This window comes from Eurypyga helias, unplaced genomic scaffold (assembly GCF_000690775.1).
Source record: "Eurypyga helias isolate BGI_N326 unplaced genomic scaffold, ASM69077v1 scaffold25792, whole genome shotgun sequence".
Lineage (NCBI taxonomy): Eukaryota > Metazoa > Chordata > Aves > Eurypygiformes > Eurypygidae > Eurypyga > Eurypyga helias.
In genome coordinates, this window is record NW_010235654.1 from 19,253 (window position 1) to 84,635 (window position 65,383).

The following is a 65,383-nucleotide window of genomic DNA, read 5'->3' on the forward strand; positions in this document are numbered from 1 at the left end:
TCCCTCTTTCTCTCTGTTACAGCTGAATATTATGCAAGTAAAATTAATCGTGTTATGTGTACAAAGTAGTTGTAGAAGACAAAACAGATTCTATATTCAGAATACCAAGATTAACAGGACCCAGAACATTCCCAAGATACAAGAAAAATATACAGTTATCATTTTAAGCTATGGCCAACAAGAATAACATGCCAATCAGTTTCACCAAGGACAAGGGAAGAGTCATGTCAGACCCGGGGTTTGTTGAAGATGAAACCATGCCCTCTTGTTTTATGCATGTTAAGTATGCTGCTAGTGACACTAACTATGGCATTTGTAAAACCATCTTAAAAGATAGCAGCAAAAGGAAAAGTAGTGAACACGCTAAGGTTTCATTAACAGCTGTATCAAAAAAACTTCAGAACAAATACGAAATGAACCTATGCCAGTCTCTAGAAGAGACTAAACTACTTTTTTGTTTGTAACCAGGCCCTCCTATGCTGGAAAAAAAATGTACAAAGGCAAATACAGACTATGCCAATAACATGATCAAGTTAGTCCTTTTTACATTTTGGTCATGGTTAAAAATGATTGGTGGCAGCAAACCAGAGCTGAAGTATCACAGAAATTTTTACACAGATCAATTTATGCTCTCCTCCTGAAATTTTTGACAGTTGCAAAGTACTTTATGATATTCAACTATTTCCAATGTGCGTTATTCACTCTCAAGCAGTTGCAGGTACACTACAACTGGGTTCACTATCATTTTTGGGGTAAGACTCAACTGAATCCTTCTTGCCTTATGGAAATGTTGGTGTCATGAGCATGATTATGCATTAAAACAATTAAAGACTAGGAGTAGGAAATTAAATTAATCCCCAAATTTGTTCCCTTGCAACAGCTGCCATATTCTTATAAGAAGTAAACATGTTATCTGCTCCAGCCCAGCACTGCAGATATTTTACAAATACTGTAACTAACCTAACAACTACTGCAGGCACAGCAAAGTCATCATGTCATCATCCATGAGTGTTGTATCAGGCTCACCTTCCCCCAGCTGTATGGTGATGGTAGTTTTCATACATGTCCCAGACAGGGGTTTATAGATTCATGATCCAAATAGAAACACACACATTTATTAAGTCTCTCAAAAATTATTATTAAAAATGTGGAGAAGAGCATAGCTCTGAGTAGGGAAATGGTTATTTATGGAGGCCAGGTTGCACTCCTAGGGAAAACACAGAATCGCTGCAATACAACTTATCAAAGACATCTCACCTGTACCCTACACCGTATCAAAGACATCTCACCTGTACCCTACCTCTCTATCAGGCTAGCAGAAATGCTTGAAGAGTATGAAAGAACATGGCCAGTTCAGCGGTATCCACTGCTCATTTCCCAGCAACCCAGAGTAAACACGTTAGAGGCAAAACTTGTGTGGGGACTAGTTGCTATGATAGCCACACTTGAAACTACTATCCATGAACATGCCTAAACCTATTTTAATTCCTTTCTTCTTTTGGTTTTCACTGGTGGCATGAAAACCATCTCCTATGAAAAAAAGGTTTGGGTTCTATTTTTTAAAATTTGTTACCTTGTATTTTCACTAGATGCCTTGTGAGAAACAGAGAAAGACTCCTCGCTGCTCATTTTACTCCTCAGCATTTATTTCTCTTAGAAGAATTCTGTTTTATGACCTGCATCTCACAGTTACAGAGATGGTTAATATATATGTGGGGATATTGGTAAGGTTGAAAAAGTTTTCTGTTTGTGTCTAAAGAGGATTAAAGTTTGTCTTATCTGTTCTTCCATTTATTCTACCTTCTCCCAGACTTTTCAGATCAAATTATTCTCAAAAATTACAGTAATTTTGAAACAAGAATTTACAAACACCACCTGCAATCTAAATTGCAATTTTTAGCAATTAAAAATATCTGACTTAAAAGATCTGCCTGCCACTGAAATGTGGATACCTGAGGTGAACAGTGATAGGAGTATAAACCATGAAGAGTTTAACTGAGCAGCTGTGGACTTCAGAAGTGACGGTGACCATGGATGTTTGCAGATCAGGTGCTTACGAAACCTGATGCGTAAGTGCCCACACATTTGTAAAGACTGACACCTGAGATCCTTTAGTAGAGTTTACATAGGTGTTATGTCAGGCTCAAAGTCAGTTTAGTATTGAAAGGTAATTGAAAGGGATTTTATTATGGAACTGTTAACAGCAATTCACACAGGATATTTAGTGGCAGTTAATACTTGTACTCATACAAAATGTCATACAAAAAGTATGAATGGCTGTACTAAGGTAAATGTCTTTGTGTCTGGAGTTAAACTTAGCTCTATGACCTTTCATGTCTAAATGTAAAGTACCTACTATGACCAAAAAAATTGTAGGTTTTAAACTAAAAGCATTCATTTTCTGCAATAAAATAGTCCTGACACCTTAAAAAAAAAAACAAAACCAAAACAGCATCTTTGAACTTCTCCAGTGTCACCTACTACGCTTAAACATTGTATAATCGACAGCTGAGTAGTCCAAAAAAGCAGAATACAGCCATGCCAAGGCTTAAACTTCACCCAGCTATGACTTCATTCCCCAGGCTGTGACTTTACAAATTCTTTTTTAGGAGGTGAACTAGAGTGAACGATGCTGGATTTGTAGTAAAGGGCACCTCTCTAGCATTACCATTTTTCACCAGAAACACCTACAGCTTCCCATTCCACCTATAAAGGAAACTGCCTACACTGCGGAGGAAGAACCAAGAAATATTGGCCTGCCCTGATGTTAAATCATTATGGCTATGACAGGCATTCCTACACATGATGCATGTGCAGCTGCAAATAAGGTCACCGTGTTGTTCTCCTTGGCAGTTAACACTATGTGCTGAACATCGCAGCTTCCACTTTAAATTTACACTAGCTTCACTCCCTTAAAAATTAGATGAAAAATTTGCAAAGTAATTAGATTTCTATGTCTAATTAGTGAAGGTTTAATTCACCACTGATATATTTCACCTTTCTGCGAGCTACTTTAGCAATGACTTTCACATATTCACAGCTTTCCATACCGCTGGGCTCCAAACTGATTTACAAACTTTGGATATTATTATGTACTGTGACAGTAAACAACAGAATCCCCCAATTTAGAGGTATGTCAGATCCAGGCTTCCTTTAAAACATCCACATTTTCAGATTAAAAAAAAAAAAATCAGAGCTGCTAGACTTACCACAGTCAGAGCGTACGCACAAACCGGGTCAACACCACGTGTGCAGTCAGCCCTGTGCATCCGGCACAGATAATGGCCAAGTACTTCTTAACCATTATAATTGCTGCGAAAGCACAGGACACCTGGCACTGTATACACACACATTTCTGTGGTCAGTTAAGAGTAAATCAGTATGGCACTGATAAAAGTCAATGGCAATGAGCTTATTTAAACCAGATAGGGACCTGGTCCCGAAGAACCTAACTCCGCAAGTTACATGAATTCATTTCAGCAAAGCAGTGTTGTACTTCTAAAAGGATCTTGTTAGTACTAGCTTAGCATTAGCTTGGCTACATCTGGAAAATCAGGATTCAATTAACTTGCTTATTGCAGTAGTATGGCCTAGCAAAGACAGGATTCACTAAGAACTACTGCTGAAGGCAGCTCAGTGAGAGTGTGCTGATAAAAAAAAAATAGTATTTAAATAACCTCACTACAAGACAGCATCTCTCATCATGGATGCTGGCCAAGTGCTGTGAATATTTTGTGAGTTAGTGCAGCCAGAGGCAAAAACAAACCCAACAGTCACCAGGAGGATTTGTGGGGCTTCCCCTGGTAGCTTCCCATCCAAGTACGATGCATGCTTTGTGAGATCTGATACTACATGTGGCAGGGCTGCTGCTAAGAGAGTCACCATGGGATTATTTTAATGTTCACTGAAATGGAAGCAATTTATTACACACTGCAGTAGCATCGCTTTCATTCAAATTGTAAGAGGTTGCAAGTAGCCTTTTAAATCTGCTTTGCCTTTCCCTCCGGTACCAGCTTACCTTCAAGCTTCTTGGAAAGATGATGCTCTGTGAAGCAGGCTTCGGAGGTTATACTAAGAACAGAGCATTCACTAAGTACCCTGTTGACCTCCTAGAGCATGCAGGGTTAGAAACATACATCTGCATGCTTAAATTGGGTTTCCCCAACGGCCTAAGAATGAGATGCATCTGTGGAAGAAGTTTTGCACTTACTTGAATATTATCATAAAACATTTACATGATTTAATTAGATTATGTAAATGCTTCACTCCGATTTGAAGCTTTGAAAATCATAATGTCATGCTCTAAATTATGCAAGTATTGAAAATGCTTTTCACAGCAGTAGAAGCAAAACCACAAGTGAGACAGTCCTGCCACATGCCCTTCTGCTGTTCTCTACTCACCGAAGACCACACAGAATGCATTACTGTAATCCTGACTTTTCCTATTAACATTTTCTGCACACAGTATAGTTATTTGGTGCCCTAATTTTATGCTAAGCCCCAAATCCAAATTTGATTTGGAAAACGTTTTGTGGTTTATAACCATATCCCGACTAAGCAGCAGATTTTTCACAATGTCCTCTCCACCACTCTTTGATACCATGTGCACCTCATGGCAAGGAGATGTCAGCAAGGAGATTCAGTAAGACTTATTCATGGAAGCATCTTCCTAACTGCTGAGCAGTGAAAAAGGGAAGTAGGTATAACCTTAGCAAACATTTTCTCTTCAGTTAACTTACTTCTACTGTACTTCTGGACAGGATAGGGCTGCCACAATACTGAGCACATGTCATTATGAGATCCTGCATCCCACAGGATATTCTTTAAACTAAATATCTAGGCATTTATACAATCTACAGAAATAAGCTGGTAGGGATGGTACCACATTATCTAGAGACAAAAGCAACCACCATTGGAGACAAAAGAACCATCATTAATTAATTCCAGGAGTTAACATGTACTTGTGGAAAAGCCACCAAACTCGGGTAGCTGAATTTTAGCAGAACTTCATTATTAGAAATATGACTTATTTTCCAATACAAATTGAATGTACCAGCTTCATCTTCAGTACAGCTGCTCGATGTGTCTGAAACACCTCTGTCTGACCTACTCCACCATAGAGATTGCCATAATGGGCTCTAAAGCTTTTATCACTATACATTAGGGTCACAAATCTTCCTAAGCAGTCAGAATACCCCACCCCCAAATCCTACTGGTTCCCCCATATTCTGACACCCTCTCCTCCCAACCTGAAAATCACGGACAGAATTTTAAAAAATGAAAATCGACTTTAAGTTTATGAAAAATCCTGAAATGTTTGAATTGTAAGGCAAGGGAACTTTGAGTATAACAGTTCAGAGACATTATTTTTCTTCCCATGCAAGCACAGGGCTGTTCTTCACTGCATGGGAAAAGAACCTGCGCCATAGCTCTTCACCCACGGGTGACCAGAGGGTAGTTCATATGTAGGTCAGGTTATGTCACGTGATCGTCGGTATCTCCACGCTGATACAAACCATCCTGGGTAAGGCATATCTCCAGTGGCAGCCTACGTCCCTGGATCACCATAGAATAAATCTGTCCTGTTTATCTTACACAGATCAGGGTTCTTGGGAAAGCTGCTCTCTCACCAACCCTTTGCCATCTATGGCATGCTGCTTGGCTGCGGTTACAACTTCTGCAAAAGCTGATGAGTTGCACGAAAGGGCTGTATGAAAGTCTACAGGGAAACGTCACGCATGATAAACATAAAACTGCAGATGGGAAATACTGTTGCAGTGGGGAACATCGGCAGCTCAAGGATTCGATAGGGAAAAGATGCCAAAATGTAAATCCTAAAGGGATAAATGGAGCTGGAAAGATGACAAATCTACAACAGGGGACAACCCTTTCTCGGTCTACTGACACTTTTCTGGGTAACAAAATCCACTTCAGGTGTCTTACCAGACATGGGGAAAACATGAATGCTAGACCCCATACGTAAAATAAGTTAAACTTTCACCTGTGTCCTGCTTGCAGAGTCTGTTTGGACATTTCAAGACACCTGAACTGACTAACAGAGAGACAAAAGCCACTGCTTTTTCCCACATAATCTGCTTGCAAACAGGGGTGGTTATTATAAATATCTTGTTCATGACAACAGGAAGATACTTGTCTGCAACACACTTGCTCCCGTTGCTCCCTAGCTCTGCTTGCTAGGCTTTCCCACTCTCTCCTGACCTCAGACGGTCAGTCGTTACAGCACTGTAACCTCCTCACCTTCCTGCTTTACAGCACCCTTGACCTTCAGTACTCCTTCCAGGGCTATCCCCTCACAATGCCATTCTTTTCTTGCTATGTCGGAAAGTTACAGCAGATGAATTATAAACTCGTAGGGACAAATGTATTTGTAAAAGTTACATATACCAGCCTTCAGGGATGTGCAGGTGCTCCCTCTGCTATAAGGACAGAATTGATGCTGATCACCACTCCAGGAAAAAAAAAAAAAAAAATCACAAAACTCAGAAGTGAAATATTTATAAAACTTGTCATGTGAAAATAATTTGCTACAAACAAATGTAAAGAACAATCCTCCACCCCCACCCCCCAGCTGAACAGTAAAGTGGTTTTCAAACACTAAATAGCAAAACTCTCATTATCCTTCCCAGCAGACATTATCCCATAATGCATAAACTAGAAGTGACTCAGCTTCTCTCATGGGCAATACCAGAAGAGCTCGAGGTACTTACTCTCCAGTTCTGATGGGTCTTAAGTCAGCTCACAAGGCTGTCATACAGGCCTGGCAGCAAAATTAAGTTGCTCTTATTCCAGGTTCCACAATGTCTTTCCTGTGATGGGAATCCTTGAGATGAAGCTCCCAATCCAAAATTGCACCCTCCTGTGGTTATGAGAGAAAATAAATTGAGCACAGCTGACTGAAATTATTCTGATTCAATTATTTCATGAACACTTCAACTAACCACATTTATCAGCCTCCTAAACTCATAAATCATAGCAATCTCTGTTGGGAAATTTGAAATTGATGCGGCCCCGCCTGAATCAGAGAAAGCAGTAGGCATCTGACAGCCTTGAGGAGCAGCCTTGTGTGAGTTGATTGGAATTTCGAGCAGTATTAATCTTAATAACCTCAGGTAGCTTCCTCCCTGCAGCCTATGTCTTTCTGCACAAGCAGGGAGGGAGGGAGCACTCCAACAATTACTCCCTCGTTCTCTCCAGCTGACTGTTTTCTGATGAATATGAACATGTCAGTCATGCTCAGCCTTCATCCACAGCTCTTCTCAGCCCTCAGCAATGACCAGTCAAAAACCTGTAGAATTTAAATTGTGATTTGAGCCCGGAAGTGTAGGACACAGGAATAGAAACCTCTCGATATAGCAGCATCAAGAGACAAAAACAAAAGCAGTCTTTCCCTCCGTCTCACAAGTTCTATGAGCTGCAACACAATACTGCACAGCATTTATCCAAGTCATTCAAACAGCATTAACACTGAAAATCGATGATTAAAACACAGACCAGAAGCATGCATCTATCTAGGAAACTGAATCCAAGTAACTGTCACTCACATCTGACAGGATGGTCAGAACAGTTGTTGAATCTCTCTGGTATTTGCTTTGCAAAGGATTAAACAGCTCCCATTGTGATGAAGCTTTCATTTGTGCTTTTCCTAACAGACTTTCCAATAATAATATATCTACCAGATTTTTCCCATTTTACCCAGATTGACTTGTAGGAAAAAAAAAAAGCAACGACATCAAAGTATCTATGGCTCCATCTACCTACCAGCTGCTATCAGCAGACGTGTACGCACCCAAGCCCAACGTTGTGTAGCTGAAAACGAATGTGTTATGCAGCCACCCTCCTAAGGATAAGGAAACATTCTCAAAATTAAGAAGATCCATTCCTGTCTGTGCTGGTATATCATTATCCTGAGCAGCATAATCCTTTTGGGGAAGCATTTTTAGATAGGTAACTTCTGCTTAAAATACTGATACGTGTATACTGTGACACAGCTGAATGTACTTGAGTGTTTTATCCCACCAGCTCTGTGCGGGAAAATGGATCATTCTTGTTCACAATCTCTGCAAAGTCAAGTTCCAGGTATTCTCTCTCTCCCACCACCTCAATTTCCAGGCAGAGTCAGAGGCTGGTTCATTTGTTATTTCAGCAGAAAGTTTCCAATTATAAGAAACTAAGAGAATATATTTGTTTGGGGGTGTGTGGGGGGATTTTTTGAGGTTTTTTTTTAATGTGTTTGAAGACAAGTTAAATTAACCATTATATACTATGTTCCATCCATTCTCTGGGGAAGAGAGAGATGTATGGGAAATCATAAAAACATTCGGATTATAATTCTGGCTATTCTGCGTAACACAGTGGATAATCCACACTTCGTTGTATGGATGTGATCATATAATTTCGGATCTTTGCTAGTATTTTGACTGGTGTTTATATTTAAAAAACACAAACAAACAACAACCAAACAAACCCCCCCCCAAAGTAAAAAAACCCCACAAATAAAACATGCATAATTTGGTTAAAATTTCCTCAATCCAAAACACATTTCCTTATCCAACTCTGTGCACTGCTGCTCCACATAGCTCCAAATATCAATACCATTTCTGCCATTTTCCAGTCTTTCTTGTCTTCTCAGCCCTCTGCAAATTTTTAGAAACTGGCAGTGGATCACGGGATGTGTCTGCCAAGTCTAATACCACCCCAAGATTCAGCTCATCTAGACTTACCAATTAGTATGTGGTGTCTTTGGGTTTTCCAAGGTTTCCCATACTCTTCTAAATCCATTCTGTTAAAAAGCTTTTCTACAGTTCCTCCTGCCAAAATCCTGACCACGGGGTAGTGTCAGAATAAACAGACAGTTTGCCAAGAAGGTATACTAGAAGTCCTCCCTGCTCAGCCCAGCTGCTTGGCAGCTGTTGCCGTAGCCCCGGGGCAACGGCAACCCACATATTTGCCACACGTCTCCATATGGGGAGCTTGGCACCTGGATTTAGCAAGACTCACTCATCTCGTTCTCCCCAAAGCTATCTTCTGTGTGGAGCATTACAACCCCTTATGAAGTTGGGGCTGCTGTAGCACCAAAAGCTGTAGCAACAAGAAAACAGCCCACTTGAAATGTTGGCCCTGCCTCTCAGGGTACTGCTCCCTTGGGTTAATTACTCGATCCGGTAACTTTGCACTGAAACACACCACCAACTGCCCACACGTGCAGTTGGAACCTGACCTCTGAAAAGAACAATGACCAGCTAAAAAGCCTAGCCCCCTAAAACCTAAAAGTTGAGATGAATAACTTCTGGATCAACAAGAAGTAGACAGCAACTCTCCTGCATGAACCATCTCCAGTATCAGAACGAAAATGCTGCAGTATAAGATGGCAATTCTCTAGCACTTCAATCAGTTAACACAGGGAGATTTACATGAAAGAACAGGAAGTATCTTTAATATCATAGACAAAACAAGCAAACAAATCACCTTTTTTTTTTCCCCCTTACTCTTTACCCCAAATCTTTTTCGTTACTTCATTTACTGCCAATTTATTCTGTCTTTCCTATTTCTGTTTTCCAAACTGATCTTTCCCTGATCTTGTCTTTTTCAATTCACTTTTCATCCAGTATTTGTCAGTCTTCCTTTTACTTGTTCTTCCCCTTTGTCTTCTCCTCCAAGTCTCTGCTTGTCATTGTCTTCTCACTTCGCTAGCTCCTCACTGACCAATATGGCAGGTGGAATGAGCAGGAGCAATGTGCAAATTGTTCTGAACAGCAGCCATGGCTTCACACCCAGTAGTTCCCTTTATGGGAAGGACAGGCTTCTCTAAAAACTGATATGCACTTTCAGTTGCTTCACTTGCTATTCCAGAAACGATAGGCTTTCTGCAGCCTCAGAATGGCATTTGTACCACAGGCTCCACAACGTTTGAAGCACTTTCTTCATATACCCTCGAAAAAAGCAAAACCCCCCAAAACTTGACATCCTCTGTGAAGTCAAATAGCAGTTCTACAGCATTATGAACTTGTATCCTAATAACAAATGGTTATCGTTACCTACTTTTCACTGCTTCAGTTATGTAAAAGGCATATCTACCTCACAGCGTCTTACCAAGTCAGACCATAGTTGGGACGATACTGCAGAAGGCTATCTTAAACAAGCTGCAGAATTTCAGTCTCAAATACCGCAAGAGGTACCAGGCTGTAAGATTTAGGAATTCTGAATGAAGAGACAAGCACGGAATTAATGCTTTCTGTTGGCAGTTGGAAAACAGAATAATCAGGCATCTTAATTCTTCACAAAGCATTGTTTTCAACTTTTTTTAGCATTGAGTGTAATCCAGATCCTATAGCTTCTTATTTCCACTCACCTTTGTGAAATGAAGAGGTATGAGGTAGGGAGAATTTGTGTAGAGCAAATGTCAAGTCTACTTATGCCATCCACTACATGCTCTTCATTAATTCTGATGTTGACAAGTTCATTAACTTCAGGGGCTTCAGTACAGGTCAGGATAATTTTAGTGCTGACACCACAGGAAGAGTCCAGGTCAGTACTGAAGGGTTTTGCTTTTTGGTGGTAGTTTTTGTGGTGGTTTGTTTTTGTTGGGTTTTGGTTGTTGTTTTTTTTTTTTAATTTGAAGTTAGCACCGTTTTAAGTGCCAGTGAAACAAATTGTTATTCCAAGCTTCTCATGAAATGGCCAACACTTGCACTAACTTGGGTCAGATTCATTTAGATCAAGCTCAAAACTTTTTTAAAAAAATACTATCAATTCCATTCTCCTTCAATAATTCACTTTCTGTGGAATAAAAATGCTCTATCTCAAGCATTTCTGTAGTTCCATACCAGACACAGATTGGTGACAAAAATGATTTTCAGCACCAAATCTGAAACAAACCAAGGTTTCAGATGGCAACATTGACAACCTGACATCTTTAAAGCAATATGATAATTCACTTTTTCAAAACCAAAACCTATTAAAGCTTCTTACCTGGACACAGTCTGTAAAGAAAAAAAAAATCATTTAAGAGGTGTTTGTTTGAAAACAGCACAATTACGTGCTTACCGATGCTGGTATGTGAGTGTATAAAGAGCATTCTCTATGAGACACTGAAACAACACAGTGCCGTGGGATCAGTTGGACCATGATTTGAATTTCCAAAGAGGTAATGGGACTCCTTTGCTGTACAGAAATCAGCTTGCCTCCACAGTCTTACTGCCAAGGAGTGTTTTGCAACAAGGGAGTATCCAGAAATGATAGAGATTCTGTAAGAAATTCATCCGAGACATGAGCATTTTCTGAAATCCCCTAAAACACAACTTAGGACCAAAGTAAACAGTTGTGAGAGAGAAACATGCAGGAGCAATGTGCTGTCTCAGCACTGGAGACAAAGCTTTAGAGAGTAAGTTATTATTTTTAACTTCTATCTCTACTAGCAAACAGCACATGTCCAGGGAGGTAAGTAAAGACCGGACAAGAATATAGGGATTCTCTGCCAGTATTCTTTGTAGTGTCCAGTGATTCATGGTTCAAAAGGATTTTCTAAACCAGAGATGCTGCCTTTATATTTAGCAGCCTTTAATGGATTCATCTTTCAAGTACCGGTTCAGTTACTTTCAAGTCATGTAAACTTTAACATTAATGAGATTATTTTTTTTGTTTCTTTAGGTGGTTTTATTTTTTGCAGGGGGAAGGGGTTGTTAAAGTGTCATAGCTCACCTGCACGCCTGTGGAGACCACCTCATTTTGTATGCTTTGAGCCACCACCTGCAGATTCCATTTAATAACCTCTAGTTCTGGTATCAGGAGAGACAGTGAACAATCACACCCTATTCATCCTCTCCCTCTGCCACTTGTGATTTTATGGACTTTTATCATTCCCTCTCAACCATCTGCCTTTCAGTCTATTTAGCTATCCTCATACAGGCGTTGCATGCTATTCATCATTCCCGTCACCCTCCTCTAAAATCTTTCCCAGTTTTATTGCATTGGGTTTGAGATGGAAGAAGCCAGAATTATACACAATATTCAAGATGCACATACACAACAGATTTATAAATATCTATTATTTAATGGATTAACAATACTTTCTTCTCTATTTGCTTTCTAGTAATTCTCAACATTTTAATTAAAATTTTAACCACTATTAAGCAAACATCTTCAAAGGTCTATGAAAACCCTAAGATCTTACTTCCAAGCAGTAATAGGTTGGTGGTCCCCAGTAGTTACGCAAAATGACTGTTTTCTCACATATCCGTTACTTCACATTTCCTGCGTTGAATTTCATCTGCCGTTTTATCATCCAGCCACTCCATGAGGTCAGGCCCTTCCATAATTCTTCAGTCAGTCATCTTTACAACTCTGAACAGCATCTGCAAACTTTGCCGTATTTCTCCGCAGCCCTTTTTCCAAAGGGGTCATGAGTACACCGTAAAGCACTGGGCAAGGCACAGATCCTTGCAAGGCCTCACTAGTAATTTCTTTTTGCCATGAAATAGGAAGCAGGAATAAATCATCACATTTCCTATCTTTAAATCAGTTATTTCACCATCTTTGAACCATTCCTCTCACCCTACAGCAGCCTGCTTTCTCTAACAGCCTGGGATGGAACCTTTTCAAAAGCCTTCCCTTCCTGAAGGTCATTTCCATATTGCTGCCAGTGCTGTATATGTAGCTTAGATCCTGCTTTACAGACAGCTGAAAATGATTAAAACTTGACCCTTCCTGCTCTCTTGATTCTGCTGTAATGCGTTTCGTTCAAATTCAACCTGCTACTCCCTTCCTTCCTAGTGTTCATCCCCTCTTCTTCCTTATTGCGTGATGATAGACACGTTTAACAAAACCAAAACAAAAGAGAATTTTTCTTGGTATTATTTGTTTAGAGCTTTCCAGCTTGTATAATCTTACAGTACTAAAGGAAACACAGCCACATCAAAAGTAGTCTGAAATCTGTCCCGCATTTATTACACGTTAAAAATCAAATTGAATCCCACGTACTCTTACGCAATTTCCCGTCACCTTCATGCTGCAAGCCATATACATTAGCAGGCAATAAAGTTTCATTAGACCTTTATTGCTAATGGGAAGAAAGTTTAAAGAGTTCTGCTGCATACTAAATATATACTGCAGGGGTTGTGTGTGTGGGGAAAGAAAAAACCCGTTAAGGTTCTGGGTCTGAAGATCGAAAGCTTCACACACAAAGCTGCAGCGTAACCAAGGATTTTCATATTCAGTCAACTGAAGAACTAGTGATTTGGAAACATAATTTTTCTTACAATATACAGGTGAATAGCTCATGCCTAATTACAGATTGAGACAATTTGAAATAGCTCGAGTTTAAAGTCTTAACACAGAAAATGAGACCATCAGAATTTCCAATGAAGCATTCACTCTGGAGCAGACAGGCAGCATCATAACACAGATACAAACAATATTACAGATGATTTAATTAGATTACTTCACCTCTATGAATTCTTCCAAACAAGCTCTTTAAGAAAGCCAGAAATAGAATTTCAACTTTCATCTTTTCTGGATGTTTTGGCCTATAGCAATCAGTCACGCTCTCAAAGCACGACTTCTCACAGAAGCAGCTGTGTATACACAACAAATCACATTTGGACATGTTTCGATCCAAGAGTGGGTAAGGACAAGCAGAGGTGAGCAGCAGGCTGTCCCTCAACACTAACACCAATGGTTGCCATAGCAACAGGAGGAATCACGGGAAGAGGCTGGTATTGATCTTTCCATCCCGTGTTCTTGCCATTTCTTCAGAGTGGTCTTAACACAATGCTGCCCCAACCATCGCACCTACCCAGGTTCTGAAGTCAATGGGAAATAATAGCGATGAAAAGGCCACAGGGACTAATTACTGCTGCAGTTAGTCTGAGTACACAAAGAATAGGCAGCAGAATTTTCATCTTAACAGCAAGCCAGGCAAGCGGAAGGGGGGTGTCAGTACATACAGGCATGCTTCACCATGCCTCTCAAGTTTTCTGTGCATTCTCCTGCAGGGCAGCATCTGCCTGTTCTCTCTCTCTTGTAACATGCGAGTCACCAATGCCTAGGTCAGGTATTGCGAAGAGCAGGAGACAGCAAAAGATGTTTTGTGCTTAGTCGAAAGCCTGCTACATCACATCAGCATACTGCAGAATGGCACAGAGCCAAAAGGAGGAGAGACACTACTTGCAAATATTAAAGACATTTTTCTCAGGTTAACAATGGAATAGCTCCAGAGTCTCTCAAAACATACTACAGCACAACTTAAGTTCTATAAACATGGGATAATCATGACATAAGAATATAAGGTTTTGGTAAAGACTAATACTGTTTCAAATAACACACAGCTCAAAAATGCATTTAGTTTGCCAATTATGGGGTGGTACTTTGTTCATGCTATCACAAGGCTTAAATAAAAAATATATTTTTAAGGTTTCACTTTCATGATTAACATGAACACAGGATCTGCAAAATGGGAGAAAAACTGTTTAAAATATTGAACTGAATTAAGAAAGCATTTTAAGACCATTCCCAACTGTATCTACAAACACTGAAGAATGACCAGAATAGTTAGCAGAATGCAGCCGAAGGTAAGAGCAGAAGGCTGCTTGTATTAGAAAGATGAAGTATTATTCTTGTAAACGAGTAGATCACTACTTGTGCATGCACCCTACATTGTCCCAGTTTTATATCAGCATAACACCTCTGTAATCCATTACATGTGCAATAAAGGTGAAATTATAAAGTAATAGTATGGGAAGTATCCAGTATCTCCAGAAAACTTATAATCCACAAAGTGATTAGCACCTGAATAAAAAAAAAATTTAAAAAATCTAACTAGCACAGCCTTCAAAAAATGCATCACAGTTTCCCAAGATAAACACAAAAGACAAATTAAAAGTGTCTATATTAGTACAGATGTTATTAACAAAATTTTAACATTTATACTTAATAAAAACAGATCCTGAAAAAAACCTAAACGATACCTACCAATTGCGTACATCAAGATAACAACCTCACCATAATCCAAACAAATTATAACAGTATGTGATATTTAAGAGCTCTAGGAACCCTGTTAATAACAAGTCTCCCATCATAACTTAAAGAGGCAAATAGCCATGGGTCTGCTGAGGACCATTCAACTGCATATACACTATCTTCGTGTTCTTCATATGTGGCTATTACACTGTCCTGAAGGGGCTCTTTAATCCTAAAATTGAAGAAGAAAAGAAAAATAGTAAGTATCTGTGAACGCACCTGACCTAAAAGGCAGTAGTAAGTGTCACTAACATCTAGATACACAACCTCTTGTTTAAAGTATAAGAATGCAGTAGTAGGCACTAAGGAAATGTTTTATACCAGATGTCTGCAGGTACCTGTGTTTCAGATAGCACAACAGAGTCAAGTCAGTGTTAAGGACCCCATCTGTGAGGACAAAGTACCTGTTACTCTCAACTTCAGTGCCTCTCGGAACCTACACTAAGCATTTCTCTCTAAAGCAAGTTGAACTACAGGGTATGATCTAAACACACTTAAACACACATTTTCATCAACCGCTTTTCTTTCACAATGCTCCACCCCTTCCTTTTCCCCTTTGTTTTTAATTGAATTCTTAAAATAACGTATAATCTTATCAGAGATGTGTAGGCAGATAAGACATTGCAAACCTTAACATCACAGTCCTGTACTGCCATCTTGGACCCATTGTCCCTGGGGCAGTGGAAGGAAGATGAAGGCACCACTCTGAACATCTAAATTTTTAGGTCTCATTCCTGGAGTTACACCAACACTGGATTCTCATCTATTATTGTTCACCTCACCTCTTACTGCAATACCCAAAGCTCCTGGTCACCTCCATCGCGAGGGACAGCAGATTCTCCTTTGCATTGCAAATATTTAAGAACAGATTTAGGTTATTCTCTGAAGTCCAATCCACCCAAGAGTCATCGACTGTGCTCTGCTCGCTGAGAACAGCCCTTCTTCCCTCCACTCAGAGCCAATCCCTCCTCTCACAGCAACACCACAGCAGATTACTGTATAGCTACAGGGTAGGTGAGTTTTCAGAGGATGACCTAAGAGCTCCTTCACCCACAAAGGATCACCTCTGCCTGACAGGAATCAGTCAGCCTTTCAGAAGCACTCCCCTGCCTCCCAGAAACAGCCTTGCATTACAGCTGCAATCTTCCTAACAGAAAGCAGAGCCAAAGAGCACTACGAATGCCACTCAATCATTTCAGACACCGCTACTACAGAAATGAAGGGTTGTTACTGGCCATCTTTGCCCTTTACCGGGGCTCTCTGAAAGCACGTGTCTCTACGATCACAAAGCGTACAGTAACACACTTCAATCGCTTGCGGGATATCGCTGCTCCACCTAGCCAGCCGAACCAGCTGTGCATCTAACATCGCAATTAAAATTCAATTGAATTTAATGAATAAACCAAAAGCCGTCTGATACTGAGGAATAGCTTCAGATATTTAGTTTCAAGGACTTCCATCATTGGCTTATGCTGTATTTAAGGTCAGCTAACAAAAAAGGCCATGGCACAAACAACACGCAGCCCCTGGTTAATTGCAAAGAGCAGGCTGCTTCTGCAGTTCTCCTGAACACGTACTTTGATACAAACCATCTAACAGCAGCGAGCTAATAAACACACACAGACACTTCATCTCCTGCAATGGGTTTTTCTAACTTCCTGCTAACTGACATGCCTGGTTAAGTGAAAGTTGGTCATGTCCCCAGACAGCAATGTGCTTCACGCAGTGCTCACCCACTTACCCACAACTCCATTATTCTGAAGGTTTCAGACGTCTCTCCGGATAAGCAGGGGAGTAATGCACAGTGCACATGGCTGTCAGGGGACACGACCGACTTTCAGTTAACCAGGAGTCTCAGTTAACCAAAGGTTGGATAAACAAGGACAAATAAGCTTTTATATTATACTATTTTCTGTATGCTCAGAGTTGTTTCAGTGTTTCATTTAAATAACACAGTTCATCTAATTTAATTTACAGAAGTCATAGGGGAATGAGTGTTCAGGAAAGAAGCCTGTAGATGAACATCTGTTTGGCATTTCCATTTATAACTATGATTTTTAACTGTCTTTTATTATTGTCTATGCACTGAATTTCTTCTTGGGTATGAAAGCAATTTTGTGCCTTCCCAGAACAAGGAAGCATGCTAATTTCCATGTGGTTCTTCAGACCACAAGTTCAGCTTTCTGTCTCTGTTTTGTTTTAAATAACACAGATCTATGATTGACTACTTGTGCATAAGAATGGCATAGCCTTGAGACAGTTACTGAGAATTGAGGAAACCCTTATGGAAGCGATCACTTGGGGTAAAAGATCTACATACTACACAAGATAATCAAGATGGGAAAATAAATAATCTCAGAATGACATGTGTCTCAGGAACAATACAAACATCCAAAAGAAACTGCCCGTGAGCATCCTTTACAAACACTATGAATGAAAACAGATTAGCCTTTAAATTATGTAATGGGTAATGAGCCCAGAAGGATTCTGCTAGTGGAATAAAGAGTACATTTTGTTTCATGTATGTGAAAGACCATTCAAAAATAATTAAAAACCTAGAGGAGAAAGGTTGTGTGTTGTGGGGTTTCTTTCCCTCACAACAGGGATGATCTCCGGAGACAAGCCGCTTTATCTCATGCTAAGAGACTTCCAAGGAAACATCTCAGATTTGTTTGCATTTTGGCTACGTGCATGCTTTTTTGGTAATCCAATAATAGGCTGAGGATACCATTTTTGAATCTATATGAATCTAAGAAACTGAAAAATTGTAAGTATCTGAGTACCACAACAAACTATGTACTCTCAATAAAATTTTATATGGCTTTTACAGATTTTTATTTATTAAAGAATCAGCTCAGACTCTCCTAACTTCCCAAATATTAAATATAATTTGGCTAATGCAAGAAATTACAGACATAACAGCTACAGTGCTGACTTTATTTAAGCAAGGTAACAAGTACCTTTTAAAAATAGGTACTTTTCATAGGGTAAGGCTATGAAAAGAGAGGATTCTTGTCACAGCACATATTAATGGAACACATACAAAATATCTTAAGATGTTTTTGTCTATTTAGATATTTTAATTATCCTTCTGTTTCTATCACTTGCTACAATCTTATTTCTTCTTAACATACAGCAGGTAATTTCAGAGCCTAACATGTCAGAGCACTGACGTGTATATTTTTTCTAATACTCTATTCATAATGTAGCAATGATTAAAAGAATACTGCTATATTGTTCTTATCTCAGAAACTTTCCATTTCATCGTTATCAACTCCTGATGACAATGCCTGGGTTATGTACCTTCTTAGGTTAGATGCGTAACACCGGACACAGCATCCAACAGAGGAGAGCATTCAAAGTGGACTGGATACTGGGATAGTCAGAAGATCTTTGGCAGGTTTTGGAACAGAGTTCAGGACCTTAAATTTCTTCCCCATTACAGAAGTTCAGAAATAGAAAGAGTATCTGTACAGAGATGGCTATGAAGTAAACTTTCTCCTATACCACTTTAATAAGTATAATACAGGATGTTGCCAAAACACAGAGGTTTCTGTTTTCACATAAAAGCTGCAGGTTTGGGTGTAAAAATGTAGTTGCTATGCTATAGGTAGTGTACCACAGGTGTAGGTGCTTGGCCTACTGATCCCTTGATAGAGCAGTCTGACTCGACTGATAAGCATATTCTGACTAGATTTGATAAGCATACTGAAAATCACATCATAATCACTTAGTAAACTATTTTTGTTGTCCCAGATCTCCCTTCCCCTTAAGAAGTTCCTTTACTTTCTTGTTTTCCTATACTGTTTTAAAGAATTTTTCTGACCAAAGTACCTTTTTCTCTCCTTATGTTATTGCATCTTGTCAACTGACAAGGCATCAAATTCTTATGTCATCATGAACTCATCGTAAGAAATGTGTAATCTCTACCTACATCCTGCATAATTTTAAGACCTGTGCCATACAGACCTGAAACTAGACTGCTTTCTCTTTGTAGTCTTATTCACACAGCACAACCCCTACCAGTTTCTCCTACGAAAGAAGAGCTCTCATTTTACTAGATAACTTCAAGGTTAATTGTGTTACAGACTTGAGAGAGAAGCCTGTTAAGCCTTGGATAATTGTTTTCATGTAGAGAGCTGTTATTTCCAATTACTTCTCATGCTAACAACCACTTAAGTTTGCAGTGCTTGTGATTCTGTTTTGTCACCACAATGTTCAATAAAATGTTTTTCAGAGTCACTAAAAATCATTAATTCCTTATCACAGTCAAAATTAAATCCTCTTTAATCTAAACATTACTATGAAATAGATGTGGTTCAGTAGAGCAGCAACATGTACTGCAGCATCCAAAAGGAATCCTGAAAACGATGGCATTGGATTCCAGAATAAGCTCCGTGGATGCCCTTTCCCTTTAACTGTAGGAGAAAACTTAGTATCTGTAAGGTTTTGTTGTTTCTGGTAAGCTTACACAACATACCACTTCCTTTTTCATTCTTGCAAGGAAAACAGAAGTCAAGTATGTTTATACTGGAACACAATTTTTATATGGAGTAATTGGCCATTCATAGAATTGTAAGCGTTATCTTTTTTTTTTTAGTCAAAACCCAGCATTCTAAAGTGTTTCAACAGAAAAATGCCATCTTTAGCAACATAAAATGCGTATTTTAATATAAAAGGTTTCATACTTGTCCTAACACACAAAATAAACTTAGGAGGGTATATCTGCTGATGAGGGTTAAAGAAAGAAATAGTATGGAAAAAACACATTTTTAAAGCAAAATAGTCCAGCAATCAGAAAGTGCTGCTGCACTAGATTTGGCCCAGCTTCTTACACACCCAACCAAGTAAAGTCCTGAATACTGACATTCCCCAAAATAGAAACTAACTAAGCTGTTTTAATTAAGTCTCTTGGCTGATACCATAGCATAATCCTAAGACTTCTAGATTTCTCTGACATAAATACCACAAGCAAAATATCATCAAAATTAACATTACTGGCAGCTGTGTGAAAATACCCTGAAACCCTGCCTTATAATGAGTATTTGGCAAATAGTTTTCAAAATATTAGTGCTGACAATTCACACTCCTAAAGTCACGAATCTGTACACAAAGATGTTATGTTAGATCACACAGTTCATAGGTATTATCAAGAAACCACACGATTTACAATGCAAAACGCTCCAAACCACATTTCTATCACAAAAAGTAGAAACCACAACCCCTTTTGGGTGGAATTTTGAAAATAATTTTGTTCAGAGGGGCCAGCCACCATTTTTACTCTGGTCTATGATTGCTAAAGATGTTCCTACACTGAAAATCTCACTAACACCTTCCCTATCTTAATGAAATACAGTACTGGAATGACCAATCCTTTACATATCTCAGCTTTAAATGCAAATTGATGAGAAGTGCTTGTGTTAGATCTTGTTCTGTTTCTATCAAAGGACAGCGTATCTAATATCTATGGTGAAAAAGATGGAAACATAAGACTTCAGGAAAAACACTAAACTAATGTATTTCCTAATGTGAATTTCTGGTACAATCTTCAAGACATGACAAAGATAAGCTTAGGACAAGTTGTCAAAAAATGCATCATAAGGCAGAAGGCAGCATTACTGACCTTAGTAATCCGTTCTGCCAGTAAAAACACAGCAGACATCTTAAGCCTGTAAACTCCAAAGAGAGCTAAGGGAGCTGGGTAGCTCATTCTGCAAAATTGAAATTTAAGGATGGCTTCCTTTTCAGAACTGATGTAAAAGCTCAAAATGCTATTGACCATATAAATCTTTTCATTGATATAGATACAGAAACAGCTTTTCATCTTAAAAAGCAAGTCTTCCATTATCAACTGAGTCTTGACACAAAGTTCTGGGCATAGAAGCCATGAAGAAAGAAAAACACTACTGTAGATGCAGCATGTACACTGAAAGAATAGGAATCCTGATTAGCAAGTAAAGATCATAAAATTACAGAATCATAGAATGGTTTGGGGTTGGAAGGGACCTTAAAGATCATCTAGTTCCAACCCCCCTGCCATGGGTAGGGACACCTTGCACTAGACTAGGTTGCTCAAAGCCTCATCCAGCCTGGCCTTGAAGACATCCAGGGATGGGGCATCCACAGCTTCTCTGGGCAACCTGTTCCTGTGCCTCACCACCCTCTCCGGGAAGAATTTCTTCCCGATATCTAAACCTCCCCACTTTCAATTTTAAACCCATTACCCCTTGTCCTGTCACTACAGGCCCTTGTAAAAAGTCCCCCCCAGCTTCCTTGTAGCCCCTTCAGGTACTGGAAGGCTGCAATAAGGTCTCCCTGGAGCCTCCTCTTCTCCAGGCTGAACAAGCCCAACTCTCTCAGCCCTTCATCACAGGAAAGGTGCTCTAGCCCTCTGATCACCTTCGTGGCGTTCCCTGAACTCACTACAACCAGCTGATATCCTTCTTATGTCACACTGAACTGCAAGAACTAATAGTTTTTGTTTATTGTTATAAACAACAATATACAATTAAAATTACTGCCCAACTAGTTTAATACAACCAAATATAGACTCACTAACATAAGGATTTTGGTTGACCAAAGAATGAAGAAAGGATATAAGACAGTCACCACCTCCCTTCGGAGGAAGACAGTACTCAGTGCTCTGCAGATATCCAAAAGGGAACTGACAGGCAACTCTAGGAGCTATGGAATTAAGGCAAGTTTGGTGCTGCACGGAGGAAGTCCTTGCAACACCAGAGTGCAAAGCCATTGAAGAAAGAGAGGCCAAGAAGAAAGTAGCCTTAATTGCTTGCATCCACAGATGTTGAATGACCTCATGTTTCAAACATCTTGTTCAAACTAAGGCATCAAAATCTTCCTATGTTCTTATCCAGGCACACCAGCTTTGTTTTGGGCATGAAAACTAAATGCACCCCAGATACCTACCTCATTTCTTCTATTTTCATTTGTTTTGTACACTTTTTTCTACTTCTGGATCAAGGTGCTAGAAATTAAGCTAGGAGTACAGCATTTGCTTCTCTATTTTTCAGACTTTTCTTTTCTTCTTCCCATTATTTAATTGTTCATTAAATTATCCAGATCAGGGACTTGACCAGAGTACACCATAACTCTTCTCTGGCCACATGCCAATACCTCCTCTCTGTGGCCAGCTCAGTGCTCTTTTTAGAATACTTATTTTAGGCAGAGGCTTTGGGCTTCCCAGGCAGAAAGCACTGAGGCCTTTCCACATTCAGTGCAAGAAAACAAATGTGGTTGGCGTATTTCTCCTAGACTTATTGCAGAAAGGCAGTGCGTGCAGAGCTAACATGTTTTGGAACAAAAACAGATTAAGAAGAGAGAAACCCAAGAATATGGCTGATGGCAAAAGAAAATCCTAAAGGGAAGAATCAGAAGTCTCCAAAGATGATTCAAAAGGCAATGAAGGTCCTTGAGCTGCAAATAGTCAGAGGCTAGAAGCATACCCAGGGGAATTATCATCTCCTTTTCCTGTTTTTGTAATCTTCGCCACTATCAGCGACATGATACAGGCTAGGGAGACCTTTGATATGATACGGGGAGGCTGCTCTTACATTTTTTGATTTATGAGAGAATCAACAACAGCAGTTAAAAAGTAGGGAAGAGACAGCAAATTAGTTGCTTCGATCTGAATCAGCAGTTAAAAGAAACTGAAGGTTACTCGACTGCAACAAGAGATCCTCATGCAATTGTCCTAGTTACATTGCTTATGCAAGTGTGTTCTGATCTCTAAGATGTCAACATATAAAGTCCCAAGATGTCAACACATACATGGACAAACACCCAAAGGGGAAACCTCAAAGAGTAATTCCTTAGTAACAATAGAATACCGCAACTTTGGGTTTGTTGTTTATTTATGACTTAGTGAATCTGTATTCTTTTCTTAAAAATAATTTAAGAAAAGGGTATCCCCAAATAATTATTTTTCAGTTGTGAACCTTAAAATGTAGGCAGTTACTACAGCAAATCTGGCAAGAATAAATAAGTGCATAGGCTCATGCACAGTTCTTAATGGTTGAACAATGAAGTGTTGACTGACATTTTACATGCTTTTGTCACCAGACAAGAAATACAATAATAATTAGACAGTTTACTGTCAAAATATATGAAAAATTAACACGAGGCAAAGATCTCAGAAATCTTAGCTGTATAGAATAGAAGGGCAAATCAATTTTTTTAAAATATGGGTATTTTTGCTAACTAGAAATTTTTAAAAAAAGCTTAATTTTTATATTTAATCCAAGGAGTATTTTTACAACTTATTTTATTCAGAACACCAAAAATAGGTAGCCTATGAGGAAAGAGCCTTTTTCCTTCTTTCAACTTGATATTTCAAGCTCATTTTGAGAGATCTGGTCACTCAGTCAGAAGGTGACTGTCTGGAGATAACAGTTGTACAGACACCTGCTCTTCTGGTGCATTTCAAAATACATCCAAAAACACCCATTTTCTTTTTCAAGATTTGTGTGCTATTTAATAGCAAACCAGATGTCCTCTGAAACAGGATAAAAATTACCCTATTCTTATTTGTAGTTTCCTTGTTCCTCATCCCACCTGACTATTCATGGAAAAAGACAGTTCTGCCTATTTCACTACAGACAGCTTTGTGCTTTAAAATAAAATAACACAGGTAACAAAACAATTGCTCAGTACAGACATCTAGAACATGGGTATTCACAGTTGCAAAGAACAGAAAAATACAGACTAAAGCCTGTTGGACTCAATATTTTACATGAGTTTGAGTATCATTATTCTCACTTTGTAAAGGAAGAGTCGGCTGGAGATCACCATGTAAGCTAGTCACAAAATTAGAAAGCCTCAGCCCACACTAGAATGACACAACTCTCAATATACATACATACATATATATATATATATGTATGTATGTATATATAAATTCATAAAGAAGTACAGAGAGGAGAACAACCATCATATATTGCACTATTGTGCTGGTTTTAGTCAGGATAGAGCTGATTTTCTTCACAAAATTTAAAAGCAGACAAAAATAGAGGATGAAAAACTAGAATTTCAGCATTTCAGTTAACTCTCTACCAAAAAACCCATACCTCCAAAATTCACATGAGAAATACACAATTCTTCACACACTCAAGTGGAATGGTGTTTACAAATGCTTGCAATAACATGCATTAGTCTCTTGTGAGAGAGTCAAAACCAAAATTCTGTTTTACTGAAGTACATCTAATGAATTCCTGGTTTCTAGAGCAGTCAGCAATATCAAGAGCTAAATTTACAAAAATGAATGGATTTATACTTCCTTTCTCCCACCTGTGCAAAAGCTCACGATTGCACTGGTAACATTTCCTAAAGGTTGGAACACATACACAGAAAATGCAAAAAAGCAGGTTTTCAGCTCTCACTTAACCCAGATCATTTTATGTGCTTGACTTGATCCAGAGCTCCCTTAAAATGATCCAGTGGACTTTAGGACTGGTCATCAGCATCACCATCCCCCTTCCTACCAGTGAACATAGAGCAACCATGCCAATCAGATTTAAAGAGTGTAGTCCACCCAAGACTGAGTAAAGAGGGATGAGTGAGGAATTAAAACTACTTACCTGAAAGGCCTGTATACAAAAATCCTAGTCAGCAAAAAAAATAGCATGTTAACCATTACAATGAAAAAAACAAACTAAGCATCTGCATAAAACTCAGGAAACTTCATACTTCTCTTCTTGATGCTGGTCCTCTTGGTCACTTAGATCATCATCATCTACCATATGCCCAAATGGTTCAGAAGAAATTGATACCATATTAGACAGGATAACTCTGCTATCACTGCTTCCTGTAAGGATCAGCTGATCATGAGAATGATTGTATCTGACATTCCAGACCCTAAAAATTGAAAACAAAGAACAAGAGGCTATTGTTATCAGGCAGTGCATCAATTTTTTTTTTTTTTTTAAACAGCACTAAAAATTGGATCTTTGACTTAGGTGTTGTAAGTACGCATAGAAGTGACATGCCTCATTCTAAAGTCTGTTTTTTGCCATCTTCATTTGGCTTTTAAGCTTCCATGTCATCTGTTTTCTACGAAGTGTCTTTAAAATTCAACAAATAAATTTTGGGGAGAAAAAAAAAATCCAAATAACAAAACACACTGTGTTATCACTCCTTGAGGCTACATGCCGATTCAGTGTTCAGTAAGTCAGATAAAGATTTAAGTTCTAAATATAAAAATTTCCCCAAAGCAAAATACAGATCAGAAATAACCTGTTAAACAAAAAATCTCACAACATTCTTAAAGTTTAAAATAGACCCTAAAACAAAAGTAGGATTATATTTCTCTTCAATTTTCATGTTTTACATATCAAGTTAATACAAAAAGTCTTATGGTTCTTGTTTTATTCTTTTTCTTTTAATCTTCTACGAAAAAAAGTATAAATGCTGCTTCTGTTAATTCACATCTTCATTCCCTCAAAGTAGCTTCAGGGTCCAGATTTATTTTGCAAGAATTACTCCAACCCAAATTTTATAAAATACAATCCGCTCATCTTTTCGTAACCATTGGAGTCCGCAAACGTCAGACAAGATTCTCTCCTTGCTCCAGCCACACACCAGAGCAGCAGATAAGACTTTAATATTATCTCAGAGAATAAAATGACTCACTTGCATATTCTGGTTTAAGGGCTGTGAAGAGTGTGAAACAAGTGGGGCTGAATTATCGAGCATTTCCACCCTTCGACAACAGAAGGGCAGACAGCAGCTGCTGCAACCACAACAGCTCAAGGGCTTTTCCGCACGTCAGGTGCAGGAGGATCAGGCTCAATTTGGGAAGGCACATCTCCGTCCCAGCTGGCCCCTACAAGCCAAGTTCCATGTTGTGCTTCTCAAAGGTACACCCTATCTCCCAACAATGGCAACAACAGTTTCTTGCCAATTAGACTAATGTTGTCTAAGCTCTTAATTTACAATCACATAAGGAACATCCACATATTGAAACCTTTCCTCCGTGCAGAAAATGATTATTCACAATAGCACAAACATAGTTAGTTTGTATTGTTCCTAAACAGTAAAATAATTAGCTGAATAAATTACATAAGCCATCCGCCCACAAAACAGCATGCAGATAATTTGTTCTACCAGTGGGAATGCTCCTCTAGCGTCTTCACCGGTTCAGTGACATTTCTTGTGTCCCAGAATTTCACCTTGCAGTCATCTCCACAGCTAGCCAGGTAGTACTGTTTATTGGGATTAAAGTCTAGGTCTCGTACCAGCTGTCCATGTGCATTTTCTATGCAATATATCTGCCTGTAAAACACATTAAAAAAATTAAACGGTCTATAAAAAGCTAACTGCACTCCACTGACAGGAATCTGTTTCCCTGGAAACTTGCATAATCCCCTTAGCACCCGCAGACCTAGAGTTCCCATTGCTAGTGCATAGTTTAGGGAAATCCCAGCTGTTAACAACAGTGACTTTTATAGATTTCTCAGCTTGCTCTGAAGCTTTGCTCTTTCCTTGTTTGCATTAGGATCATCTGGAACTAAAAGAAACAGTAGTTCCAGATGATTCTAGCACAGCTCTTTAACAACTGTTATGAAAGGTCAATATTTTCAGATAAGAGCCACCCCTAAGCACTTATACAGTTCTGTATTTAGGATATCTAGTTCCCCCTATATGAAAAGCTGAGATGTAAAGGAGGCAACAGGTATGAAAACCAGCTTTTTATTATGGCTCTATTTTGAACTTACCTTATTGAGCTCTGGCATTTATCATCAAAATTCAGCTTTGGCCCTCAGCCATGCGCACACTCATCCACCTGGACCACTTCAGAAAACATCTGTAGTACTGGAACAACCTAGCATCCTTATTCAAAACATCACATACCATCAGTTTGTCTCCCTACTTTCCTCTTGAACTTGGGATTTTTGTTTGTTTCTGCTACTGCATTACCAGTTTTATGAAAAGGCTATATCTGTTCCCACGTCCATTCTCAGAGCCACCATCTACCAAAGTTCCGATTAAGAACTGACAGTCTCTTACAATCTTCACTAGAACTTGTCAATACTTTGTGAGCTTTTGTCTTCTTTTAAAAGAAAAATCTCTCCAGAAAACACAGACTGACCAAACTCTGTATTTCCTATGCTTCATATACATTCTTCCGCCAAGACCAGGTAGGGAAGTTTCCTGCTGTTAATACCTAACTACTACTGCAAAGCGAAGTAGTAAGGAGAGGTTCAAAGTATACCAGACCTATACTAAGCCCTATCCTGACAGCTATGGCAGTCACTCAGGATAAAGGGTATTACTTAGATACTCAACGTCACCACTCTTCTCAGAGTTTGAGAGATTAAGGATACCTTTCAAACATGCCTTTCTACCAGGTATTTGGGGATCTGAATACAATGTTTCCTCTTAATTTTTCCCAACTTTATGGGAAAATTTTTAAGTGTCAAACACACTTTAGCAATAACACTCCTCCTTTATTACACCTTTCAGGTCTTTCTTGCACTTCTTATGGAGATGTGTGTAAGGGCTTAAAAAGAAGTACCATCTACTGTACATTCAGCAGTGCTTTCCATGAAAGCCTTTATCCCAGCTTAGCTACTATTCTGACCACTTCATCCCTTTTCTTCCCAAATAAGAATATTCTTTGCTTTCACTATCATCCTATCTACAGCAATATTACCTACACTGTAGTTCCCACTGAGATCACAGACTGAGGCCAGACCACATGAGCATTTTCTCCAGCTCCTCGCTCTACCTTCTGATATTGTTTTTCTTCTGTATTTTTTAGAATTTATTTTCTTGGAGTCTGAGTTTTACTGATACAATTCTCTCTCTAAATCCATTCAGCCTACTGTCTCCTCTACTTCACAAGCTCTGTGCTGATTAAGACTGCTTCCTAGTGTAGTCTAGGAATCTTCCCACCAACCATCCCTCCCACCACCCTCTCCTTTGTTTGCTGTGTCCAAATTCATTCACTCTATCTCACAGCTATCATAATCACACTCTGTGGAAGTAGTTACTCTAGCTACTACTTTTAGTATCTCTCCTCTCTTATTCTTTGCGAGTATAGCAGTTTTCTGTCCTTGATTCCCACCCCTCCCAGTTTTTTGCTTCTTACACTGTCACAGTTTATACCACCCTGACTTTAGACCCTCACCTCTAGCCTAACTAGTCATTATCAAATATTCACATCATTCTAGACATATTACAGTGTAATTGCAGATGAGACTTATTCTTGCACACATTTTTCAAGTACATTGCAAACAGCTCTTTGGCACAGCCTAGTACTTGTAAATTGGTTCAAGGACTATTTAATCTGAGCTTCACTTAAAGTAATTAGAATTGTGGGGTTTGTTTTTGTTAACCAAGCTATCCTTTCATTGAGTATCTTGCTAAAATCTAGACCATCTATCTTTTATGAAAGTCACTCAAAGTATTCATTTAACACAAGATAGAGATGCTTTTTCTAATGAGACAGAGCATGAAGCAGACTTCACAATATTTAACATTTTCTACTTAGAAGACAGGCTTTAATCTTAAGGTCTTCCTACCATACATTAAAAACAGGATGATTACAGAAATATCACAAAAAAACAACCTAAAATCCACAAAATGCAAAAACCTCTCTCCTTTAACCTTTCTTTCCTTTTTTGTATGCTTCATTTAAAATAGTCTTGATAAATGAAAGTATACACACATATATGAAGTTATATTTGTATATATTCCTTTTACAGGGTAAAGAACAGGACATTCTAACCTGATGACAAGCATATAGGAAGTGACTTTAATTATTATAATTGTATTTTTAGCTTTTGTTTATTAAATTAAGCTTTTTGGCAAAAACACACAAGGCTGGCAAACATGGGGATTTATTGCTACACCCCTGAGCTGGCAGGAACCATAGAACTAAATTTAAAGTCATCCCCCTTTAAGGCAACAAAAGTTATTACAAGACATCAGTCTTCTCGGTTTAGTGATAAATTACTATGTGCTAAGGGGATAAAGCGTATCTTAAAAAAGCTTGCACAGGCTTTAGTAGTCATGGCAACAGATGTGCACAACATCACTCCTTTGCTTATCAAAATCACAACTGAGCAGGGGGGAAAACACCTTATTAGGTATATTCAGAGCCTTAATTGATTTGGAAGTGATTTTGATAGATTCAGTAGTTTCATATATAACGAGCATGCTACAATCTTTAATACAGTACAGTAGACTATTTGTTACAATCACAAAAGTGAAGAGTGAACTTACCCTGTGAATTACCTTCAGAGATTAAAGTTACCTTTAAACAGTATGCTATGGAGACAGTTCATAGCATAGTCATGACTGATGTTAAATCATTTTCAGGTTGAATTACAGAACAGCTTCATTCAGTAATGCCTACGTATTGAACAAATCATCCTGAGACTAGTACATATATACAACTCAATATACAAGTCAGAATTGAAGCTGAGGGGGAAAAAAACCAGAGAAAACCCTTTACTAAATTCTGAATATATCAGCTATGCAAGCTCAATCATTCCTTTTATAAGTGATAGCTTTGAGATATTTTTAATCTTAAAAAAAAAAAGTTATCTCCAAAGGAGATTGTCTTTTTTAAAAACAAAGGCTAGATTTTCTCATCACCTCATGCTTCGTGTATCCCATCCTCGAACAGTGGTATCATTGGCTGTTGCAATCTGTGTACAGTTGTGGTGTGGACTCCATCTTCCAGAAGTAAATTTTAATTGTCCTTTCCCTTCCAAGGCTGCTGAACTAGAGAGCTAAAATAATGAAAGCAAGCTGTCAAAGTTTCTGAACATAAAACTAAAATGAAATTAGTTCCACTGAAGACAAAACCAGCACAGCAGCCCATTGTTCCAATTATAACAAACTACCAAAATCCTAGGATAAAAATGGAAAAAAATTAAAAGCTAAAGCTGATTTTGTATCTCACAAAGTAGTACTTTGAAAGGCTTATGTATGCACTGTGATGCATTCAGATATATTAGAAGTACTGGGCTACTTTATAAACTAAACAGTTTCAGATCATTTGCTGAAGCAGTAGATAGACAATATGAGCACACTGCACAAATCTGCAGCTGCCTCAGGGAAATACAGACACTTATTTAGTTTAATGAACAGTCTTACAAGACTCTTTTTCCATGTCAAAATGCCAAAGTTTATCTGAAGGAACAGAATTATAGTGTCAAAGACTCTTCAATAAACGTATAGCAGCTTTAAAAATTGAAAAACACACAAAAACCCCACAAGGCCAGGTCCCCATGTCATCCCACACACAGCTATTAAAATAATAGCAGGTACTAGATCAATAATCTACAATCTGCAAGAATCAAAGGTTTCAGTTCAAAAAACAGGCTCACTGAGCAGACAGCTCTGCATCTCCATAGCTAATGAAAAGAACGCAGAGAATAATCAACTTTCTCTTTGAAGTTGTAGAGAAGTTATCCTCCAATTCCACGTGAACATGGGGGGGGGGGGGGTGCAGGCACTGCAAATTACATTTACTTCTAATCACTTAATGAAACTGATTGCTTAATATCTAAAGACGGGGGAACCAAAATATTTGCATTTTAATCAGATATCAAATTTACACAAATTTCAAGCAACTAGGCAGACAGCAGCCTTATTTGGTCATCTTGCACATGATGTACATATTTCCAAAAATCTTTCATTAAGTGGGATTTCAGAAAAGCAGATTACTGCACTGTATCTCGTGCGATCACTTTTCTCCTTTACTGAAATCCTAACACGTCATAAAATGTTCTATTAAATAGAAGGTTTCTCAGCAGAAATATTACACTTCGATGGATGAAAACACACTAAACCATACATACTGTTTACATAAACTTTAACTAACTTAAACAGAAGAGTACGCTGTCAATACAAGACTGCTTAAACCTACTTTTGTGTGATACCAATGTCCATTTCTGTATTTTGCTTTTTACAATTACAGTTCCACTAAAAATAGCATATTTATTTAGCATTCAGATTAACAATCTAGCAACTACAACTCTTCCAACACTGACGTCTATGCTACCTAAGATGTGGTATCATACAAAAATGTTTCAGATTTTTTTTTTTTTTAAAAGAAAGTAGGATTCTCATTAAGCAAACTCATATATTGTTCATGTGTTAATGAGCAAAACAACACTGCTAGTACCATTCTTCCTCAAGTACACATATCATCTTAAAGCCTTTCTACAGCTTGCAGTATATTAATATAAAGAAAAATACTGCACAGGACACTGGACACAGGATAATAAACTGGTGTACATTTTTTGACACATGCGAGATTCCAGGCACAAGAGAACATAGAGGGATTGAGTGGCTCGTTTCAAATATTAACCTAAGTTTCTTCAGGAAGCAGTCTTGGCCAAACAAAGCTCAGACTGGGGGAAGAACAGAGAAGCAGATGTTAACACTGACAATACTAAGGTGCCAACAAAAAGAGTATCTCTTCTCAGGTATTTCCAAAATCTGTTCCTGAGACAGAAAGCATCACGTATCCAAAACATGACTCAGGGAAGAAGATCTTTGTATTTTTATTTTTCTTTCCAGCCAGAAGTTTAGCATTGAGGCCAACTCACACATCCTGCACTATTTTTTAATAACACATATGAAAAAAAAACCATCACATACATGTAAGATTGGCCAAGTCATCCTTGCCTTCTCAATCAATCCTTAAGTATTAGCAGGAATTAATTATCTTTCTTTGTTTGGATGTCCAACTATGTATACAGCCAAGTTCCCAATCAACTCATGGTAGACTTCTGTTAATAAAATGAAATCCCAGGCATTACTGAATAAGGTTTTGTTCAATATTCTTTTGCACGTTTTCTATGAGACAGAAAGGAATTCCATAGATTTAAAGGACAGCTAAGAGGTAAAAGAGGGAAATGTTCATACAGAAGAAGGAATCCTGCTGTAACAGAACGAAGTCTGCAAGTCTCCTTCCTGGAAATCCAAGAAATGAGCTTAAAGAAAACAAAGGTAGATGATCTCAAAGGTAGATGATCTTAATCACAAGTGGGTTCAAAAAAAGCCTCTAGCTTTAATTCATACCTAAATATATGAACACTTAGGCAAGGGTTTTGTTTGGATTTTATCTTGAACTCTTCCTTCCACTTCTTCAAAGGCAGTACAGTTGACTACAGAAGGAAAGGAAAACAAAATGAAGGCCTATTTTAGCCATTAATGTGACATAAGGATTTGGATTTGTGTTGCCTAGAAGATGGAGACACACAGTTCTGAGGGCTTCACTGGATACTGAAGGAAAACAATTCACAGCAAAATGTTATAAACACAAGATGTGACTTATAGTAAGGAAAACAAAATAAGGAAGTATGTCTACCTCTGGACAACAGAACTAGCTATTTTTTTGCCACAGTGCAAGGATCACCCATTGACTTCAAAAAAAGTCCGGACAAAATGAAATCTTGAATGGTGTAAAATGGTTATCAGCATATGGATGGATTTAATGTTGATCACAAGTGCTTCAGTGCATCAGTGCCTAAAGCTGGTGACGTAAGTACAATAATAAAAGGGTAGTATGATAATATACTAGAATGGCAGGGAAGCAATGATCTGAAATCAAAATAAAAGGTTCTGGAAAAAAAAAAAATCTCTAGCAGTGTAGTAAGATTGGCTATGCTGTTATCCTCAATGAAGGAAAGGGTTTTACAGAAGTAAAGTATCTGAAATATGAAAAAGTCTGTACTAGCTTTGAAGGACTAATTTCTGTGTATTCAAATGAAAACATAATTATTCAAAATAATTTTCATCACAACACCAGTTAAGGACTGAAATGCCTTCTTTGCTTCAAATTTTGATCTCATAAGGACTGACCTGCAAGGAAGAAAGGGCAGGCAGTATCCTTAAAAAAAACCCCTGACATATATTAACCTCTAGGGAGGTTCAAATGAAGCCTGTCGAAGTCAAATTCAACAGTGAGCAAGAAAGTGGTTCTCCACCCAATGAACTCCTTGACAAAGGACACTTGAATGCATACAGCTTACTTATGTCCAAGAACAGAATAGGAAAGTACTTGGAATAAAGACCTATTGAGGGTTACCAAGTAGACAGAAAAGTCACTACACTGAAAAGTGTGGAAGACCAAGTTTTAAGGGCAAAGTATCCAATGCATTTGCTCCAATGAAATTTTCCTTGAAGTCTGCGATGGCAACCGTTTCCAGCAGAATACTGAGGCTGGGTGGACTCAGCTGGGGACCAGTGTAACCACTTTTAGAGCTGAGCAACATGAAGCAGATGAATAGCAGAAGTTACTAACTTTTCTGCTGAGGGGGCTGTACTTTTCTTCTCTCAGAAAGGTATTCTGAAAAACAATGCTAGAGGATCAGTTTTAAAGTTCCATAAACTTTTGAATGAAATGGTACCTGGAAACATGCAGTTCTGTTCCCTCACTACACTATCTTCACCTAATAAACAAGTTTTTATAGGCACAATTTGATTGGCTTTTTGTTAGTGTATGAGCTAATTTTAATGCAGAATGAGTAAAAATTAAAAAGTCTGTCATGCATTTGGAACATCAGGTTTTTTCTTCGGTTTAGCACAAACCATTAGAAAATAACTCTTAAGACAATGACCTAATGATCTGATATGATTAATTTAGAAACACATACATGTCTCTGGTTAACAAAAAAAGTACCATGCTGAAGTAAATGCTAGATTTCTTAGTACACAGAAATGGTTACCAGTGACAGTCAAGCAATATTGTCACAATACAATAAAAGCTAGCATTAAAATGTTAAAAATATGAAGTTTTCTGCTAACTAAAAATACTTGGTAGTGTCTAATAATAATACATAGATTAGTACCTTAGTTTCATAATTGTTTATTTGAAAAAATAGGATTATCAGTCACTATATAGGGAGAGCAAAAGATGCAAATTCCTATGTAAAGGATAAACAATTGCAGCAACCTACTAAATATTTATCAATACATTGACATCCTGCATTTTCTTTAAGGAAATTACTTTGATTTCATTTACTGAAAAATATGGCTTTTACAATGTGAATTACATATATTAATTTTCTTTTTAAACACTTAGAAATTATTTGAAATGTAAAAAAACAGAAATCTTTTACTTGATAAATGAAAAAACCTGCCCTTCTACTTCTGAGAGCTTTTTTTTTTCCCAATAAACGTTCATTTAACAAATTTAGTTTTCTTATCCCATAGCAGGAAAAAAAAAATCACCCCACCCAAAAAAAAAAAAATCACAAAAAAGTGAACACTAAGGAACTCACATTTTAGTCAAGATATTTTAAGAACAAAAATCTGATGGATGTTCAAATGCATTCTAGACAAAATGACTAAACAAGCCTTTATTTCATTTATGAATTATTCACAGACTTAAACTGCACATGCTTATTCGATCTTGACTGCCTTGTGGGATAGATTTAGATTAGGTATCAGGAAGAAGTTTTTCCTGGAGAGGGTGGTGAGGCACTGGAACAGGTTGCCCAGAGAAGCTGTGGATGCCCCATCCCTGGAAGTGTTCAAGGCCAGGCTGGATGAGGCTTTGAGCAACCCGGTCTAGTGGAAGGTGTCCCTGCCATGGCAGGGGGGTTGGAACTAGATGGTCTGTAAGGTCCCCTCCAACCCAAACCATTCTGTGATTCTATGATAGTGAAGACGTTAAACAATTAAGTGCATAAATATTTAGAATTTCTAAAGAGTATCAATAAAGAAGTTAACTCATATTAGTGATTGCTAAACTCACTAAGGTAAATCACGTTACTTTTTTCTTCTGCCTTTTAACCACACCCTCATCCACTGGAAATGGACTGCAATTCTGTGTATGGTGGAGGTTGTGTGGAGACCTCAAGACAGTCTCAAGGAGATGTCCTTGTCAAACACAGTAACAAAGGCACTGAAAAACTCTTTTGAGATCCACATTGAAAAGGGATGAGTGTTGTTCTGGCTTTTTATTGACAGGAACAGAAATATTGACGAGGACTTTAAATTCTTCGAGTTCAAGTCCTCCCACTGCAGGCAACCACACCCCAAAGTTATTTCATAACTGTTCTTTTCTCTTGAACCATGTTACAATCATTTGCGTTTTTGAACAGCCCCATCATACTGACAGCTCAGAGTCATTCTCAGAATAGCTAAGTAAGAGAATCTACATATTTTTAAGTCTGAGTCTCTAACTCACAGCAAGAAAAAAAAAATTGTATTCCTTAAACACAAGTTTTCTGCTTTATGCTATGAAAATTAAACTAAACATCAAGAGCAGCTAGTTCATCCTCTGAAATGTATTGTTACTCCAATATACCGATGATGCATTCCAAGATTCTGTCATGAGCAATTTTCATTTTACTCCTACTTCTATGCTATTGTTAGGGAGACCATTAAAGAAAGCTGACCCCCAACACCGACTCTTAAGAACCGGTCTTCTATCTTCTTTTTTTGTCCAGTAATTTTTCTTTCATTTTTCTTCACACAGGTTTTTGCCCTCCTGTAATTAGTCAATGATTATTCTAGTTGCAGTAATTATAGGGCTCTCTACAAAGTTCTCCACTAAAGTCCACAGTGTATTTCCTGCTTTGAGGAACAGCAGCCATGTTGCCAGGAAAGCATCTCATGCTTCTCTCTAACATTCTCCTCTATTGGTATACGTCGCTTTCCTCCAGATAGACTGTGAACTCTTCCCCACAGTATCCTCCCTTCTTCCCTGGAATGCCACTGCCAGATATTTTCTGTTGCTCTGAATTATGATCAGCTCTACATTAAATGCTGCTAAAGAATTCAGAAGGGATAAGAAATCTAAAAAGAAATTAATCAATCATTTGGAGAAAAATTATCAAAACCACACCTCTAGTCCTTCCCTTTGTGAAAACATAAAATATAGATATCTTTCTGTTTGCCTTAACATCTCCATTTCATTCTGTTGCACTCATCTGCTATTCCAAACATACTGCATTTACCCAAGAAGAGTTCTAGTGATTTGGTGACATCTGACCTAAACTCAGTATACAGAAATATTGACTGTCATCTTTTCAGCAGCATCTATCCAGACCTTGTGGATTGGTTGGGCTTCTCTTGGGTTCAGCTAATGATTATAAATGGCAAAGAATAGCTAATTTAATTGCAAAAGGTAATGATGCAGTAAGCATAAGATTAGTTTCACCCCAGAAGGTAATGTCCTCAAAACAGTAATAAAGGAAGTGATCAAAAGGACAGAAGCTTGTCTTAATGCAAATACACGCAAATATTCCTGTACTAAATCATGTAATGAAGAAACAAGTTTTTAAAAAAATGTTGAAAGAGAAAAACCAAACCCACAGAACTGTATAGCAAGTTTTGGTTTGTAAATGTTTCCTATGACAGGCTGATCTGATAACTCAGAAAATGAACAAACCAATAATTTTATTACAAAGAAGCTCTGAAGATATCAGGAACACTAAAATTTTTCAGGCTAATTCTAATTAAACACTGTGACCTGTAGTCCCAGGCAGATAGAGAAGATGCATCCAATAGAAGACTCTGAAGTTTTGATCAGTGTAGGCAAGAAGAAATTTTAGACTATGCAAGGGACACATATTTTCTGTTTTTCACCGATACCACACTAGACTTGTAGATGAACTTTTTCATAAACATGAAAAGCCCATGAAGAGCAGCACTGGGTTTACCTTTTGCCATTAAAATTAGTATTGCCTATAATGCATACCGATCCAAAAGAGGAAGCAATTGAAATGTGTTCTTAGAACAGGAAGACCAGTGCTGCACCAGTGTAATGAATACCTCCTTACTTCTATTATCCCATAGACATACAATGGACCAGATCCTACTTTTAGTTAATGGTGAGGATTTCATTCAACTTGAACACTATCATGTTTTCATTAAAAAGAGGGGAAAAAAAAACCCAAAAATCACACTGACATTTTTATTAGCTTAATCCTAGGCTATTGATTTAGTCAGTTAACGTACACACACACATACATGGTTATTTCACTTATAAGTTATGGAAATATTCAGTAAAGACTTGTTCCCCTCAACGGCCACTAAAGAATATAAAAGTTTACTAGCTATTTACTGCTTTGCCACCATCTGCTAGAACCAAATAGAATGTTAGGTAGTAGGATGTGATTTTGACCAAAGACATGCCAAAAATGTATTTATGCTAATGAACAATAAACACAATGTTTATAATAATTTAAATAATCTCCTTGCGTATCTGCCTATAAAGGAAATGTCGACTTCCTGGAAAGAATTTTCTGCATAGCACCGACACCTCATAATCAGCTATAACCTCCAAAGAACTGTGAACAACTTCCATGGTCTCTCTTCAGAAACTATTTTTTTTTTAATTAAATACATGCCCCCCTTTTTAATGCTGGTGAGAGAGTTGATTGCTGAAGGTTGTTCTGTGCCCATTTTCAGGGCAGAAAAAGCTCTTTTTAGCAATATCTTATAAAATTCTGGTTTTACACTTTGACCAAAGAGCACTAAAAAACAAATTGTGCTTTTTAAGTTTACAGCGTATTCTGCATTCAACAATCCCTTATCAAACAGGCATACACAGAAAGAAATCTCCAACAGCTTACTGGTCTACAAACCCTCTTTGCACATGGCAATAACCCAACAGAAAACATACCCCTGCCAATGCTATCTGTCTTCTAACCAACCTATTCTCACAGATTTTTCTCTCACATTGTAAATCTCTTAACAGTACAGGATAGGGAGGAGTTTTAATTTGGAAAAAAAAAATAGGCAAACCAAAAAAAACCAACACACCCCAAAAAAAACCCAAACATCACACAACACAAAACCCCTCAACAATCAGAAAGCCATCTCAGTAATGAAACATTTCTTACTTTTTCCTCATTGCTCCCTGCAATTGGCAGTCCTACATAATTTTTTCTAAATATAAAACTGTTAGAGAACACCAGTTATTGGTTTTCAGCCATCTATGGATTCTGACAGGGAGTTATTCTCTTACGAATGAGGTAATCTTCAGAAACAACACAGCAGTGATTCTAGGCATGAAAAAGCCTATGATACTGGCCATTAGATTATCATAATTTTAAATGCCTACCACAGATTTTCTAGGAATTTAAGAGATGCTCATGCTTTCATCAGAGTGTTGTTCAGCTGGACTCTGGTTAACTCCGGAATTCAGACACGTTTGAGAAAGATTTGTTGCAGACAAAAATTCAACACGAATACAACAATACCAGCTGAAATTCACTTGGCTCAAGATTTAGATGGCTGGAGATAAATTTTCTGAAAACCAGCTTCCAAGGACTTTCACTATTAAACTTCACTTTTTAAGTGGTCACTCGCTCAGTGATGAAGCAAATGCCTAAGAGTAACTCAAAATTGCTGGGGCAGAAGAACCGATAAAGGTAAGCAGTTATTTCCAGGTAACATTTTAATCACAAGCAATTCTAATTTACTGTACATTCACGTGAGATACTGGATAATCTTAGAAATATAATCAGTCAAATTCTACACCAGGTCTCCTGAGAGCCTGACTGTAAAATCAAAATGACACTCCTAACTTCTGCAAACTAAGGTTTTTAACAGACATTTCAAAATGCTCCTATCTGAAGATGTCAGTCAAGGGTTGATATATCTGCTTTCATAGTCTTAGCTTCATTAGATGAAGTTAGTTTTTTCATGCAAAACCTCACTTTTGTTTTTTCTTGTTTCCTTTTATCAAATATAAGCACATGATGTCACAGGTTAAGTCCCCTTAGTTCCTTTATCACTTACTGTGCCTTCTGCAGTCCTTACTTTGGCGTCAATATTTGATGCAGTACAAGCATATTTTAAAAGTAACAGAATAAAAGATATTGTAGGTAAGGAACACTAATTTAAATACTGAAGGGATCAGCAAGCTGCATACCAATTTGAGGACAGAAATACTGATTTCCAAAATTAGGCTGAAATTACATATTTTGGTGAGGAGTCAAGCCCTCTCCAAAATTATGGAGAACTCAATTCTAGTAATGGAAGAAAAAGAAAATGGAAATCATAGTCACATTCACAAATGTTTGTGTGGCAGAGTCAGGAGGTTAATTTTGAGAAAAGTAATAGCAAAAGGAAGACACAACATGCAGCAATTTCAGTAAATAAATCCCAAGCAAAATAAAATGAAGAGAACAAAAAATAAATTCAAATTCATTACAAGATTCTCAAAGTGAGAACTCAAAGCACTGCACAGAAAACAGAGCAATTTATTATTATGCTTATACATACAACAAGGCTTGTAAAACAGAGGGCTGCATGGTATTAACCAATGTGTTAAAGTACTATTAATTTGAATTCAGTAACCTTTGGCTTTACCAATCACCAATTTTTCTCTCACACATATTTACCACATTAGCATTGCTTTATTTTAGATTATTCAATGTAAATCCAGAAGGAAATTAAAGGCAACTCTAGAAAAAGGAAAATACATAACCACCAGCAACAGATACAAAATACCAAGTTGCATACTTCTTAAAAATTCATATTCAAGACAGAATATTCATTTCCCCCACTCACGTTAAAGACAACAAGATATTTTTGAAGGAATAGTGAGACCAGCAAATTCTAGGCTAGTGAATGTTACTGTTTTGTACTATATTCAAGTATATAATGATTTAAGAAAAAAAACCCTAAAAACGCACAAAAAACCCCACACACAACTTACCACTGCTTGGGCTGAACTTTCCTGCAAATCCCACAATAATATGTTATTATCAGCCAACGAAATAATCTTTTTGCCATCTCCCATTGGTTCCCACATAACACTGTAAAACAAAAACAGAAAACAAAAAAAACCACCTAACATCAGAACCAATCACAATTTGCACTAAAAAGGCATTTTAACTTTGTGGGCCTAATCTATTCCAATACATATTAAACCACCATCCATATGGTTTCCTTCACATGAAATCCACCCCCTATTTTAAGTGCAAAATCTGTCATTAACCATCAATCTATCAATTTTTACACATACTAGATGAACGTTATTGCAGCATCAGTTACTTAAAAGATATGCGATACCAAACACAGGCTTGCTTATGGACTTTTAGTCAGTGCTAATGTACACAACCTTTTCTTTTTCTTTTGAGTGCTCTATGACATCCCATCCAAATCTGTCAGTAAAAGGAAATACCATCAAGCTTCCCTAGATGCTAGGCCAAGGGTAAAAAAAGAGCACTTCTCAAAAACCTTACTCCATTTGCCATCTATTTTGCATACTGAATCATACCATGACCATGCAGACAGTGATTATGTCATCGTAGCAGTCATTCTGCATAAGTATACAGAATAAGAGAGACCAAGATGTACACTCGACATCTTTGTACACTGTGTAGAGATGTACACCTTGAGTGCTTTAGCTTGAAACTTCAAAGAAAACCTATATGTAATGTTGTGGATCCTTTTTGAAGGCACACCAAAAATCGTAAGCCTCAGAGCTTGGATGCAAACATCTTCCAGTTCAGCAGCTGTCATCACGACCCAACACATACTTTTTACCTGTAATTCAGTAATTTTGTGCTACACATGCAGAAATGCAAGAAATCAGTCCTTATCTCTAGTTCTGCCTATAAGAAGCAGCATATTTCTCAGTAAGGGCGGCACGAGTAAGTATACACTCTATAACCCTAATAAATTTGCTGGAGATAACAGTAAGGTTCAAGCAGTAAGAATAATACTTGTCATTTGATGAGAATAGGTTTCCATACCCAGCACTTTTAAAAGGAAGTTGTGCAACCTCCAAACCATCTTATACATACACAGTATAGCTTGAAGGCAGAGATCCCAACAATCAATATCTATGTTGGGAAACTTAGACAAAAACTGAAGTTATTCAAAGGCATTGACATGCTGTTCTCACCCTCAGTGCGTACATGAAAAAGTATCTTTAGGTTTGTTAAGAGTCCATCACTGCACCTAAGTTTTCTAGTCTGTTTATCTTTTTGCATGAATAAATTCGGTATATGGACTGAGTTGATGAAGGAAGGTTGCACGAGTAGATGCAGTTTTGGGCAAGCGATCCCAATATTAAGCAGCTACTACTTACCTTCCTAACGTGGTACTGCACACTACAGTTGATTCCATTTTATCCCCAATTCTACATTACTCATACCTTCCTAAGTAAGTGGGTATGACCTGGCTGACCCCAGATCTAAACTCACCGTACAAAATACAAGGAAACGAAAATAGAAAGTTGAAGGAAACAGCAAGGAGCGACACAGTGTCATTTTTTCACACCATAAGTGAAACACAACCTTAGTTATTCTCGGCTGATACCTTCCATTCAAAATCCTCTTGCTTTTTCTGTGAACTTTGCCATTGCTTTTTCTCTGTGAACACATATTAGATATACAGGCAGATAAGTGCACCTGTGTGCTGTTACAGGGAAACCAGACTATGCAGGGAAAATAGAATAATGCCAAAAAAGAAAATTTACACCAAGTAGATGAAGAAGCTGGAACTATAAGCAAAGGGCATGTTGGCTGATTCCTCAACCAATTGAGCTTTTCCCTGAGGCAATGGAGCAGATCAAAGAAAGGACTAGCTTCTGCATCCATCTTCTGCCAGAACCATGACCTGCATCCTTATTATGTTGTCAATCCACGGAAATAAACTACTTATAAAAGTTCATTTGTAATGAGCTCTCTTGTATTGGGACAAAATCACTTCATTTAGCACATTAAGCTACTGTCATGTTTTTAAATGCGTTTTAGCAAGGACATGGAACTCGAATGATTCTATGATTTGCTTTAAATTGAGCTGGTTTTCTGTAGTATTGTCTATCTTCTTTTCAAAAGCGCTTCTTGTTAGAGTTGTATGGTACAACTTGGAAAAACTTTTAAGTGACTAAAAACGGGCGTTAATAATAAAAATTATAAAGCAGTTTCAATTACAGGTTCAACCATCCTTCTGCCCATAATCATGAGAAATAACCAATGGGTACTGGCATAGGCAGCTCAGAATTTCATATAGTCCTGGTGCACAGATATATCAATTATATCCTTCAAAGAGACAAAAACATTTTATGAACACATATAAGAGAATAAAAAAAATGAATGCCCTATAACCTATATGTGATCACAGCTAACCTTCCACAATCAGGTTTTCCAAAGTGAAATTAAAAGGCATCAGGGTCATCACACTAATGAATGTACTAAATGAAATAAATAAATGCAATCAGAATTGACTTGAAGATTTAAGTCCATCGTTTTTCTTACATATCGCTGAAAGTATAACTGGCATTTGGTGTTGATATATGTAGATATATTTTTAATTATAGACAATGAAATGTATTTTGACCAGTTAAGCTCTTTAAGAGTTCTTCCATCCAGAGATCAATATTTTTATGCCTGTTGATGTATTTGCCCCTTTCCTGCACTGATCACCAAACCTTCAGTTGTAAAAGTTATATTGGAAGTGCTTTCTTTGATGTTTTCAAATACAGGAAGAAATTTCACATCCTTGACTGTCACTGAGTTTCAAAGTAAAGAATTTTTATAGCTGAATACAGTGTGTTAATTAAAGCCCAGTTGACATACCTTGGAATGAAAAAAGGTCTCTCCACATTCACTCTGTCCTTGTGAGGTGCCCATTTTTTTTTCTATTTATCTTTTATGAAAATTCATTGGTTTATGGGTGGGATTGTAGTGATCATTTAGGTTTTATAATCTAAGCAAAGGTTACTCAAATAACTGTGAAATGTTGATCTGTATTCTGTAGTCATGACAATGTTAAATGCACGAAAGAACCATGAAGAAGGGGAAAAGTGTTTGAGTGGAAAAAAAAAAAACATACCAACAACTGACTTTTGAAACAAGATATATGTTATATAAAAGCTGAAGTTTTCACGTAGAACTATTTTCAGACACAGCAGAGGTGGTGATAATCTTTAAAAAGGAGAACAGATAAACCAGGAAATATAATTTTCCTGAGTGCCAACAGTTGCTGATGCTTACAGTTTTCAGAAACGGACAAGACAATTCTTAAATTCACAGCTGCCGCTCAGAAGCTGAGTGTCAACTTCACTGCTGCTCTTTAGATAATCTATAAACAGCAGACAAGCAATTATATTTGTTGCCTTTTACCCTACTTTATCATCATCTGACTGCTGATGCCTCAAATTAGCTTCTAGCCAGTAGTTTTTGGTTAAAAAAAAATTAAATCCTACAGAGAACATTTTCCTAGTAAAGAAAAAAGAGAATTTAAAATATTCACTCAAATACACACATAAAAGAACTCTATTATCTGTGTTTTATGCTGAAAAGATAGTTAACACCATCATTTATTAATGTACTGAGCTTTTACAAATGAACAATTCAAAGTTTTCCATTATACACTAAAGAAGAATAAAGCAACATGCAAACGCTTTCATAGATGTGAACTGCAGTCAGCCACGTGTTGGACAAAGCAAGCATTAACTACTGCTTCACCATAATTATACAAGTGACAACCATGTATTTCTGTAAGTGGAAAAATTTTGCGGGACTCAAAATTCTCATCCTCTGCAAAGTGGAAAAAACACTCAAACATTCAGTAACTTGGCAGAACATCCTGCAGTCTCAATGTAGCCCATCAAAAAATTCATGTGTTACGGACTCAAATGTCCTTGCTTTTCTGCAGTACAACAATTCAAATTTACAGGCAACACTGCTAATTAGGACATTATTCTAAGGGGAAGATGATCGAACTGAGGACAACCTGGAACCCACAATTCATACTCCTTACCCAAGTGTTCTACAGAGTGGCCACATTTCTAAAATTAAAAGTTCTGACTATTTTGCAGTGTACTGAAGTCCATGTTGCAGGAAGGATGTGTAAGTTATGCTTTATCTCAAAATTCTCAGCCACTGAGATATATTTTGGTGTCACTCTCCTCAAGACACAGTAAAACATGAACCACAGGTTCTTATAAAAACCTGAAAGATAAGGTGAATTTATTTTAGGTGCCTTTTTAGCTAAGAGGTTGCTGAGAGGAATGAAAAGTGAAGTTAGGATTATTTTGGACAAGAACCCCAGAGACAGCTAGGTTTTATTTTGGCTCCTATTTTTTCATTCAGAAAAATGAAACTGCTCTACCAATGAATACAAACGTATACCAACAAGGAGATGATAGAAAAAGAACTTGCCTCTAGAATGTTTTCAAATTTTTTCCTTAAATTACCATACTACAGCATTGGCAACCCCATAATGTCTTTTTGAGGAAAAAATCATAAAACGAAATAATGAAAGGTCATCCTCGATATTTGTATTTACTTCACTGAATCTTGTCTACTGCAGGTACAATTAAACATGTTTATAGAGGAGAAAAAGAATTGTGATTCTTGCTTTACAGGCCCAATTAATTTCAGCACTGGAAAGTTATTTATGCACATGTAAACATAATAGACAGCCTGAATCCAGGAGTTCACAATCTAACACAAAGTGTGGTATGCAATTTGTCAGAAGAAAGAAGATACAGAATTCATTGATTTTAAGCAAGAGGTCCTAAATATCCATTTTGTAGAAACAACTATTAAATTCCTGTTTAGATATTCATGACTTAAAGTAACAACCAACTGGTGAATGCCTCCACGGTTCACTGACAATCTCAAACTTCTGTCTGGTTCACTATGGGTTTACATATTAATAACGTGTCAAACAGCAAAGCAAAATCATGCAAATTGATAATGCAGACTCTAAATATTAACTAAACTGACAAAAGTTGCCACTGGTAACATTTCAAGTCATGAAAAATGCTAGATAGGATTTCACATCTCTAGTTTGTAGGTTAATCAACTTACCTACATTCTATATATACCTGCAGCACCATAAGACTAATTACTGATGGATGCAAAGCATGAACAGGTTATGCAACCAAATGGGTAAAACAGTAAATACCAATACCTACTTTATAGAAAGGAAGCCATGAACAACCATTTTCAGACTTTAGTCATCAACCATGTTCTAACGTGTTTATTTTTGAAGCAATAAAATACACAAGTTCTACACACAGTTTGTGTAGAGTACATGGTGAGACTTCTTCTAAGTTTAAATTATAGTTCATTACATTGCAGTAACCTAAGAAATCCTAAATTCCTTCCCATCAACTTGTAAGTGAAGCAGATTCTTTCCTCTGTGTTCGGAGAGATACTCAATATGAAAATCCCTCAGAGTAAGAAACCCATGGGTAGCACTAGCTGGAGTTCATGGTACAAAGTAGTCCTGCAGCACAGTCTTACCAAGGTCGTGGGGGTTCTCCTCGTTCATTTGGCATTGCAGACAAGTTCTTACAGCTGATTAATGAAACTGAAACTAATTTTGCCTGTTTGTTGTCACATGTATTTACTCTAGACAGATGAAGAATATTAATTCATCATTCCAGAAAAAGTTCTGGTTTATTCTCCTTTCTTCTCTTTCGGAGGAGAGATAAGAGCTCTGAGGAAGGGGGGGAAGGGTATTTAAAAAAAAAGTTTACACGTGGTTTCTGACATTCTAGGAAACGTGAAATACTGTCTAAATACAACAGATTAAGAAAGTTAGTATTTCCTCAAAGTAATGAATATTGGATTATTTACAGCAATAATACTGAAATATTATGGCAGAAACATTCGTAAATAATATTCTAAGACAAATATACAAAATATTCTTAACTTTGTTTCATGCATGCCTTCCCATATTGCTCAAGTGCTAAATACATGTCTGCAGGCAGGACAGCTCTTGCAAAAGTTTTGTTCCGTTCCTGTCACATTATCACAATGAATATTTCACAGTAGTATTTTAATTATCCTACTGTTACTGAAGGCTGAAATATCGAAGGACTCAGTAGCTATTTTAAAACATTTTGAAAGTTCTTATTTCTTTCTGCAGGTTTTTAGAACAAGTCCACGTGAGATACGTGTGCTGAGAGAGTTGTAGGGTTTTTTTGGTGAAATATCTACAATAACAAGAGGTTATTGAGCATATGAAGTTAAATTACTGTAGGAATGCAGTGTTTAGGCAGCACTGTTTATAATACTAGCTGAATTCTATATCCCATGCGCTAGAAAAAGCCCTTTACTAGTCATAAATCTGTGTATCTTCGTGGAGGATTTGCAGATACTATTACACAGACAAATCCATTTAACAGTTTTAGGAACAACTCACCAAGAAGGTGAAATCTATTTACTAACATGAAAAAGAGTCAATTGACAACATGCTTTGGACAAGAAGAGTCAAGTGGCTTTAGAGTCAATTATGAACTATTTGAAAAAATTACGTATCGTTTAATGATCTAAATTTGTATTAAAAGTTGTTTTCACTATTTTTCTGAACAATGAGAAGAAAAATCTTAAAGAAGGAGTAAAACATTTCACATGAGCAGATACTGTCACCCAGAGTTAACTGCTACGTACAATGAACTTCACATGCATAATAACACAAACCCCCAGCACATATGAGTCTCAATGAAATTGGGAGGGGTGGGAAAACTGTGTAAAACTAGGATTCATCTCCAAAGCAGATGGACAGAAGTCACATAGTCTCTATCATTCAACAACATACTGCTCGTGGAGCAGCTGCTGCCACAGAGACCATTTCCATACTGTTGCTTGAAGGGGGCTTAAAAACCTCAAAGTCAATATTTGAAAGCAGGTAGATTTAGATTAGGTATCAGGAAGAAGTTCTTCCCGGAGAGGGTGGTGAGGCACTGGAACAGGTTGCCCAGAGATGCTGTGGATGCTCCATCCCTCGAAGTGTTCAAGGCCAGGCTGGATGAGGCTTTGAGCAACCTGGTCTGGCGGAGGGTGTCCCTGCCCATGGCAGGGGGGTTGGAACTAGATGATCTTTAAGGTCCCTTCCAACCCAAACCGTTCTGTGATTAGGGATATGTGACATGTCATGACAGAAACCTCCATCCAGCTTGCCTATCAAAGGTCAGTAAGGTGGTCAACCTAGAAAAAACTTCTAGCAGTATGAATGTCTGGGAAGAAAGCAGAGAGGGTGCTGTCATATAGAAGCCCTGTCCAGACTCTGGAGGCCAATCGATTCCAATAGTTTTTTCCATGTAATAATGTAAAGATGAAGGGCTGAAACAAGCTTATTTGTGAAACAGCTGGAGTGGGCAAAAGAAATCCCTGCAGACTCATTTTAGAGGAACAGGTATCTACTTTGTGGGGGGACAATTTGAGTATTTTCATATGGGTTTTTCAAAAAATGCCAATATGGACATAGCATATCCTTGCTAATTTATTGCTGTTTGTAACAAACAGGATATCTGCACAGTTGGACAAGGGGAAAACAAAAACAAACCAGAATATTCCTCTGAGTACGTTTCTCCAATCATTTGAAACATAGGCAACCATAATTTTCTTCTTAGGCACAAGATCTGCACTGATAGTTGAGGAAAAGCACCACTCTTTCTGTTAAAAGGACAGCAAAACAAGAATGATAAAGGTCTACGCAGACCTGACACAAACGTACCCTCTAACAGGTACATCCCGTGGCTGTGGGTACTGGAGGAATCTGGGTGAACAACCTGCAGGAAGCGGATGGGACTCTAGCGTGGTCTCACTAAACAATTCTCCATCACCGCTGCCCGAGCCTGAACGCTGGGCTGGATGGACTGTGTGAGGCTGCAGGGCAACCCTTCAGCTCTCACCTACACTTTACAAAATAGATGCACTTAGTTACAAGTGTACAAAGATCAATTTTTTCATCCAACAGACACCCAAAAGGCATTTCAAAGCCCTGATTTTTTAACTACCACGTAAAGCAAGTATCAGCAATAGCACCACATCTATAATCATCCGAGAATATTGTGCTCGGAAATAATTCTACTCTGAGGAACAAATACTCAAATAGTAAACGTTTCATGAAGTTTTGGAGAGCAAACTGGTGTCCAAGTCTAAGAAAACAGGGACACCCGCTCAAAACCAGTTCCTTGTGAACATGTAAAATTCTCCTGCATAACTATTTTTTCCACACTTCTGCAACACCTTTTTTTTTTTTAACATTTCCCACTAACCTTTTAAGCAATTCAATAAAAACTGAAAATCAGACCCACTGGTATCTATTTAACCTGCAAAAATTGTTGAGGCAGGCTGCAACCCCAATATTTTACTGCTAGGAATAGCTATGGAAGCATTATAAACAGGAAAAACACCCACTTTTTTAAAATAGCTGAGTTTCTTTTTTGGGGTGGTGAGAGAGGGAAATCTCTAATTTGGCAGTAAAACTAGGGAATATGACGACATGTAGCAAAAAACTACTTTCAAGTTGGAAAGGAGAAGTGAAATAGTATTTTGCAAGTAAAAACTAATGGGTTTGTAGAGGAACACAATTTCTGTACCATGATTTACAAATCCTAGGTAAACAAAACAAGAGCAAAGACTTCAACAAAACTAATTTTAAGCATATGAAATCTATTGAAATAATCATCAGAAGTGGTCATAACTTAACTGAAGACATAGTTTCACATACATGAGACACAGCATCTTTTTCCTTTAGTATTTGCTTCAACGTCAGATTTTCCTTTCATTAAGTTTCCAACGGCTTCACAAGAGTGAAATAAATTCTGATTAATATAAAATAATAAACCAGGCACATAACACATTGACATGTTTCACTATCCAATTAATGAATCGCAATTACTCCCTAGTATGTGTGATTACATCGAATAGCTTCAAGTTTTAAACTTGCACAATATTAACCACTCAAAATTACCAGAAACATTCAAGGGAATGAAAAAGAGGCATGAGTGTTATAACCTACTCTATTGGTTCCAGGCACATTTTAGAGGATGACAAAAGGGAAAAATGAGAAAATGTGAGAGCAATAAATGGTTGAACGTTTGGATTTATATGTAATGCAGGGATTTATTTACAATCAAGGATAATCAAAGATTCAAGAGAGCAAAATCCTGTGAAGAATTCAGGACATCACACAGAATTAGAAAGGGAAAGAAGTAGAACATAAGATACAGTTAAAATTTTTACCATTTTAGAAAGGATCAGAATATAAAAGGGAGAGTGACAGTACTGATAAGCAGCTGTAAGTTATACTTCCCATGAAAACACCTGTCAAATAGTAAGTTTTTTGAAAAAAACTCTCTCTATACTTCATCTTTGTAATATCAGAGGTGGCTTAATGAGACTGTGTGCAATGAAGCAGGTGTGAAAGAATTATTCATAAACACTGATAATTTTTTTGAATCTCTCTGTAATTAATCAGCTTCACCAATACATTTCTCCCGATAGCTCTGAAATTTTGTGCATTATGTGAAGAAATTGAAAGGCCTATGACATAGTGTCAGCTGGGCAGCTGTTACAGAAAACCCAAAAATCCCTGGAGTTTATACCCCAGCCCATGCAACTGGCATTTCAAAGAAACCTCTACACAAATATCAGAGGGAGCTCCTTCCTCACAATTATGTTTCTGGTACTGGGACATATGAAGCACTAAAATAACATAAAAAGTGTTCATATCAAAAAAGTTATGACTGCATTTACTTACATGGCTTTGCTAGAAAGCATATATAACTGTTAACATACCATATATTCAAGACCATATGATCATCCTGAAAGAAGTATTAATTTCAGGTTTAAATTAATTAGATCTAGAGTATTAAACTGTTTTGGGTGTTGCTTGTTTTTTTTTAATTAAACACTAAGGCAGAATTTTAACATATATACCCTGATGCTTAACATAAGAGTGAACATTATAAACATCATAACAGGAAACAAAAGCGTTACCTGAATACAACACAAGTCTTTAGAGCTTATTAAAAACATCGTTTTTGCTTTTCTTTTGAATTTCAGATTCTCTTACTTACTGGCTTTTTTACTTGACACAATGTTTTCGGGTGGTCTTGTGGGGGTTTTTGTTGGTTTGTTTGGGTGTTTTGGGTTTTGTTTGTTTGTTTTTTAAATACTACTTTAAAGGACAAGAAGTGTAAAACACTTCTCAACCTCACTTCTGGAATGCACTTACCTGTCTTCAGGGCATCAATTACTAGTGTGCTTAACTTTCATCAGGTGACTTGTGTTCATGAATGGGATGAACATGATGAAATTAAAGCAACTGTATGTTACGTATAATATCTTAAACTTCCATTCAGGTTGAAAGGACTGTTGTAGCAAATCTGTACTTTTGTAGAAAGCCAACCTCAGTGAAGTTGCTCCATACTGTGCAATCACACAGCTAAGGAAGAGAGGGTACTTCTCAGTGCTCTATTGGAGACCTTAGCTGAAATACCAAATAAAATATACGTACTTTAAAAGTCTGTGGGAACAGCTCATTTATAGTAACTTTCTCCTTTGAGAATTCAAAATTCTAGTTTAATACTCTAGTGATAAATAACCTGGAGTTCTTGAAACACCTGTGACTTTAAAAAAAAAAAAAAAAAGGTAATTGTCTTCCTCCCTAGTTTCTCTTAGATGTGGTAATATTTGCAAGTCCATATTTAGGATGGATTGAGTGGGACACTAAAAAAAATTCAACTTCAGCAAGTAGAGAAGCAATCCATTATTATTTCTAACACATTCATCCTTTTCCATCTTTTTTGGCAGCTGACTATTGTTTCCTATACAAAATGTGAATTCTTCATTCCTCACCTTTCAGGCCTTCCACAATTGAGCTCCTACTTCCCTTGGCTCTGTAATCTCCACTCATTTTCCCTTTACGTTGTCCAACACCTTCCCCCTATTTATTTTGCTTTTATTTTATTCCAAATTTACTCCATGGATCACCATCCAACTTTGTTCAGTTGTTCCCCCTCTCTTTAGAAGCACATACCTTACTACTAAGTAGCATCTACTGTATTTTATAAAATTTGGAAAGCAGAAAGTAGGATGTTGAGCAGAAATAGGCAAGCCTGCTTCCAGCTTCTCTAGAACAGAAGCTCCAGCTTTGTGCCTTTACCCCTGAAAAGGTGAGCCGTTTCCACTACGATCGAAGCAGGGAAAGAAAAGCCTGCTCTAGAAGAAGATCCTCTAACTCAGCCGTGCTTGCCTGAGCTGATGTAAGGGGTATTAATGCCCAATATTTCAGTTTACACCTTTTATCTCCGTACACAGGGTATTTTCAAATCTTTACATGCATATGTACACATATACATAGATAATGGGTATTAAACGGTAGAAGATATTTGTGAGCCCTATTACTGAACAAAGTCAGACAACAGGAGACAGAAAATTACATATGAACGTGCTACAAGCTATATTACAGGAAAAAATAGATTTCTGGCATTCACAGAAATTCACATCCTGATATAAAGCAGTGATACGGCCCCTATCCCTCCTCTGGTGATCAGGCTGCCACACAGACTTCTGGCATCCCAGCCTCAGACAGAAACAGATTATGGAAAATGAAAAGACAAAGAGTGTAAGTCTTAAGGGGTAAAAGGTGAAGATAAAAACCAAAAAATAATATTCCCAACTACATTGGAAACTAATTATCAAAATATTTAAAAAATAAAAAGGGAATTGTTTAGTATTATGAAAGAGTTAAAGAGAAGTATTCCTAAGAAAATAACTAAAAGATACTACCATGAAGAAATTTAACATTCAGGAAGCCAAGATTTTAGCAAAAGTTAGCCTAGATGACATTTTTGAATACACCAATGTGTTCAGTCTTATTCAAGAACCACCTAGTAAATACTACCTTCCATTTACTTTTTTTTTTAGCCAAGTTTAATCCACAAGGATCAAACTAGAAACCAGTGGTTAGAAACATGGTTAAACTTACAGTACATTGTAGGACATAATTAAAAATCAACTGAATTAACTATCATTTAAAGTCTACTTCTTTTTACTAGCTAGGGAATAGAAATTTTTATGTGGCCAGATTTTGAAAAGGAACTGCGACAGATTTTAAGTATAAATCCCTTTTGATAGAATTTAAAATTACTTCTATTAGAAATATATTTAAGTATAACGAGATTTATGATGGATGCCTGACACAGCACATGTACGAATACAGAAACCAAGGAGGCCCTTTCCATTCATATAAGACACAAAGTGATATACAATATTGATGTTTGTGCTGGTTTTGTCTGGGATAGAGTTGATTTGCTTCATAGCAGCTGGTATGGGGCTGTGTTTTGGATTTGTGCTGAAAAGAGTGTTGATAATACAGGGCCGTTTTCGTTACTGCTGAGCAGTGCTTACACAGAGTCAAGGCCTTTTCTGCTCCTCACACCACCCCACTAGTGAGTAGGCTGGGAGTGGGCAGGAAGTTGGGAGTGGACACAGCTGGGACAGCTGACCCCAGCTGACTAAGGGGATATTCCATACTAAATGCTGTCATGCTCAACATATAAAGCTGGGGGAAGAAGAGGACATTCAGAGTGATGGTGTTTGTCTTCCCAAGTCACCATTACATGTGATGGAGCCCTGATTTCCTGGAGATGGCTGAGCACCTCCCTGCACATGGGGAGTGGTGCATGAATTCCTTGTTTTGCTTTGTTCATGTGTGCAGCTTTTGCTTTACCTTCATCTCAACCCACAAGTTTTCTCACTTTTCCATTTCTCTCCTCCATCTCACTGAGGGGAGAGTGAAAAAGTGGCTGCATGGTGCTCAGTTGCCATCTGAGCCCACCACAATGTTGCATTATCCTTGTTTGGTTTCAGTTGCAACATTTAATTTACAAAGATCTGCCGTGTGTTATTCCACATTTTTTCTTATAGTTATCTAATAATTATGAAAGGGACTGTACAACTTGCATGATCACCTCCTATGCTGTATTCTTTCTGACAGACAGACACTTCTGGGACTACAGCAACCCATATTCTTAGGGTTTCAAATTTTCCTGCCAGTGGAAGATGGTCAGGTGGTTCTCGAATTCTGCCAAACAACATTGTAGTTGGTAAAGCATGGACTGAGTATACTTACGCTTCTTTGCCTTGTATCTCCTCAGCAGTGGGAACATGTCATATACGTTCCCAGCTTGCAAATACACAATGGACAAATTCCACTTCCTTTTAAGTAACAGAAAGAAAAGGGAAACAAACCTCTAATACCCTCTGCGGTGTTGCAGCTCTCCTTGTCTTTTCCCAGGCAAGAGAAAAGAGTAGTTAAACAGGCACCATATAATATAATGGATTCTTATCCTTAACAAACAATAAATTACTTGCACTTATGCCAAAACAGTTGAGTGCAAACTGAAAAACAAAGACTGAAATGCAACATCAAATTTAGATTCCATAAAAAGATTGAAATACTAAGTATCATACCTTTGTGCAACAAAGGTTTTAAATGGGGGCAGGTGGGGAGAAACACATTAAAACAGTACACAGGCTGTTACTCCATATGTGTTTGCAGGACTATAATAAATGCTTTTAATCTATGAAACATCTGGGACTAAAAATCCAATTTGTACTTTCTCTTTTTTTTTTTTAAAAGATGGAATAGTTTTAAAGTGTATAGCATGGCTTCTACAATATAAATCCGCACAAAACTAACAGCACAGGTCTATCCTTTAGGCTTTTTCTAGGAGTATAAAATATGCAGAATCCTACCAGGCCATATTGCCATGGGCTGTGTTGTCAAGGTGACAGAGTAGCTCCAGGGTTTGAGTGTTGCTTGATGAATCATCAGGGGATTCATGACTGCCTGATTCCAATTCCTTCGGCATCCTCCAAACAGCAGCACATGTCATGACTTTACTGTCTGAAGCTAAGCAACAGAGAATAATGTCAACAGATCATTGTATGGGAGACATATTTTGTATACAGTGCATCAACATTTACACAAATCTTTAAGCAATGCACATCTGCTGTTTAAAATATTTTAAAATATTATACCAAGATCAATTCAAAGAATGAGAATGTGGATACAGACACAGACCTCAAGTTAGCAGTCAAGTTGCCACAAAACTCACAATTAGCACGCAATTAATGCGCTTCTCCCTGTTTAAAGGCAAAATTCGGTGCTCATGAAAACATAACTCGTCAGGAGGCAAGTTTTCCAAGCTCCATTCCCTATATTGATGTTAATGAAAATGACCCACAAGTTACATTGCTTGATTCCTTAACAATAATGATTCAGACATCGTTTTAACGGTTTCATTTATGGGATATCTTCAGTCAAATCTATAGTATTATGTCATATCCTTCACCACCAACAGCTGTTTATTGCAAAATTAAGTTTTCCATTTAAGTACACTCATTCTAGCAAATAAAAACAGCTTCTAAAAGACAAACTGAACTTAAGACGCATGTAGTAAAATATCACAATGAATGATGAACAAGCCAACTGTAGGTTAAGGAGAAAATACCATATGGTCTATGCACATACGGCATCGCCCGCCACCCAGTATAGCACTTTGTAGCAGTGCAGAATGGGAGGAGACCAGAGCAGCACTGCATATGTTCATGTTGTTCCAGACGCTGGTCCAGGGTCCACAGAAGACGAATAGGTCAGTATGATCCACTACAGCAGGAACAAAGAAAGCAGCCACAGTGACATTAGACAAAAGCAAGGGGAGCAACTACCTGCCGGAGGAGGTGTCAAACGAGAAGCCCGGAGGGTAAGCAGCAATGAACAACGTTTTCTGTTCTGAGGTCATTTTGCATGCCTCTTTCTCACAGTTCTGTCTCCAAGTACATTTTAGCTGATTTAGTGCAGAGCGCCTGATTACAGAGCCATGAGCAGACGTGACCAACTTACATCAGTGGAAAGGACAACAGGAACAAGTGTAATGAGAATGTTTTCAACAGGAGGGGCAGTAACTCTGAATAAGGCCTTCTTAGGCTAAAATGTCATTTACGGCGGGGAAGAAGTCTACTATAAAGGTTATCAATCTGGATATTTTATATGCAATAAATGCACCCAAACAACAGAGACCAAGACAAAAAACAATTGACATGTAGTGATCTGTAGTAAATAAGCCTAAGAATGCAGACAGGTTTAAAAAGTAGACATATAAAGTAAAAACCATAGGTATTTAGGTCAAACCAGTAAGACAAACAGGCTATTTCCTTGAGAAGGAAACAGGGGTAGGAGGATGACTTGGAATTCAAACACTGACTTCAGATCACACAAACAAAAGGTATTTGGTAGATTGTACTAAATATATGTATGATGCATTTAACTGTTTTACAGTAATTGGGTATATACAAGTTGAATACAGTATCATAAGGCCCTATATCTAAAGATGATGGATAATCCCTTATTTATTAACACTTAATTGAACTTCTACTAACTGTAGAGCATGCTAACTAAAAAGCTACTTCTAAATCATTTGAGGCAAATCCTTTACTCTAAACCCATGTGCCACTGAACGAAGAGGAGGAGGAAGCAGCAGCAGATGGCTACCTTTCTTTAGCAAAGGGCAAATAAACGCACAGCAAGCTTTGTACGCCACACAAATAATAAATAACCTACACTGAAAGTGCAGTATAGTTCAAGAAGGTGAGATTTATTGAATGTTTTGCCTCGATACTCAATATGTGACAGAACATTAAAGAACACCACGGAGAAGTTTCTAGTAGATTATAATTACTGAAAGGTCTGTACCATGCATATAAAAGTGTTACCTTTCCAGCTATCATCAAGATCTATGCAGAGACCCACCACAGCAAATCATAGGAAACAAACTACATGTTTCTCAAGCCATCTTTCTTCTCAGCACAGCACCGCAAGTCTTAAAGAGAGCCTTGAAATGTCAGTTTAACTTCTTAAAACTGGAACAGTTTGAAATTATGATATTGTGTTCCTATGAATATTTAAAAAGGTTTAGTTTCTTGCACAACCAGATTTTCAGACTGAAAACCCTAGAAAAAAACCAAAACAAACACTGGTTTGAAGGCAGAGAGAGGCCGAAGAAAATTTTACGCACACACACACACATATATATTTATATATATCTATATATAAAAATCCATCTGACACTTGTTGTGACCCAGGCTCCTGTAACACTTCCGCATTCTGAAAATTTTCAAAAGCCACCAATGAAATTAATCTGCTTGAATTTTTAATGTGTATAGATTTCATATTTGTTTTCAAATTATTCGTACAGATGCTGCTAAGAAGCAACATTGACATGTACCTTAATACTCCACGCAGAAGAGATTTGCTCAAGTAGTGAAAACAAGTTTATCAGATTTCCACAGTTTACAGACCTATCTATGTCATTCCTTGGAGCCCAGCATACAGTGTCCTCTCTGGAAAGCTGTTCAGCTGCTCCAGTGATATGATGTGTATCAGATGCCATTTGACCTTCCAGAACATAAGCTTATCTTTTTGAAATGTAATTTGACCACAGCAGATTTCTGTATTAATGGCTGTTATTATGTAGTTTGTTAGGCAATTATTTTTAGTATTAAGTCTTTATCATTAAAAAAAACTGCTCCAGGTCTTGGATATTAAGCATATCTATTTAAAATACAATTCTAAAATTAAGGATACCTATCAATCTTACTAGGGATCCCAACAGCACAGTAATCATTCATTCATTCTCAAACAGTGGAATTAGTTGTTATTTTATTCTGCCCATGTTTACAGAAATAGAAATAAAAAATATCTACTTTTAATTAACGTTAAGAAAGGCTCAGTGAGGTAGCTGTCACTTCTTTTTGCTATAAACAGAAAAATTTTACTTCCTTCTTACGACTACATTAATTATATTTTGGTACTTACTAAAAGTTTCTTCTCACGTTACCATTGTATACATATAAAATAAGCTTACTGCCTCCACTTCCTCTTACAACATAGATATTCCTGTAACAGTAAAAGGGGCTGAAGTACAGATTGGCACAGAACTTCAAATGCAGAATTTTGTGCCACTGCATGCCTGTTTCACTTCATCAGGGCTTGTGGCAAGGGATAAAATTCACTGTGTGTCAGAAAGGGATAACACTAAAAGGCAACACGCACAAAACTCCTCCACACTGAGTACAGACATTATCCTCTGCTTTCAGCTGGGTTTGAGGATGCTCATGGAAAGAGACAGCTTTCCAACCACTGCACGACCATCCATCATGAACAACTACGCGTCTCGCAAATCTTCAGATACCAATTTCAAACTTTGGACAAATTTGGGAATTCGATATGTGGCTGAAATCTGTGGAACAGTGACTTATTCAAAGCATTGCTAATTTCTCCTTACACTTTTAATGTATTTATCTATGATTTTGACATTTTATTCATTCCCAGATGCATGAAACCAAAATGGAGTTGCCACGGCCTCCCACAGAAGTAATTTTAGATAGGGCTGGCCTTAAGGAAGGCTTAATTTCCTTTTATATAAGGAACTTTTAATTTAAAAGATAGTATTTTCTCACTGGTAAAAGAGAGCGCAAATGCTAGTGCTGAATGAAAGTGTCATTCTGTTATGACAGATGAAGTGGAGCTTTTTTATGGGTCGCAATTCCTCTTAGTCAAATAACAACTAGCAACAAATCTACAGGAATCCACAGACACAAGGTAACCCTCATTGCATAGAAATCCAAGTCCCACAACAAGCTTCTCATGGCTGTATGACAAGCTTGCTATCAGTATATAGTATTTGTGGAATTACCCGGATAGCCTTATTTCCTAAGGGATCATGTTAAAATTTAAAACTCCAGTATTACTATGTAATTTCACTACCACCTCTGTAGTACTACTGCTGACACAGGATACCTACAGGCAAAGAGAAACTCCAGATTTTCCCTTCTTTTACTATCTTCACATCACCATACGTAATGGCAATGACAATGGTTTTATCTGCCACCTCTCATTATGTCTGAAAGATGTCGAGACCAGTATGAATATAAGATTTAAGTGACAAAGCCAGTTTTTCTGTAAAAGAAAGAAAAACAAGCAAAACACAGTGTCTAAGTCATGCTTCCATGCCTTCCTTAAAGCTATTTACAAAGGTGGAAACCACTTTTCCATCCCTATCTGACACTGAAACCAGATTTTTTATTTATGTCTCAGTACCAATGTGGAAGAGAACGGACAGGTTAAGCTAGTCTCTGTTGTGGTCTTATCACTGCATGTATTAAGAAAAAATGTTACTGGGTTTAACTAAGCACTACTGAACCTGTCTTGAGAACGTGAAAGTTACACTTTTGTAGATAACAACTAAAAAGTTTGCAGGAGGGAGTTTCACTGTATTCGTAAAGCACTGTTCACAGAAAATGATCCAGGAATGAGACAATGAACTAAATCTGTAATCTTTGTCACATTTGTTCCTCTTCATTCAAGAGAAATCCCTCGCCTACTTCCTCATGCACCTTCAGTGTACCTTTGCTAGATATACCTAAGGATGGAGCTAGCTGTACTGCTCCAACAGCAACAACCCCCTGTTAAGCACTGTTTCCCCACGTTCATCAAGACTATTCCCTGGGCAGAGGATACCATATGCTAGCATAACTGTACACAGCTTCAACTATGTGGTTGCATTGAAATGATCCCGGCCTACAAACAAGCAAACCAGAATTCAAGGAACAAGCAAATAATCCCACATTTTTGACAGCTCCGACTTACGAAGCAACTACACGTGATGCTGGCAGCAATGAGGGTGCAGTAATCAAACACAGGAAACAAACCTAGGTGAGTTCAGCCAAAGCCTAAGAGAGATAACCATGGCTACAGAGCACGAGGCCGTCTTTAGATGCCTACTTTACAAGTCGAGCAAGTGCAAAAACTCTCCGCATGCAGAGTGTGCAATTTGCAAAGGGTCACAACTTGGTCAAATCGATACCAATTTTCACTGCAGCACTCAAAAGGACTTCTCGATGAGGGCTATTTCCATGACAATTTTCAGCTTTCCACTACCAACTGTTCCAACACAGAAAGAAAAAGAAAAAAAGTTGTAGACAGGTGAAGCATCCCGTTTATCGTTCCCCAAACACTGTTACACTCGGAGAGTTGCTCCAACTTCAACTTATACTAGAGAAAGAAATAAGCCTGAAAAAAAAAAAATATCTGCTTGAAAGGCAAACACAACAGGAAGTTATTAATGAAAGTTTGAAAATAAACACGTATGTAATGTTAACTACAAGTACTCATTACTCCTTTATAGAGTGATGCCACAGACAACAGACCAATTCACTCCAGTGCTGCTGCTCGAACACAGTAGCCAGTAGACATTACTTAACAACTACAGCATCATTTCGGGACTAGATGCAAAAAGAAAAATGTGGATGTAAGAACACAGACTGCTAAATTCCAGATGCAATCCATGTGCTGAGGACACTGAAGGTTGTTCCTGCCCTTCTGCAAAATTACAATTTTTTATGAAATTGCAGATTTTTAAGCTAGAAAGGACTGTCTATACATTCCACACAACATTGATTGCACTTCAGCAATTCCTCCAGTTAGACTTACATAACGAAATAAGTGAGCTCTGTCACATCTCCAGATTTAGACAGAAGAATCTAAAATTTTAAAGTCGTTCAGAATGATTATAAAGATTCCTTCAGCAAATGCCACAAACCATAAAACGACAAAGAATTCAATTGAGTATCACGTTATAAAAATCTGTTTATACAGACCACTTAAAAGACACAGTTTATTCTCCTTAATAAACAACAGCTTTAAAAAGGACGTAACAAGCAAGCCCAGTAAACACACTAAGAAACCAATTGATATCTTGACAACTGATGCAATAAGTCAGAAAAGATGCAGGAAAGACGCAGTCTAGTTTGTCACTGTAGACTACGTGTTCTCGCTTAGACTTCTGTTTGGGTTTATATTACCAACAACAAAAAGCCCTACTTGTGTTGGAGCTGTAAGTGATTTTCCAATTGAAAACAACCCAGTAATTTCATTGTTTTCTCACAGTGAATCCCTTTACTGACATTCTCCCTCCTCAAATATGTTTTTTTGTACAGAAGCTAGAGAAAGGAACCATGCTACTTAAAAGTTTGATGATTTGAGTTTTAACCAAAAAAAAAAAAAAGGGAAAAACCCACCTGAAACTACTCTAGAGACACTTTTATCAGTCAGATATTACTGAAACAAATATGAACTAGGACAACAAAAAGAATAGTTGGACTATAAAAAACAAGGCCTCATCGGAAGTGTGGATGCTAGTCAATACTCTGCAGTTTCAGCAAAGAAGAGGTCCGAGTACATGCAGAAATCCACCAGCTCCATTTGCGTTCTTCTTTTGGGAGTGGATTGAGGAACATCCAGAAGCTGATAAAAGTCAGTAAATCATATCACTAATCCATCTTTTGCCTGCCACCAGTTCACCCATTGGATTCATTTCTCCAAAAGGGAAGTTAGTATCTTTTACAGGCAGTAAACAGAAACATTATAAAACATAAAGGAGAAAATTATTTGAAGTGATTAAAAACACTCTTACTTGAAAACAAAGTTTAAAACAGGGTTTTAAGAAGTTAATCCCCCTTTTAAGCCACGTGTTAAGTAGATGTTGCCATAACATAAAGGGAAAAGTGTAAGAATAGCGTTAAATGGACATATGACAAACACTACCACCCGCCCCTCCCACCCTGGATCCAACAGACTCAATTGGATTTTTATCCCAATTATACAGGTCCACATCAGCCAACATTACAGCTCACTGCTGTTCAATCACCTACCTTTCATTCTCCTGGCGCCACTCGCTAAATAAAACCTACCACGTCACTGAAGTACGCTCTGACATGGCACTGCAGCCTCGACATGTCAGACGCCTACAGCTCCCACCCAAAGCAGACCAGAACCAGCTCTGCTCAGTCCTCCCCAATTATAACATGTTATAAAGCATTTTAATCTTTGCATTCAATCATTCTTTGTGGTCTTTCCTGAAGACAGACATGATGTATCACGCTTCATTGTTTTTCCTTCTCCCAAAACTCAAGCCCGTTATTGCTACTCTCCTGATCTCTTTTTGAATAAATTCAAAACCTATTTTATATGTATGTAAGTCAGTGCTTTAAAGTTAATTTTCTATAATCAACAGCTATACACATCAGATGGTAGTATCCACAGGAAAAATGTTTTCATTTTATTTTCTGCTGCCATTCTACTTCATTCCCCTGTGTTTAACCTTGAAACCCGAATGACAATGCTTCCTACATCCCTGCCTGCAGACATGCACACCGAAGCTGGAGGAGCTGAAGTATCGGTGCCTGACAGGGTTTGCTCTTTGATCAGCTCAGGTGGTGCAAAGCCAGCTGGCTGCAGTTATTCCGTTGCCCGGGGAACAACAACTGAAGTGTATACTTCCCAGATCTGCACGGGAGGCCCTTCTGCAGCACTGCCACAGCAGCTCTCGCTGCGCGCGGCTCGAGTGGGGGAGCTGCTATAGCTACAGCCCAGCTGGTGCCCATTAATGCTCTCGGTGTGACAGGAACAAGCAGGCAGTGTTCAGAAGCCCCCTTCTTGCCATCGACAAACAGTTATCACTCTTCCTTATTAATGGATGTAAACATCCTTCTCCTAGTTTAATCAAATGAAGAAATCAAAACCAAATTATTCAAGTACGCATCTTTTTTTCCAAACGCATAACCTTGTAGCCTTTTTATCCAATTCGCAAAAAGATAAACCCTGTTCTATTTATTCAACAACATGTCCTTCACACGCAAAAGAAGAGAGGGGAAAAACAACACACTGTTCTTATTCTGGGTTAAGAATTTCATCTTTTGTGCTAAAAGCCTGTGTAGTCTTTCATTCTACGTTTTTCTGAAATGCATGGGGTGAGAGATATGTAGGAGCTGCAGGCAGTATAATTTTTCTTTCCATCGCTTAGATGCACCCTTTAGCTACCAACTTGACTTTTGAAAAATATAAACACAGAAACAGGGCAGAAACATAACACAGTAGCTCACTGTATACTAACAGAAATGTGTCTGCAAGTGGAGCTAAAAGTGGAAATAATTAGTAGAAAAACAGTAACATGCAACAATCCAGCCATACTCGTACACAGGACATCTTCCATAATTAGCTGTTGTCTCATTACTCCCAACATGTGGAAAGCACGGTACAAACAGGAGCCTTCTTGTTAGCATGCAGCTCAGAGGTGACCATAAATTCATGTTTACTGCACACCAATACAACATAGACAGCTCGGGTCTCTAGACAACAGGCTCCGACATTTCCATTGTACACACAGGTGTCTAAGGAGGTTCTAAAAACCTCACACGCTGAACGGTAACAGAGAGAACGATCCAAGAGTGTGTGAAGGAGTGGGGTATGACGTGGAGAGACAGGTAAAACCATCATCAACGGGAGACAACCCAAAGAAAGCAGGCAGTCAGCAGGCTGAAAAATTGGGGAAGGCATTAAATTGCACTTCTTTATAGTCTGATGTTTCTTATGCTATCCAGAGATGATTTGAGACAATGTTCTAGCACATACCTTTTTTGGGGGGGGATGGGAGGGAGGTATGCTCTGTAGATATATATCTATTTGAGGGAGCTCAAAATTTACTGACTGCATTTCTGGGACTCTGCCAGATAACGACAGCTCAGGTGAAGAACTACAGCCACTGCTATATTGATGGGCTGAACTTTGCTCTTCAGGCAGACTCTGGCTGCAACGCTGCAAAAGCTTCTTAGCAGCACAACAGGCATGCTTGCTTTCTGACACTTCACATGACCAGATCTCATAAGTCACAGCAATGACTTACGGCTCGTTTGATACCTCAGATATATCTCTCTGGGTATCTTAACAGAGCAGGAAAGAATGGAGAAGCTAGCACTACCTACAGCTTTTGTTTGTGATAATCTTCCTGCTACTGTTAACCACCAACCCACCTAACCACCACGGTGGGAGCCATACGTGAAGCAAGGTATCAGCTAGCCGTCTGTAAGAGCACTCTGAGATTTAACCCTGTGCTGAGGAGAGCAGCACAATACACCGATAAAACCCAATGAACCATATTTATTTACATGCTGGCTTCCATCATCACTAAGGCGAATGAAGCTGAACACCACTATCAGCATTGATACTTTTACACATAAAAAGGGCAAAGAGAAAGCAGAAGTCTCATGGAGACATTCACTTCCATCACCAGCAAAGCCACAGCAGCTGTCTGTTAAGTAGGGATAGATGACAGCAATGCATTGGAAGTTCCCACTTGATGTTTCATGAGATATTAGAACACTACACTCCTTAACAAGTTAATGGGAACCATGAACCACTTATCCCCCGATTGAATCAGGCCCTCACTAGACAGTTGCACATTCAATATTCCATTTGAATAACGTTTAGCATTCCCATTCTGCTCCATAGGAGTTCCAAAGACAAATATAATGACTTGATAATTCCAGGAAATCTACTTCAAACAGGACAAATGTCACTACATCCAACACAAGCAGTTTATGTGGCTGCCCCACGTTCGCTGGAACAAGTTCTAACCACTAGCTTGGCTTGACAAGGTAGCTTCACTACCCCTTATTCCACACTTGCGCAGTGACCACTTAGTACTTTCCTTCAGTAGAAGCCCAGATGTGCAGCCACTACTGACACAAACTTTTCTTCCAGCAAGGACTTGTAATTCAGAGCTTCCATCTTAGAGTCATAACCTGCTTATATCTTTACATTATCTGGCCAATTTAAGTAGCTAACTTTCAGGTGTGCTCACACATCAAGCACAAGTAGTTAATGGAAGAAGAAAATTATAAATAATTAGTCAAGGAAAGTGATCCTTCCCCTCTACTCCCCACTGGGCAAACCAGGTATGGATTGCTGCACACAGTTCTGGGCTCCCCAGTACAAGAGAAACATGGACATGCTGGAACAAGTGCAGGTAAGGACCACAGAGATGACAATGGCATTGGAGCCTCAATTGGAGAAGGCACAAGGTGAATCTTATTAATGTGAACAAATAATGTTGTTGGGAAATAAAGACAACTGAGTCAAACTCTCACAGTAACGCCCTGTGATGGGGTAAGAGGCAACAGGCACAGACTGAAATAAAGAAAATTCCACCTAAGCATAAGAAAAATTGTAAAGAAAAACCACCAAGATATAAGGCCCTGAAAAACATGGTCTGATATCATTGCTGTTTCTGCTTCATGTAAGAGGTTGAACACTAGTTCAACATCCCCTACAACCCGGATTATCCTATGATTCTTAAACAGTGAAGAATTGGTGTTAGTCCACTAGACAGCACATGCACCCACAACAGACATTGTAATACTCTGCTGAGCAGCAACGTAGTCTTCACAATGCCAGAAAAGGCACATGAACGTTAACCTCCGATTCTCATTCCCTCTAGCTATTTGTCACTCCAGTAGCTACAGTAGCAGAAACATCTGCAGTGGTTCTTAAGTTTTGTGTCTAATGGTCAGAAACGTTGATGAACATAATAATTTTCCTTTAAAAAAAAAAGAAAAAACAATTTAAGAGAATTAAGTTTGTAAACTATCACCTAAAAATTAGGACAAAAAACTTGAATCCTAATAGTCTTTAAAGCATTGTAATGTTTTCACATAAGCACTATAGCAAATAGAATACACTACAGGTTTAGTGTTATCAGGTGACTACATCCAAACTCTAGATTTACTACTTTATCAAAAAATTATCAATTGGCTAAATATCTAAGACATGGCCCTCCAGCTTTCCAAGAAAGACGGAAAACAGGAAAGTTAAAGCAGTTTATATTTTCATTGTAGAAAGAAGGCCACAGAAAATGCAAAAAATCTGAAGTCACAGAACATCTTAACATTTACTGGAACTTGCACAGTATACTTAGTTTCATTTGCATGATTTGGGAATAACTCTGAAGTCTAATACAAACCGGAGAAAAGCAAGCTTCTAAATTTCACTTATTAATTAAGCTAGTTGGACAGAAACATCTAAACACATACTGGAAAGATTATGTGTATCTGCAAAATGTTATTTACTGCAAAAATAGACTGACTGGAGATGAAGAAAATACATTTTATTACAGTTTATTATTCTAGATGTTCAATATTTGAAAATTGAGTTAATAAACTATTTGAAATTAGAGAAGGAAAACTTTTTCTTGTGAGGAATCATCCAACCCACTGAATGATTTCTGCTCTATAGGCCATGTCCCTGAGGAGAAAATGGGAAAAGTATAATTAGTAAAAGTCCCCACGAGATGGCTTGCAAAGGACCAGGATGCTGCCAATATTGCATACAGATACAAGATTCCTCTCAACACCAGTCATACACAGACCAGCTAAATAAGACACCTCAACCTGGTTTGAGCATATGATCAGTATTACATGGAACATGCAAGGCAGTAAATCCCACTGTTCTTTGAACTTAAAAGAGCCAAGAACTTAACGTGCTGAACAGCCACCACAACATCTCTATAACAAATACTTAACACACAATTCTGTCTTAACATACAGTAATCTGATCTGTTCTTATCTCAACCCTTTGGAGTCCCATCTGGGGCACAAAAACAACTGTCACAGTTCAACTGCAGATAGCAATAAAAATACTACATGGCTGCTCACACAACTCCACCCTTCCTCCAGTGGAGCAGGAGAATCAG

At 37.9% G+C, this 65,383-nt stretch overlaps 1 protein-coding gene across 1 annotated transcript; it reads right to left on the reverse strand.

The window, feature by feature from the left end:
• Positions 1–15,030: 15,030 nt before the first annotated feature.
• On the reverse strand, positions 15,031–53,608 carry TSSC1 (tumor suppressing subtransferable candidate 1). The gene is made up of 6 exons (XM_010146839.1): positions 53,493–53,608; positions 39,689–39,788; positions 29,650–29,786; positions 26,152–26,319; positions 24,736–24,906; positions 15,031–15,205 (listed from the first exon to the last, which is right to left on the reverse strand). Exons 1-6 carry the CDS (start codon positions 53,606–53,608, stop codon positions 15,031–15,033), a joined length of 867 nt encoding a protein of 288 aa, XP_010145141.1.
• Positions 53,609–65,383: the final 11,775 nt, after the last annotated feature.

What these genes read in the sequence shown, in the direction of transcription:
- TSSC1 (XM_010146839.1), bottom strand. Translation starts at nt 53,608, where the DNA reads ATGCCGAAGGAATTGGAATCAGGCAGTCATGAATCCCCTGATGATTCA. An exon ending in GCCCATGGCAATATGGCCTG is followed by an intron (nt 39,789 to 53,492) that starts GTAGGATTCTGC and finishes TTTGTTTTACAG; the next exon opens with TGTTATGTGGGAACCAATGG. An exon ending in GACCAGCATCAAGAAGAGAA is followed by an intron (nt 15,206 to 24,735) that starts GTATGAAGTTTC and finishes CTTCAATTTTAG; the next exon opens with GATTAAAGAGCCCCTTCAGG.